Below are 66,851 nucleotides of genomic sequence, written 5' to 3'. Positions count from 1 at the left end.
GTGTTTTGTCGAAACTTATGTTCGTATTTTCATGTACGTACCGGTTAATTAAACAGATTTTATAAGCGGTTCATCTTGAGTGAACTAATTCCCAAACCAACATCATGTTGATTACTTTCAACACATATGCATACGTGTGAAGGTTCATAGCCAGAGGTATTTATGAACTTTGATAATGGCAGAGCTAAAGTCAAAGTTGAAACAAAAGTACGTACAAGTTAGAGGCTTAGAGCGAAGTGAGATCAACCATATGAGTTAGGATGGAGTACGTATCTGTACTTAAGTGTTCCATACAAATATATAAACATTAAAAAAAAATTAGATATTTAGACAAGAATGCAAGTTCATATCCTTATGTAAATAAATCATATCAATTCTGGTGGATCTAGCAAAATCTTGTGTAATAATAATTTTATTTACGAATATTTATAATGGACATAATAAATTTTATGAATTTTGATCTCTTCTATAATCCTTATGTCTCGTTATTTACTTAAAACTGTAAAAAAAAAAAAAAAACCATCGGATGGGACTATACCTTATATTAGTTGTTGTGAAGAACTGTCATATATCAAATTTATATCATGAAGACAAAAAAAACAATCAAAGCTATAAAACAAATTTTCTTTGTTAGCCACACAGCCTAACATAGTTCTCAAATTCCAAAGAAAACTAGAGAAGGAAATCAAAGAACCGAGAAAACCTAAAGTAGGAAATCAAAGAAGAACCATGATTTAATGTCGATAGAAAAGAAGAAAAAAAAATTGATGCCTTTTTGGCCGTGCCCTACTGATCCTCAACAATGACAACAGCCAATAAATATTGAACAATAAAATTATTATGCATGCAAGTACGTGCGGTCCACTAGGAAAAGCATGTCGGGTAAACATCGAGCTGAACCGTCTAGATCGTACAAACCATTCATTTTGAAGAAAGTGGTCATAAGATGCTCGAAAAAATAGACAAAAATTGTTATGTTGAAGTTTAACATTTTACTGAAGCTGGAAACATTTGTGTGATTAGTTAATTACTGTTACTTTTTTAATACCCGATCAGAAGTTGAATTACATAAGTTTATGGATTGTGGCTTCACTTCGTTCCACTAGTTCGGAAGGCACGGTTCTTCTACCTGAATAGAATCGGGTTTAAGGATAACTTGTTAAAATATATAATATAAATTATTCTAAGCTTATTCTGAGTCAAATTTCCATTTTCAATTAGACAATTAACAAGCACTATAAACCCAATCCATTTGGTACTACTTATCCTAATCATTAATTCTCATTGGCAAAGTACGAAAAGCTCAAGAAGGATTGGCCCAACCATTTGGTCGAACAACGTTCCTAGAACAAAATGTCCATAATATATATTTTGATTAGGAAGGTGTTAAACACATACTAAATAATGAGAAGTACCGAAGTAGTATAGCTCTAAGCATAACCAGTAACCACAAAGATGTGAACATGAACACACTAATAACGCGTTCTCTTTATGTTATAAGAACGCGTTCTCCTTATGATATAAGAACGTGTTCTTCTCAAGATATAAGAACCCGTTCTTCCTACGATTATAAATGTACATTCTAGTAGTTTCCTTATATTGACTCCACTGTATCTCTATAAATAGTTTGTAACTAGGTCATTATTATTCAAGGAATGAGAATCTCTCCTTCTCCTCTATTCTAACCTAGCCGCCCTCTCTTTCTCTCTTTCTCTCTTGATCATTCTATCTCATTCTCTATTCTTCTTATACTCATCTGTTTGTAATTCTTACATGGTATCATAGCAGTAACGCTCCTATTGTGTTTATTCTCAAATTTTCATCTTCCGCACCAGAATCTCATCATGGATCTCAGCAAAACCCTAATCATCCATGTTACACTCAAAAGTGGAAACTACTTGCTATGGGCAAGGAACAACAAAGACAGCATTGTGCGGTCGCGGGCTCTGGAAGCACATTGAGAGCAATGAAGCTGTGAAGGAGACGACGACCAAACAAGAAGGAAAGGAGATCGTTGTGTGTGACAACGACAAGTGGTTCCAAGAGAACCAAAGTGTTTTAGCCTTCATCCAAAATTCCTTGGATGCTCCGATTCTTGAGTCTTACTCATATTGTGAGACAGCTAAGGATCTTTGGGATACCCTACAGAATGGGTTTGGTAATGTCTCCAATCTGAGTCGTGTGTTTGAGGTAAAGAGAGCAATTAACAATCTCAACCAGGAAGACATGGAGTTTACTAAACACTTTGGGAAGTTCAGATCTCTTTGGGCAGAGTTGGAAATGTTAAGGCCTATCTCGGTGGATCCATTGGTTCTAAATGAACGCCATGAACAAGACAAGGTGTTTGGCTTGCTCTTGACGTTGAATTCGTCATACAATGATCTCATCAAGCATATTCTTCGTTTGGACAAGCCTCCAAGTCTTGATGATGTGTGCAATCAAATTCAAAAGAAGCATGGTTCCATTGGTTTGTTTGGAGCAAAAGGTGATCTTATCACAGCCAACAAATGAGAGGTAGATGTTGCAAACAAGGGCTACTATAGAAATGATGGAAAGAACCGGTTCATATGTGATCATTGCAAGAAGCCTGGACATCTTAAGGAGAAATGTTGGGCTCTTCATCCACATCCTCGCCCGAGAGGAACTAATCCAAGAGCGAATCAATTGAGTGGACATGGTGAAGGACAAGCTCTAATGGTTCCTCAAATCACTGAAGGAAACGGATCAGCTTTAGCAGCCTCCTCGGAGTTGGTGAGAAAATCTAATCTCGATGCACTCATCAAGGCTCTAAAAGAGTCTTCTGGTAACGCCTATCTTACTCTCAATGCTATGAAACCTCTTATTGTTGATTCTGGAGCCTCTCACCATATGATTAGTGATTCTAAGCTAATTAGAGGTATAAAACCGGCTTTAGGAAATGTGATCATAGCCAATGGAGATAAAATACCTATTGAAGGAATAGGGAACTTAAACTTGTTTGAGAAAACCTCTAAAGCTTTTTATATGCCTAGCTTCACCTATAATTTGTTATCAGTTAAAAGGGCGACTAATGATCTTAATTGTTATGCAATATTTGGTCCTAATGATATTTATTTTCAGGATATTAAAACAAGTATAGTGCTTGGCAAAGGAACCACTAAAGATGATCTTTATGTGCTTGAGGATTCAAACATATCTACTTCCCTTTCTTCGTGTTTTAAATCAATAATTGATAAAGCTAATAGTTCAGTGTGGCATGCTAGACTTGGTCATCCCCATTTTCGTGCTTTGGAACTTTTGTTGCCTAGTATTTCGTTTAAGAATAATGATTGTGAAGCTTGCATCCTTGGTAAACATTGCAAAACTGTTTTTCCTAAGTCCTCAACTATATATGAGCATTGTTTTGACTTAATTCATTCTGATGTTTGGACTTCACCTTGCTTATCTCGTGAAAATCAGAAATATTTTGTTACTTTTATCTCTACTTTTATTGATGAAAAATCAAAATATACTTGGCTAACTTTGCTTCCTTCTAAGGATAGAGTTCTTGATGCTTTTACAAACTTTCAAAACTATGTGACTAACCATTATAATGCCAAGATTAAAATTTTGAGATCAGATAATGGTGGGGAGTTTACAAGTCATGCGTTCAAACAACATTTGGCCAAACATGGGATTGTTCACCAAACAAGTTATCCTTATACACCCCAACAAAATGGCGTAGCTGAAAGGAAGAATAGACATCTTATGGAGGTTGCTCGGTCTATGATGTTCCACACAAATGTACCAAAGAAGTTCTGGGGAGATGATGTTGTAACAGCATGCTACTTGATCAATTGAACTCCAACAAAAAAACTGAGTGATATCTCTCCATTTGAAGTACTTAACAAAATTAAACCGTCTATCAATCACTTATGTGTAGNTGGCAAAGGAACCACTAAAGATGATCTTTATGTGCTTGAGGATTCAAACATATCTACTTCCCTTTCTTCGTGTTTTAAATCAATAATTGATAAGGCTAATAGTTCAGTGTGACATGCTAGACTTGGTCATCCCCATTTTCGTGCTTTGGAACTTTTGTTGCCTAGTATTTCGTTTAAGAATAATTATTGTGAAGCTTGCATCCTTGGTAAACATTGCAAAACTGTTTTTCCTAAGTCCTCAACTATATATGAGCATTGTTTTGACTTAATTCATTCTGATGTTTGGACTTCACCTTGCTTATCTCGTGAAAATCAGAAATATTTTGTTACTTTTATCTCTACTTTTATTGATGAAAAATCAAAATATACTTGGCTAACTTTGCTTCCTTCTAAGGATAGAGTTCTTGATGCTTTTACAAACTTTCAAAACTATGTGACTAACCATTATAATGCCAAGATTAAAATTTTGAGATCAGATAATGGTGGGGAGTATACAAGTCATGCGTTCAAACAACATTTGGCCAAACATGGGATTGTTCACCAAACAAGTTGTCCTTATACACCCCAACAAAATGGCGTAGCTGAAAGGAAGAATAGACATCTTATGGAGGTTGCTCGATCTATGATGTTCCACACAAATGTACCAAAGAAGTTCTGGGGAGATGTTGTTGTAACAGCATGCTACTTGATCAATCGAACTCCAACAAAAATACTGAGTGATATCTCTCCATTTGAAGTACTTAACAAAATTAAACCGTCTATCAATCACTTACGTGTATTTGGATGTGTGTGTTATGTCTTAAAACCAGGTGAGCAGCGTGACAAGCTTGACGCTAAGAGTGTCAAGAGCATGTTTATTGGCTACTCGACTACTCAAAAGGGATATAAGTGTTATGAACCTGAAGCTAGGAGGGTTCTGGTCTCAAGGGATGTCAAGTTCTTAGAATCTAAGGGATTCTATGATACAAGTAATTGGGAGGACTTGAAAGATCTTCCTTACTCTTCATCAGATAGAGCAGACAATCTCCGCATTCTTCTTGAAAGACTTGGAGTTGCGAATAATCAACAACCTTGTTCTTCTCTGGATGAAACTANAAAATGGCGTAGCTGAAAGGAAGAATAGACATCTTATGGAGGTTGCTCGGTCTATGATGTTCCACACAAATGTACCAAAGAAGTTCTGGGGAGATGATGTTGTAACAGCATGCTACTTGATCAATTGAACTCCAACAAAAAAACTGAGTGATATCTCTCCATTTGAAGTACTTAACAAAATTAAACCGTCTATCAATCACTTATGTGTAGTTGGATGTGTGTGTTATGTCTTAAAACCAGGTGAGCAGCGTGACAAGCTTGACGCTAAGAGTGTCAAGAGCATGTTTATTGGCTACTCGACTACTCAAAAGGGATATAAGCGTTATGAACCTGAAGCTAGGAGGGTTCTGGTCTCAAGGGATGTCAAGTTCTTAGAATCTAAGGGATTCTATGATACAAGTAATTGGGAGGACTTGAAAGATCTTCCTTACTCTTCATCAGATAGAGCAGACAATCTCCGCATTCTTCTTGAAAGACTTGGAGTTGCGAATAATCAACAACCTTGTTCTTCTCTGGATGAAACTAATAGTCCTCATAGTCAAGAAGCAGATGATTATGATAAAGCTGAAGATGAATTGAACTCTCTAGGTGAAGAACGTATATCCGAGGAGGATGATCTTGCTTCCGAGGGAGAAGAACCTACATTAGAGGAAGAATATCATGTGGAAGAACACCCGACTCAGGTTGAGGCTACTAAAGCTATTCCCCTCCGACGAAGTGAAAGACTCAAGTCTGCTCCTAAGAACTGGAAAAATTCTCGCATCTTCTACAATAGTCAGGCGGTTGCTCACCCTATACAAGCTGTATGCACTCTGGCACATTTTCCTGTTGAGCATCAAGTGTTTCTCACTCAAATTGATCAGCATTATATTCCACAAAGTTATGAGGAAGCTAAAGAACATAAAGTTTGGCGTGATGCGGTCGGAGATGAGACTAATGCAATGGTGAAGAATCACACATGGGACGAAGCTGATTTACCAAAAGGGAAGAAAGCTGTGACATTTCGATGGATATTCACTATAAAGGATAAGAGTAATGGGGAGATAGAACGATATAAAGCCAGGCTTGTAGCAAGAGGGTTCACTCAAAATTATGGAGAAGACTATTGTGACACATTCGCTCCAGTGGCCAAGCTTCACACGGTAAGAGTAGTGCTCTCATTAGCTACTAATCTATTTTGGGAATTGTGGCAGATGGATGTGAAGAACGCGTTCTTACAAGGAGAATTGGAAGATGAAGTCTATATGAGACCACCACCAGGACTTGAAGACACTACTGGTCCCGAAAAGTTGTTTAAATTAAAGAAAGCAATACATGGGTTGAAACAATCACCAAGAGCTTGGTATCATAAACTCAGCTCAACATTGATGGAAAAGGGATTTAGAAGATCAGAAGCTGATCAAACTCTTTTCACTTATCCAAGCCAAAGATATATTATAGTCATTCTTATATATGTTGATGATATTATCATCTCCGGGAATGACAAGGTAGGTATTCAAGATACCAAACTCTATCTTAAATCAGTTTTTGATATCAAAGATCTTGGAGAACTAAAGTACTTTCTTGGGATAGAAGTTTGCCGTTCTGAAGAAGGACTCTTCTTGTCGCAAAGAAAGTACACACTTGATCTTTTGAATGAGGCAGGTAAAGCTGGATCAAAACCAGTTGAAACACCACTGGAAGAAGACTACAAGGCTGGTCGTAAGGGGGAGCTGAATGATGCTCCTTTCGAAGATGTAAAACAGTATCGACGGTTGGTAGGTAAGCTTATTTATCTTACCATAACTCGACCTGATATATGCTTTGCTGTGAACCAGGTGAGTCAACATATACAGAAGCCAACAGTACATCATTGGAAAATGGTGAGCCGAATACTCAAGTATCTCAAAGGATCACCAGGGCAACGCATATGGATGGGATGTAATGGAAATGCAGAGCTGGTAGGATACTGTGATGCAGATTATGTTGGGGATCATGAAGATAGACGCTCAACATCTGGTTATTGCATGTTTGTTGGAGGAAATCTTGTCACTTGGAAGAGTAAGAAACAAAATGTGGTATCTCTCTCAAGTGCAGAGTCTGAATACAGGGCAATGAGGAAGGTCACAACCGAACTCATGTGGCTCAAAGCTCTCTTGAAGGATCTAGGCATCAAGACTCCAAAGCCGATCACAATGCATTGTGACAATGAAGCTGCTATTCACATTGCATCAAACTCAGTATTTCATGAAAGGATGAAACACATAGAAGTGGACTACCACAAATTCAGAGAACAAGTTCAATTAGGAGTTATCTTGCCATGTCACACCACGAGTTCTGAACAACTGGCAGACATCTTCACCAAAGCAGCGAGTCCCAAGGTTTGTGAGTATATACACTCCAAACTTGGACTTATGGACCTAACCAGGCCACCGATGAAGACCCTAAGCTATTGACTCTATACTCTTTTTCCCTTAGTATGTTTTTGTCCCAAATGAGTTTTACATACTAAGGTTTTTAATGAGGTGGGTGTTCATAGTTTCAAGCTTAACCTCTGTTCCAAATGGTTAAGCTTGAGGGGGAGTGTGAACATGAACACACTAAGAACGCGTTCTCCTTATATTATAAGAACGCGTTCTCCTTATGATATAAGAACATGTTCATCTTAAGATATAAGAACCCGTTCTTCCTACGATTATAAATGTACATTCTAGTAGTTTCCTTATATTGACTCCACTGTATCTCTATAAATAGTTTGTAACTAGGTCAATATTATTCAAGGAATGAAAATTTCTCATTTTCTTCTATTCTAACCTAGCCGCCCTATCTTTCTCTTTTTCTCTATTGATCGTTCTATCTCATTTTCTATTCTTCTGGTACTCATCTGTTTGTAATTCTTACAAAAGAGACTAATGAAAGCAAACAAACATTTGCATATACCTATCGTTACTTGTTTTTCTTTATTATTTATTATTAGTATTCTGAGCATTCTCGTGCATTCATATAATCCACAACTCATTAACGGTCATTATGTATTTCAAGTGTAGTCCCGCAAAAGTTGTCTCAATCGACTCAACATAAGAGGGTGAATTGGTTATTCACAAGAAAGAAGAATGCAAAACATTACATAAAAGGAACAAAAAAAACGAACAATTTACGTATACAAAATTTTCACTTCCATTTTCTACTCCATATATTTTGAGTTCTACCCTTTTGTGAAGCTTCTTTTTCTTTCTTAATTAGCATAAACCCAAAGGCTCCTTTAGCCAAATGAATCATGAGCCACTAAGCCATTCCTCATCCTCATTCTCCTCTTTTGGGTTTCTAACTAACATATATATACTCAGAGAATTTAAGTCATCCAGCTTCTCAGTTATGATTGCATGATCTTCTCGAAGGCCCATTTTCCGCTAACTTCTTTCTAACTAATCCCTTTTACATTACAAATAAGAGCAAACCCTCACTAATGCAATATGAGCCTTTCACTTGCTGAAACCTTCTTTTACTCTCAAGGTCTTCACCGTTCATGCTTCAGATTCTACCACCTCGATCCCGCTCAATTTAAATCCATTTAAACCGGCCACTGCAATTTGAGTTAACAAGAATCGTCGTGCTCTTTCTTTAGAGAAAACTGATATATATATCCAGATCAATATATTTCAGGCTCCTAACGGTTTGATTTAAATTATAGTATTAGTAATATAGACCGATTTAATAATACTCAAAACCAACTCCTATTTTTGAATGTATTTTATCCCAATTTGTATTTAATCACCGCAGTAGTGACCAAAGAAGAATAGAAAGCTAGACGTAATTATATTATCAGTACTATAGACCGATTTGATATTAATATTCAAAAACTAACTCCTATCTTTTGAATGTATTTTATCCCAATTTAGTATACTGAATATACTATATATTTAGTTCTTACATAGTGATCTAGTGCCATAGCCATTAGCCAACGTATTTTCGTACACCCAAGAGCTCCTCCTATCCAAACCATACAATTCTCTGCCACTTTGCTTATCAATAACTATAAACATTGTGAAACAACAATCCCTCTCAACTACCTCTTTCTAAAATCATCCCAAAAACTCATTTTCCTCACACAATGGTCTCCAATTCCATTAAGTGAACCGGATAAGTCCATGGAACGGAGTTGAGTTTACCAGTATCTACTAGTAGAACAAACTCTGTTCCATAGAGTGATCAGGTAAAAATAAATTCGTTTAGAGCTCCCAGCCGAGTTTCATTTAGTGGGTAAGATATATATTTTATTAACGAGAAAATCACATTTTAAACCTTCAAAATGTCATTGAGTAGCACTTTAAACCTTGAGATATTTTCACTAACACTATAAACTTTTAAAATGATTTCACTCACACTTTAAACCTTAAAACTAATTTTTCTGTTTGTACCGCTACAAAAGATGGCGAAACAGTAATATCCGTCAACATAAAATAGTTAAACTATGCTGGTTTGATTCAAGTACTTATTTAATTAATTTAATTTAGTTTAATTATTTATAACGATTGTATTAAAAAAATTAAAAATACATCAAAGCAAAAAACAATGAAACATCAGAGATAAAGTTAAAACATTTCACAAATGTAAAATTGAAGACGACAATATATTTAGAAGATTTTTTGGTTTCCAATGAGAAGTCAATCGATTTGAATCAAAATCCAGTAGAGATGCATTTATTAAAAAGATTAATAATGTGAAGAGTAACGTCATAAAAGTTTTGTCTACAATGAAGATGAACACAAAATTATTTTTTATCTTTTTATTTATTTATAAAAACTATACCAAATTAAAATTAAAATCAAACCAACATAGTTTAACTATTTTGCCTTGACGGATATTATTATTCCGTTATTTTTTATGGTGGTATAAAAATAAAAGTTAGTTTTAAGGTTTAAAGTGTTAGTAAAAGCATTTTAAATGTTCAAATTGTTAGTAAAATCATTTTAAAGGTTTATAGTCTTAGTGAAATTCTCTTGAGGTTTAAAGTGTTACCCAGTGACACTTTAAAGGTTTAAAAGTTAAAACGTGATTATCTCTTTTATTAACTAATGCCTTAAAGACATTTGTTGGAAATTATTTATATTCATTCGGATCATTTTAATTGGAGTGACTCACCACGGATACTTCCATTCTCTGGGAAATGTTTTTGAGCATGCTCGAAGACATCATCACCTGAAGACGGCCATTTTTATTGTTAGACAGAGGTAGATGAAAAAATGTTATCATCGGTCTAGAACGTAAGAGAAATTATAAATGAAAAAGAAAATGACGAGGAAGGTGTAATAAACTACGAATGATGTAAGTGGGAAAGAACTTGTCATCTTTCTTTCTTCATATGTTCTTCTTAGGTTTCTTTATGCTCTCTTTATACCATTTTTAATACCTACTTCAATATTGAGTTTAGCAAAGACATTTGTTTCGATCAGTTTCTTAAATTTATTGACTCCATGAGTTTGAAATCATTGAAATAATTAGTTAATTTGTTTTTTGTCGACAAAACGATTTGTTATTTCCACAATCCATGACTTTTTTCAAGTTTTCAACAAATCTTTGTAATGGGTCAATAAATCTTTATGTGAAATTTACTTACGCGCATGGCCAACATAACATATCTTGTTGAGCAAATGTATTGTTCGTGCATGATCCTTGTTTCAAGAAAATCATTGGTTCTCGTCTGATGCATGTTTTAATACATTTAAGGTATGCTATAATACTGTAGTGATTTTTGTTAAAAAAATTCTATTATAAAAATATACGTCCGGTTTAATTTAAGTTATTCGAAAGTATAAAGTTCAATTAAAATACCGAAGCCATCGATCCCGAGACAATAATCTACAAGTAATAAAACAGAGGACATGGTTTAATGAAGTTATGGTCACAAAACCAGCACATGTAGAAGATAACTTGGACCGTAAGGCAATCAAAATAATGAGAGCAATTGAGGAAGGTTACATTGTATCTAAGACCATTTCCAATGGTAAAAACTCATCAGAAGTTGTTACCAATTTTTTATTATTAAATTTTGGATTTGTCAATGTTTAAGAACTCATGGGGAGTTGTTAAGAAAAATCTTCTCCAATGGTAAAATCCATGATGGATTCTTAAGAAAATTTCTTTTGAAAATAATTCGTTTTCGAAGAGTTTATAATCACATGAAAACTTGTCAAATGCAAAACAGAAAATCATAATCTACACATATTTTTGATTTGAGTGACTATAAAAAAAGAGATTCAGGACAGAGATTTGGTATTAATACCCTCGTAAACAAACAAAGACTCTATTTATCAAAAATGTAACCAGATTTGCATACCCTACTATCTTGTTTACTTGTGCTATTAGACTTTACTTACCTACATACACAAAGAGGAGACAATACAAGGCAGCTATGATATGGGTGTGACAACCCGTCCCGTGGATCCTACTAGCCCCCGTAGCCGCCCCCATGGACCTTAAGCTGGCCCTGCAGGACATCGATCCTAATTCCTCACCATGGAAAGAAACTCACATCCAAATCCACCAGTAGGTTATTGGTGCGTCAGGCGTTCCTCGAACCCTGGTCCCTACCCTTTAACAATCTTCCCACAGGACAAGTTGTCATCAATTGACCTGCCGATCATTTGGTGATAGCTTGTCCTGTGGGAAGGTTGTTAAAGGGTGGGGACCAGAGTTCGAGGAACGCCTGGCGCACCAATAACCTAATGGTGGATTTAGATGTGAGTTCCTTTCCACGGTGAGAGGTTACGATCGATGCCCTGCAGGACCATCTTGGGGTCCATGGGGGCGGCTAGCGGGGGACTAGTGGGGTCCATGGGACGGGTTGTCACAATGGACAACTCTCCGGCTACCAAATTCAGTAAGTGCTAGCAGACACATTCTCGCTGCATTCATGTGAAAACAAACTCACCACACCATTCAAAATCAACTCCTCTCCTAGGTTTGGAAAAAGGATATGAGGTCTTACACAGAATTTGAAGACCCTAAGCCAGTTTCGAAGAATCGTGAGATTAAAATTGCAACTCCCTATACCAGAAATCAACATAGTTGGGGCACAACATTAGATAATTGAGCATTTGCTCGCCCTGAGAAAACTTCATTGATGATATTTGTAAATGAAGCTTATGAAGTGAGTTTTAAATGAATCAGTCATTGGCATTGGTTTTTAATCTTACTCTTCAACTACAGAGGATATGTAAGTTTTGGTTACCTCCCAACAAGTGCCTCTAATTGAGCATCAAGTTCTAACTGATACTTATTCAAGTATGCATTCAATTCATCAGTTTCAAGAACCTGTGTAACGCCCGCAAACCAAAACTGTGAGTTTTGGGGGAGGGTGTCGATCGACACCATGGTCGACACCATTTCTGTCTGGTTTTACCAAATGGTTTTAATTGGCGATTTTGGTCGGTTTGGTTTAGGAAAAAAACCATAGAACCGGACTATTAAGTGAGAAAAACGACCTAGATCGTGTTTTATTGTTGTCTCGCTGCTGAAACAGAGAGAAACAGAAGAGAAAAGTTTGTTCTTGAGTTTTGTGAGTTTTTGTGAGATTTCAAGGCTTTATGGGTGAGATCTTGCTGTGGGAATGAGGATCCAAGGCTAGGAACGTGTGAGAGGCTTACTGGGAGTGTGGGATTCATCATTGTTTGTCAGAATATTCCTGCAGAGAGGTGAGTGCATGACCATGGCTGATCTAAGCCTATGATTCCTTGTTCTTGCTTGTTTGTTGTTGTGTTTGTGTGTTTTTCTTGTTGGGATTGATTGCTACAGGTTCCTATGGACATATATGGCTTGGGTTTTGAGTATTGGGCGATTTGATGGAGTTTGGGAGAGAGATTCGACTCTCAGCTTCGTGCGGATCGCGGTTGCAGAGGTAGTGTCGATCGACACTAACTGGTGTCGGTCGACACCAGTGAAGCGACATCGATCGACACTGTGGGGTAGTGTCGGTCGACACCAAGAGCCAGTGTCGGTCGACACTTGGCTGATGTCGGTCGACACCTTCCTTCCAGCGAGATGATGTTCGTTTTCCTGGTTTGTATGTTTATTTGTTGATTGTTTATGGACATTGGTATCACAGTTGCTTGTGTGTATAGCCCAGTAGATGGGAGGATTGCCTCACTGAGTGTTTATCAAATACTCATGCATCTCAATATGTGTTTCTGGTGCAGATAAAGGCAAAGTGTGATCGTCGAATCAAGGCAATGAAGAGGAGGATGTTCTAGGGACTCGCTTGGTTGTTGTCTGGCATTGCTAGGTTGATAGAGTTGGGTCATTAGAACATTGCTAGGTTGCTGGTTCTATGTTTCCAGTTGTTTGACTATTGGAATGGCTATGTTTTGAATAATGGTTATTTATTATTGGATATTATTGGTTATTTATTGGTATTGTTATCCGCTGATGAATGTGTTTGTGGTTAAGTGGCTAGTGGATATGAGATCACTAGTTGTAGAGTATTTATTATTATTATTATTATTATTATTATTTAAAAAAAAACGGGTCGGGTCGTTTCAACCTGACACAAGAATCAAAATCGCTGCAAAAAAACAAAATTTCAGTATCCTAGTTCTCAAAATTTGGAAGCTTTAAAGAGAGAAACAGAGAGATCAATCCAAAATTTGGAAGGTATAAGAAGTTCAAACAATTCACCAGCTACTCTGATGAATCTGTTGATAATTGAACAAGCCCTCTATATAGCCAATACAGAAAGTATCAACGAAGTTCAAACACAAACCCTACAAATATTTAACAAGGTTATAACCACCTCGTTGCTTACTATTTAACAAGGATAAAACTTTACCATGCAGACTAAGCTAAGAACAAATTGCGTCCCAGTTTAGGTCTTTCCTTGGCAAAGTTAAACATGAATGTGGACATAATTATAGTTGGCTCTACAACTCCAAGTATAAGCAGAGGTTGGCCTCCGATGATGGAGTGAATGATTCCACAAATGGTTGTAGAGGCAACGTCTGAACAGCAATAATAACTCCATCTACAAATTACCGAATCCGATTCAAGTTGCAATCTTTGCTAACATTGGTAAAGCTTATATAACTTTATTTTAGTACCAGTGCTTCGTTCCAACTGTTCACCGAATGAAATAACAGGAATCGCAGACACGAAGAATATGTATGTGGTGGGAGCCAGAATCTTAAAGAATTTATCAATTTGTATATGATGAAAAAACAGAGAAATCTTGAACAAATGAGCAACTATAAGTACCTAAATCCAGCTTTGATTCCAGTCCAAATCTTGTTTATAGCACATCAACCTCCGCTTGCAACAGATTTTTGAGAGAAATCTCAAACGATTTGGGAACCTCTTCGTCGAGAGAGAGAGGAGGAAGAGAAAAATTATCAACAATTTTTGTTTTTTATTCCTTTTCTTACCCAATAATTTATTGAACACGTCGACAACTATGTTATAATACAAAGTGTCCTGGCTTTGTTATTGTTACTCGATATCCTCGGCTCGGAAAATGCATTTTGTATCTCATGATGTAATCACCTCTTCAGTGGAAAATGGAAGATATTAGTTATCGCCTTCAAATGTTTTTATGCATGTGAAAGTTATGAATTCAAACAATTATTGAGTTTAATTATGCTTTCATAACAAATAAATTATGCTGCCTAACTCATGTTTTTATGCACGTCTTGAAAGGATCTTCAAGGCTTGTTATTACCTTAAGGTTGATTGCTTTCGACCAAAAAAACATACTTAAATCTTATAGGTGGAGAAACTTATATAACATGCTCGATCAAATGAAACAAGTGTAATGGATTCAGGGCATTCAATCACAGTTTTGAATGATAATTGGATTTCATGCTTTAGTCCTGAGAATCCTATTATTAAGTAACCAAATATTTTTATGAAAGCGCGCTACTATGTGTCATCTCTATCATATTGTCTCACCAAATTGAATGGATTGTTCAGAATTAATTTTGATGGTTGAAAAGTTAATTCATTCGTAAATCTACTAAATAAATCTATTTTATTTCCAGATAAATTTGTTTTATTCCCTATTACCTTCGTTGCACATCAATCTATTGTTTGGATACATTGCTAAACTTCAAACTTTTGTCAAACAAAATATTCCTCCGATTATCTTCTAGATTTGGGTTTGATATATTTTTGTGCTTCATAAAAAAGTTTAGGTATACGTTTTTCCTTTCTTGTATACATTCAGAATTAATTAAAGGGTAATATTGCTATATACCACTTGACCGAAAAAGAATTAAGAGAATACCACATTGTTAGATTTTGTGGGTAAATAGCATTTTATGGAGTAGGATTAATACCAAAATATCCCTCCTCTTAAATGTTTTTACAAGATGAACCATCCTTGACAATAGTTGAGGTTTCATATGATATGATCGGCGAGATTATTCCAACTAAAATTCTGGCGTAAAATCCGATGAAAAGAAATCAGTGTTTGGCAATAGCGAGAGAGATAGAGAGAGAAGCCATCTGGAGATAAAGAGAGAGAGTGAAAAAGAGAAGAGGTTTGGCGAGAGTGAAAGAAATAGATGTATTGATTGTGAATACAAATATGGTGTTCATGGGATGCAAACAAGCATAATGGAGATGGTGGTTGTCGGAAAAAATATGGGTACAACGGCGGTGACTGTAGATACAGAAATGGAGAAAGCAAATATCCGAAGATAATGAGAGAGAAAGGTTATGTGATTTTGGAAAAAAAACATGAATTATGTTTAAAAACACATCATTCAAAAAAATATACAATGTTATTTTTTAAAATACAATGTTTTATAAGAAAATATATGTTAAACATAACAACAACATATAGTATATGTAACGAAAACATAAGACACAATGAGAGAGAAGTTAATGTGGTTTATTAAAAAAACATGAATTATGTTTTAAAAAAGCACATCATCTGTAAGAAATACATTGTTATTTAAAAATACAATGTTTTAACAAAATAAATACATGTCAACCATAACAACAACATGGTATTTTGTAATGAAAACATGAGATTAGAACAAAATCCATGAAAGTTTTTAAGAAAACATGTCCAACCACCGCGGTAAAAAAGGTTATGTTTGGTGGTAGTGATTTTGGATACGAAACTATGAAAGGCACAATAGAGATTAGAGATTTAGTGGTGGTGGTGGTCATCGCTAGGTATATGGTTATGGTGGTGGTGACTGTGGATACGGAGATGACGGTGGTGGGAATCTTGGTATACGAAAGACATAACAAAAAAAATAAGGATCTCAATTTTGGAGGTGGTGGTTGTTCCGAAGGAGAGGAAGCTATCAATACTCCGGCAAGTTGAATGAGATACTGTTTTTGGATGAGAGAGAATTAAATGGTAGAAGAAGATAACATAAGGGATACTATAGTATTTTTTTTTTGTCCTCCCGACAAGATACCAAGGGCGGATCCACGTTAGAGTAGGGAGAGTTGCCACTGTCAAATTTTTTTAAACTAATGCTATTTTATAACAGTTTTAAATTATGCCCCTGGTAATAAATGTTTTTTTGCCCCTGTTACTCAGTTTTTTCTATATTCACATGTTTTTGACATCAAATGCGTCTTCCAATCTATACAAACCCAAGTTAAAAGTCCAATTTGTCTATTTATTTTACCAATATTACAATCCCGTATACTTTTAATAGCATTGTGTTACTTAAAAAATTAACGAAATTTTTTAAATGGGTTGTCTTTCTTAAATAAAATTTGAATTATATTTTTCACCAAAAAACTTGAATTCTTATAGAATTTTTTTTCCGTTTCAGTTAAAATTTGCTCCGGCTAAATTTTTTTTCTAAATCCGCCAATGCAAGATACTGTTCTTCAATGGTATTTACTTAATATTTTTTTGTTTTTGTGTTATGTACTGCATATTCTCTTAATTAAATTACTCTAGAAAATATATGAATATATAAAGTTGTGTTCTTAAATTTATATTAGTCACAAAATCCTTATTTCATATATAATAGAAGGGGGGGTCACAAAATCCTTATTTCATATATAATAAAAAGGGGGGGGGGGGGAAAATTACTCATCTTTCTTTTTCTTCTACATAAATGAATATATTTGCCTTTGTCTTTCTCGTATACGATTAGGAGAATATAAATTGACAAACCAACCATTTTGAATTTTTGACTAAGCAACACTAAATCCACATGGTCATAACCTTTTACTGGAACTAGATTCTCTCCATGACATCTTACTGGATTTTAGATGAAAGATATTTTTTTTAAGGAACAAAAAATAAATAAATTATATTATATTATCAAAATCAAAGAAAATAAAATTAAATGCATAGAAATGCCACTAACCATCCACTTCTATGGCTATTTCCGCGAATCAATGCAAAGTCATTCATTTATTCCCCCAACTTGCCCCATATGTTTTTTCTTTTTCTTAATGACAGATTCCTCTCTCTTTTTTTATTTTAATCCAAAACCCAAAAAAAAACAAAAAAAAAAAATATAACCTTTAGATTTCTCTCATTTCTTCATCTTCCTCATCACCACAAAAACCCATTTTAATGGCGGACGTTAAAAACCCTAAAAATCATAATCATCATAATCTTCATGCTCTCCTGATCCCATATCCGTTTCAAGGACATGTAAACCCGTTTGTACAGTTAGCCATCAAGCTAGCGTCACAAGGGATCACCGTCACATTCGTCAACACTCATTACATCCACCACCAGATCACAAACGGCTCCGATGGAGATATTTTCGCCGGAGTTAGGTCTGAGTCTGGCCTTGACATAAGGTACGCGACGGTTTCCGATGGTTTACCGGTGGGGTTTGACCGGTCGTTGAACCATGACACGTACCAGTCGTCTCTGTTGTACGTGTTCTACGCGCATGTGGAAGAGCTTGTGGCGAGTCTTGTCGGAGGAGACAGCGGTGTGAATGTGATGATCGCCGACACGTTCTTTGTGTGGCCGTCGGTGGTTGCGAGGAAGTTTGGTTTGGTTTGTGTCTCGTTTTGGACCGAAGCTGCTTTAGTTTTCTCGCTTTATTACCATCTGGATCTGCTTCGGGTTCATGGCCATTTTGGTGCTCAAGGTAGCTTACTAATTATCATCTTCTTCTTCTTTAATTTTACATTTTTTAATTTTTTTATGCCTCATTTTTAGTTGTTTCCTATTTGTTTTTTTTTTTTTGATTAAGATTTGTTTCCTGCTCCTATTTTGTTTCATTGATAGTAACGGGTAGATCTTTCAAATTTCACGAAACATGTTCTTTTGGGTCTTGTCAACGTCTATAATTAAATTGAAATGCAAGATAATAATAATTGGTGAGCATTTCATTGCATGTTTACCGATCTGGTGACTAGTATTCGAATATTCTGTTATTATTGAGTGATTACTTTTATCATGTAGACAGCTTGTACACAACCTCTTCTTTCTTTTTTGGTGTATGATTCTTCTTACTATATAGGTTTTCTAAAACATTTTATTGTTTTAACCCCCCAAAAAAAACATTTTATAAAAAAGGTTATTTTGTTGTGTAAAAAACTATGAAAGATCATTTAGACACATTAATTACAACCTGACATTTTTTATTAGTTAGGTCAATGAATTTGTTTTTTACGTAAATATTTTTTTGCTAGATTAAAGTATTACCCTAAACTCAAATGATTAACTGCACGATTATATATGAAATCACATTATGATATCAGAAAAGTAACATGATACCACACAAATTGTACCAAATATTTCATTAAACTATATGTTATCGCCTTTGGTACCAAAAAAGTATATTAAACCTTCTCTTTTTCAAACAATTTTACTACCATAATCATTAAAAAAATTCAAATCGTTAAAAATTTTCCAAAAATCAAATGAAATTATTTATTTAAATACTCCTTTTTCGGTGAATTATTTAAAATACTCCTGTTTTACGATTTGCCGACCAAAAAGGAAAAACAAAAACAAACAAAAATCAATAATCGTAACGATATAAATATGGTGAAAAATATAATAAAAGCCAGTAGGGACTTAACAAAAAAGCGTAGGGACTTTACTTTTGTCATGTAATGATGCATGTGAATTAATGTCAGGGGGTCCATATTAAATTACCACCTTTGATCTATTCCTTTTTCTAATTTACCAAACTCGTCCTAACATATTCTTAATTATCTAAATCTACCCCGTAACTATTTTTCCTGATACAGAAACCCGCGAGGATCTGATAGACTACATTCCCGGAGTCGCCGCGATAAACCCAAAAGACACGGCGTCGTATCTTCAAGAAACAGATACTTCTTCAGTAGTTCATCAAATCATCTTCAAAGCATTCGAAGACGTTAAAAAAGTCGACTTTGTACTCTGCAACACGATCCAACAATTCGAAGACAAAACAATCAAAGCACTCAACTCAAAGATCCCATTTTACGCAGTCGGACCAATCATCCCGTTCAATCTCCAGTCAGGTTCTTCGGTCGCAACATCACTCTGGTCTGAATCAGATTGCACACAATGGCTCAACGCTAAACCAAAAAGCTCAGTCCTTTACGTCTCATTCGGTAGTTACGCTCACGTGACCAAAAAGGATCTTGTCGAGATAGCTCACGGGATATTACAGAGCAAAGTCAATTTCGTTTGGGTGGTTAGACCAGACATTGTCAGTTCAGACGAGACGAACCCATTACCGGAAGGGTTCCAGACAGAAGCTGGAGACCGTGGGATTGTGATACCATGGTGTTGTCAGATGACTGTTCTGTCACATGAGAGTGTTGGTGGTTTTTTAACACATTGTGGTTGGAACTCGATACTGGAGACGATTTGGTGTGAGGTTCCTGTGTTGTGTTTCCCGCTGTTGACTGATCAGGTTACGAATAGGAAGCTTGTGGTTGATGATTGGGAGATTGGGATCAATCTTTGTGAAGATCGGAGTGATTTCGGGAGAGATGAGGTTGGGAGGAATATTAACCGTTTGATGTGTGGGGTTTCTAAGGAGAAGATCGGACGGGTGAAAATGAGTTTGGAAGGTGCGGTGAAAAACAGTGGATCATCCTCTGAGATGAACTTGGGTTTGTTTATTGATGGTCTTATGGCTAAGGTTGGTTTATCTAATGGGAAAGCTTAACCATTTTTTTTTTTTTATGGAACTTTGTCAAATTTTGTTTCGATCTTATAATACGCTTTATAATTCAGTTTTGGTCATAAAAATCTACTCTGAAAAAAATGTTAATCCAAACAAATTATTTGGTTTTAGTATTTGTAAATGTGGTATGATATTAGATTTGTTCATTGTGACTATAAAAAAAAAAAAAAAAAAAAAAAAAAAAAAAAACAAAAAAAAAAGAAAAAAATTAAACTGAAACCAAATAAAAGTTTAGGTTCAATTCAACCCCTTTTGTCCACCTCTCGTTTCAATGAGTTTTGATTTGATTCACTATTTTGTGTAACTTTCTATTTTGTCAAAAATAAAAATGACCAAAAAATATGTCGGAACTTGTTTTGGCGAGAAAATTTTGTTTTTTATTTTATTGATTAAAATATTTTTCATGTAAGGATAAAATAGTCATTAAAAATTAAAGGAAGACAAAAATAAAAATGACCAAAAAATGTATTTTTGAAGAGGGGTATATCAAAAATGATATTTCTAACTAATTCTCTTCTTGTTTATTATTGCACTTAGGAATGTCAAAATGATTAACTCAACTCAGTTCAACTCATTACCCAATGAGTTTAGAACAAATGAGTTCATAGGTTAGATAAATGAGTTGGGTCAACCTATGAACTCATTTGTTCTAATGAGTTAAATGGTTAACCATGTTAGTGAGTTCATACGTTAAAATTAAACTGGAACTACATCATATATGTCCTCTGCTTTGTTCTTTATTCACTCACACGCAAAACACAAACAGGAAACAAAACAAAACAAGAAAGATTGACTATGATCGGAGTAGACTTTTAGATTGTGATGTATCTGTTGAAGTTTGCCCACCACCCCCACCTTGAAAAATAGACAAAACAAATAAGACTCTTCTTAGAATGAATATGAAAAAGTGTTCTAAACAAAAGATACACAAAATCAAGAGAACAACCCAAATAGATACTTTAATCGAGAATCAGATTATAATAAATTATATTGTAATCTAAGTTATTCACATCCCCAAATCAGTCACTATAATTTTTTGTTTAACAACCCAAATCACATAGATACACAAACACCAAGAATCGCAAATCAATACACAAGTCACTTAAGTTAATTGTTTCTAAGATATCAAATACAACCCACAAAAAATCAAAACCCATGAGATAGAACCATATGAGAGAGAGAGACCTGAACTCCGGCAAAGATGAGAAGAGCGAGCCAGCTGCTTGGTTCACTCCGGCGATGACCCATCCAAATTCTATTTTTCTTCTCACGAAGCTATTTTGGGAGAAGCATTAATCGGTTTTTACATTTGATTGGTTTACGGATTTTTGGTTATATTAAACCGGTTTAAATATTTTGAGTTAATTTGACTCACTCAAAGTAGAATTGATGGATTAAATGGTTAAACCATTACCCATTACAACTCAATTCATTTGATTCACTAAACCAATTGACCCACTAACTCATTTTATCCATGAACTCATTAGGGTAAATTTTTTTTAACTCATTAGGGTTCATGGGTTGATTTGAGTTGAGTTGATCCATTAAATTTGACCCATTTTGACACTTCTAATTGCACTATTCTTTATTTTTTATTTATTTTTATTTTTTCTTTATTTTTGATAGAAAAACAAGGAATTTAAATTTACTCAGAGTCCTTAAAAACTAACCAAATCTACTACGAGATATCTATTTTAACGTTTTTGAAGTATATTTTTGTGTTATTTTTATGAATTAAATCAAAAATGAAATATATATCTGATTCAACGATTCAAATACTTAATTATAATTGTTTTCTTTATATATGTTCATTCATCAATATCATAATATTTTTAATTTCTATCATTAACATTAATATGATAATTAATAAATGTTCTAATATTCATCAAGATTCTAATCATTTAATCCAAAATTATAACTTAAAACTGAAATTATTTAAAATTTTTAGTTAAATGATATATATATATATATATATTAAAATTAAATAAAATTACTTATTCACTGTATTATTAGTAACAAAAAAATATATACTTATAGTTCTTTCAAACTCAATACCTAATTATTTAATAATTGATATTGTAAATTTTTGCAAATAGAATAAAATATATTTAAAACTTTAATATTTTGTTAAAAATGATGAATATCAATTATTTTATAATTGTATATACAAAATATTATCTCGTGATGTACCACTGGTCAATACTCATCTAATGTAAAAAATGAGCAAATTATCAAAAATAAAATTATATTTCATTAATTTTTTGTGTTTTAACTTCTTATTAATTATGACGCCTAAGGGTAGACTCGGCCTGTTTAGACTCGGTCCTTTTAGACCCTGCTTGTTTAACGTAAAAAAAATCATGTTATGTACCGGTTTAAGCTTATCTTTCTAGTTACTTCGTTCTTTATTTCTATTTAACGGAATCCTTAGGAGAAGTATTTGGTTTCTACCGAGCTAAAACAATATAATATGTCGATGCCCGTCTAGCATATTTTTTCACAGTTGCGGGATCACTATAACTCACTCCGTTGAGCTCACCACCATAAAACTCAACAATTCGGTGGAGGAACTTTAGGCCACCCTTGGGGAAATGCACCGGATGTCGTAGCTAACCGAGTAGCTCTGGAAGCATGTGTACAAGCTCGTAATGAGGGACGTGATCTTGCAGTCGAGGGTAATGAAATTATCCGTGAAGCTTGCAAATAGAGTCCTGAACTAGCTGCTGCTTGTGAAGTATGGAAAGAGATCAGATTTAACTTCCCAACCAGTCGATAAATTAGATGGCCAAGAGTAGATAAATTAGATTAGATTAGTAATTCACGTTTGTTATATTAGTTTAATTGCACTCGGCTCAATTGTTTTTTTAACACCCCTTAAATTTATATTGACCCATTTCGTTAATGGATTTCCCAATTAATATTGGTATTTATTTATTTTTTAATTAAATAATTAATTAAATTCAGTTTTGAATACTCACCACCACCATCATCACCTCCGCACAACCGTCTTCAATCTCCGACGTACTCTTACTCGGCTATGTCTATCATCTGAGTTAGATTCCAATTTCGTGAGTCTTCTCAAAGATCTGCAAAAGTAGGTCTACTAAGAATATGAAAACTTGAAAATTCAAAACGGAGTTGATGAAGTAAGAAACATGGAAGAAGAGACGAGGCTCGTATGATGAGGCGGTGATGGGAGATAGAGGCAGCGAGGTCATCGTTTAAAGAACAACCCTAAACTCCGTTTAAAGAACAACCCTAAACTCCGTTTAAAGAACAACCTTAAACTCAACAATATCGTTTTGCAAAAAATCATAAACTCAGAAAAAAATATATTGAACAGGCTACCCATTTATGTGTTATCAGACCCGTCACGCCCGTTGTTTGACTTGTTTGTTGTTGAGCCTTAGCTCAGCAGTGGAAACATAATCTATGTAGAGAACGAACATAAATAAGAGTAAGCTATATACCCTTCATGTTCTAAGATTTTGTATTTTCTTAAGACAATTATATTTTGTCTCTTATTAAAATTTCGGTTGTCGTTTTGTATTTTTTTGTTACAATTAATTTAATTAAAGAAGAAAACAAAAACAACTGTACAAATGGTAATCAGATAGGTTGTGTTGTTTTACAGACAATGTTAAAAACAAAAGAAAAAGTGACGTTAGAATTTTCGACGTGAATTAAAGCGTCAATTTTCTAAATGTCGCAAAGAAAATTTATGTCGTCCCATAATACGTCAATTATTAAAACGACTTCATACTATTATTAGAGTAAACAGAACTACAATCTAAGAAGAGAAGTTTGTGATCGCGAGTTAACATGTTGCCAGCCATTTAACCATGTGGTTGGAGAAGTTGCCGTTATCATGGAGTGAGAGTAATCGGTTGCGAACCAGTCGATCAAGACGTTTTAGAAGCAGTGCTGAAGGTACTAGTGTCTCACCATGTCTACGATTGTTTCGCTCTTTCCATAGGGAATGGATTGAGGCTTGGAAAGCATACCGGAGTAAAAACAGAGTCTCTTTCCCCAAGGTAGTGTCTGTGAGCAAAGCCAAGTTTGTTGTCCAATCTGTCGAGAAATTGTGGACAAGCAGTTTCGAGGTGAGGCATGTCCAAACAGCAGTCGAGTAGGAACAAGAGAAAAAGAGATGGTTTCTCGTTTCTTGCTGCGCACTGCACAGGAAACAAGAGGTATTCTCTCTGATGTTACCAAAACCTTTTTTAAAATTGAAGTGCGAGTAAAATATCGTTGACGGACGTTACAAAATCATTAAATGGTATTAAATTTTAACCCCAAATATTGCAAAGACAATCTTTAGATTCTTTACCAACTGTTTTCTTTGTTATACTATTGTGTGTAGCTTTGCCAAAAACAAATGTCAGTCAAAATAACGGCAAAAATCTACAAAAACATTGGTAAAGTCTACTAAAACTATTGTAAAATTTGAGCTAAGCTCTGCTCCAATTTTTTGTGAAGCAGAGGACTATTAATTAATACCATTAATTTTGAATATTTACAACCATCAGAAATTTTTGCTTATGCTGAATAATTAAGCTAAAAGAATCAGATTGTTCTATTAAGGTAATTCATAGAACAATCAATACTGGTCAAGTAAAAATAATTAGAGAAGTTTTTCAATACTGGTCAAGTAATATTTACAACCATCAGGTTTTAAGCTTATTTAGTTAAGCCTATATACTATTTCTAAACCCTAAGTAAATATGCTGAAAAATACATATTTTAATGTATAAAATAATTATTATTACTTGACCAGTATTAAAGCATAATAAGCTAAGAAAATTTAATACATCATATAGGAAAATAAGTTAAAAGATTATATTATTTTGCATCTTTGACTAGGAAAAAAAACATGAAACATATTTTGCATATTATATATATAATCAGTCTAGGTGAAGAACAACTCATTAAAATAAAGTTGAGAGAATATCACTAAAGCAATAGCTATAACTATGAAAACTTTGGTGGCATTTTGTTTTACTATCATCTTCATCATATCTTTTGTTCATTCTCTTCCTACAACTGCTGAAAGTCCAGGTAATTTGGTTATTGTTATTCATACCTTCATTTTGTAATTATTATCATATGATATGATGCCTTCACTCTTTGTTAATGAGTATTGATTATTATTAATAATGTATATCGATTATCAACCTGGCCGAATAGGGCGTCCGTTTCTCAAATGCTTTGGGCATAACGTGTGTCCGCAAGGAGGACGAGAACTCTGCAATCATATATGTACTAGAAGACTAAGATATGTTTGTGGCTTCTGTGTTAATACACAAAAATGTTGTTGTGCTGATATCCCCTATATAATAAAACAGAAGTACACAACATTGTTTTGTAGACTATATAATTTTAATAAGTCGGTTACAAATAGGTTATAGATTAAGTTTTATATTATTTGTATAGTCTGAATTTATTGTTTCCAAAAATTTTAAGATAATATTCTAAAGAATCATTTGATATCATCTAACTTACCATATTAATTTTTTATTAAATTATTCATTAAATAAAATCATTTGATATCTAACTTAACATATTAATTTGTTACTTATTATTATATTTCACCTCTCATTTTTATATCCTCTTTTTAATAAAAGGGAAGTACACAACATAGTTTTTGTAGACTTTATATTTTTAATAAATGATTACAAATGGTTACAAATAGGTTATAGATTAATCTATATATTAATATTAATGGTTACACCTAAAAATTAGGGATATTCCAAATTGATAATTGATATATTAATGGTAACAAATAAAATCATGGATATTTCAAACTGTATTTTTGGAAGATTTTAGTCATATATCACATTGTTTCCAAGGATCTTTAAACACAATATTCCAAATTTATTTTTCACAGATTTTATCGATAGACCACAACGTTAACCAAAGATAGATTACGAAATTGATAGATTGATTGGTTACAAGTTGAATAGTGGGTTGAAAGATAGGCTACGAAATAAAATTTAACTAGTGTTATAGCACGGGTACTTAACTAGAATCATTAACAATATAAAACTTACAAAATAAGTATTTTTTTTCAAGCTTTCATATTTAGCATATGATTTTATTGCATAATGTTTTATCCAAAAAAAACTTTTAGAAACAATAACATAAATTATATTTTATATAAAAATGCAATATATATAAAATGAATTTCAACCTGTGCTCTAGCACTGGTCTTAATCTAGTATGAGTCTATTTTGTGAAACAAATAAATTATCATATTATTTATTATAATTAAAAAATAGTTTTATTTCCGGATATACCATAAGTTGAATTTTTAAAAACAATATAATGATCAATCAATAAAATATTCAATTTTTATTAATATTATTATTTTTTAAAATAAAATCTATTGAATTAAAATTTTTAATGAGTAACGGGTCAAAATTTGAATATTTAAATTCAATTTCATACTTTTTGTTGAATTTTATAATTTTATATAATATAATAAACTTTAAATAATTTATTTTGAAATATTTTTAAAATATTGAAACTTGATATTAAAGTTAGAAACTATAAACAACCTAAATTGGTTTGTTATAGCAATGTATATTAAAACAAAAGTATAACAATATATTAAATTACTCATAATATAATAACTTGCTTTTAAAAAATCAAATTCACAAAATTATGTCTTATAATGACATTCAAGTCATGAGGTAGAGTATACATTGTTGAAATAACTTCACGTACATAAACTAATACAACATATTAAAATTTTATTTTAAAATAAAAAATCTACAAAACTGTTTATAAAATAAAATTTAACCAGTGTTATAGCACGTTTACTTATCTAGAATCATTAACAATATAAAACTTACAAAATAAGTGTCTTTTTCCAGTCATCATATTTAGCATATGATTTTATTGCATAATATTTTATCTAAAAAAACTTTTAAAAACAATCACATAAACTATATTTTATAAAAAATTTACAATGTAAATAAAATAAATTTTAACCCATGCTCTAGCACGGGTCTTAATCTAGTTTAATACTATAAATAACTAGTACATGTCTAAGATTAAATTATATAATCAAATTTATTGGTATCGGTTTTAAAAAAAAAAATCTATAATTTTCACATGTTTTTAATATATAGAGAAGAACTAGAGCGGAGTACATAAACTTTACCGAATCAAAGTTAGATTGATTTTCAAGCCATACATTTTCTAGAAGTTGAATAAAAGCTAATATAAATTAATGAATATTAAAATTATGAAAAATAAAATCGGCCAATACATTTTCACGTGAATATATCTGGTAAATGTGTTGCATATATTGACACTATTATTGTGAATCTTATAATCCCTCCGTGTCATAATAAGTAATGGCTTAAAAATTATTTTCGTCATATTCTTTGATTTTATTATAATGACTTTAAATGTTATGTAGAATCAGTTGTTATTCAATCAAAATTTTGTTAAAATTTGGTGTTATTAGTTTTTGATTTGTAAAAAGTCACTTAAAATTTTATAACATGAACAATATTTTTGTGTTATTCAATTAAAATAAAATAAGCTAGGATTGTTAATGAATTCGATTATTATGTTATTGGTTTATGACTTTATACACACTTTTCATAAAATAAATTCATAGAATGTATCATTAAAATAGAGAAATTGTTTGGGAGATTTTACAAGATTACATAAAAACTAATTAATAAGATTATAGAAAACTGTTGACAAAAAAAAATTATAGAAAACTCTCTAGCAGTGTTTTAAATTCTTTCACTTATTCACTTTCTATGTGTTTATTTGCAAATCAATTGGTGACAGCTTTTCCTGTAGAAAGGTTGTTATATGGTGGGGACCAGGGTTCGAGGAACGTTTGGTGCACCAATAACCTACTGGTAGATTTGGATGTGAGTTTCTTTTCACAGTGAGGGATTAGGATCGGTGCCCTATAGGACCAGCTTGGGGTCCATGGGGGGCTAACGGAGGGCTAGTGGGGTCCACGGGATGGGTTGTTACATTATTGCAGTCATCAAAATTCTTTAGAAATTAGAATCAAATAACACCCTTAAGTTAAGCTAAAAGAATTAATATTAAGGTAATTTATACAACCATCAATATTGGTCAAGTAATAATATTTAGAGAACTTTTTTAATATTAGTCAAGTAATATTTACAACCATAAGATTTTAAGCATGTTTAGTTAAGCATATAATATTTCAAAATGTTAACTAAATATGCTGAAAAAATACATATTTAATTATGCATAATATAATTAATATTACTTGACCAATATTGAAACATAATAAGCTAAGAAAATAATTTTCAATACATCTCTAGGGAAACCAATCAAGAAGATTATATTATTTTGCATATTTGACCAGGAAAAGAAAACATGAAACATATTGTGTGTTATTACAATATATATATATATATATATATAATTTGTTTAGGTTAATAACAACTCATTAAAAAAAAGTTAAGAGAATATTATAAAAGTAATAGCTATAACTATGAAAATTTAAGTGGCATTTTGTTTTATTATTATCTTCAATCTTCATCATATCTTTTGTTCATTGTTGTAACACCTAGGTTTCAGGGACTTGTGGAGAGATTTAAAAGAATTGAATTGGGTTTTTTTATATCACAAAATTGCAATTATCTTTTCGGTCAAAAGTCCTGAGAGAACTCCACAGTTAAACGTACTTATGCTGAAGTAATTTTAGAATGGGTGACCTTCCGAAAAATGATTGTCGGAACTGTGCAAGTGATGAAAAACATAGGAAAAGATCACGTGGTGATTTAAAGTCGTCCGTATGTAGGAAACCGGCCATCGGATATGAGTGGACCATGGGCTGGGAATGAACTGGGGATCCACTTAGAAAAGGGAGATCCATGGACCGAGAGTAGACGTGAGACCCACTTAGAGAGGTGACAATCGAGACGTTATCAAGTGGTATCAGAACCAAATCCAGATGAATGTGGAGTCGAGAGGGTTTACATCGTCAAGGGTGACGGTTTTGGTGTGTAACGAAAACGTTGGGATCTGTTAGTGAGGGTGAATTGTAACATCCTGATTTCAGTCACTTATAAAAAAGTTTGAAAAAATTGAATTGACCACTAGTAACACTTTGACTGTCACCTCTCTTATTAGTTTCTATGTTCACTCTCGGCTTAATATCATGTAAAATGAAACAATGAGAATAAACCAAATTAAATAAATTGAACTAAGGATATTCATTCTCGGCCTAAATCGAATCTGAATTTTGTTACTAATTTGGATTCATTTTCTTAAACTTGGACCGCGAGGAAAAGTTAAACTAAATGTCTAGTTTACGAAACAAAAAGTCTAATACAATCAAAACCGATCCACCATACCTTCACTAGATACAAGCCCATACTCACATTTGAACGAATGTACATCTTCATGGGTTTCAGCTACTACTCAATTTTTTTTGGAATCGGAGAGCAAGAGTGTTTGTAGTGAATCTAATAGGGTCGGAAGGAATTACCCATGGTAAAATAATATGTAATTGTTCTCATAATTTGTTATCAATAATAAATCCAGACGATTAAGTAAACAAATACAAGTTACCATAAACATCTTTTTCTTTTGTCAAATTATTTCTTACGATAAACATCACTTAATTGTTTCAAAGAACAGAACAATAAACATCTCTTGATCGTTTATTAATTGACATAATGTGTTTCTATTAGCTATGTTCTCCCACTGTTTTTTCCTCTCCTTAATCCCTCAGCCGTGTGATCTCTAAAGCACCTCAAACATCTCCTTATTCATCCAAAGTGAACCCAAAAAAAAAAGAAAATATGTCCATAGAGTACCTTGTTTGTGACACCGGAAACGCTAACCCAAGTCTCCTCTTAGCCACTCAGCAAGCAGCCACTCACAAACCTTCTTGCTGCGCACTAAGAAGACTCTTTTCTAGTTCCAAGTAATCTTCGTACCCGCAGCCAAACCCCTTAGAAAATTCACCTTGAGTAGTGTCTAGAGACGTGTATAGTTACGAATCTGGTTCTTCACCACTTCATCTCTTCATATCACCAAGAGAGAATATCCTGCTTCTTCTACCATTGGCTTCCAATCTGTTTTTGCATTGGCTTCCTTCTCCTTGTGAGATCTGACCACCATTATGTCTTGAAAACCATGCTAGCTAGCTAACAAATGGACCTCACAGTTAAACTATCTTAGAACTGATCCTGATAAACTCCTAGTCACAAATTCCAATTTCTCATTATCGTTGAAACCTCCAAATCTAAAGAATCTTTCAACGCGCGTTAGTCAGCCATAAGTATCTACACCTTCAAACGACGAGAGTTTAACAAGGGCTCTGATCATTCATAATCAAAGTATTCCCCTTACGGCTTGGTCCTGGTTCGATGAAACGTACCTGAACTGAAGGATGTGAGAGAAATTATGACCTGTGAAATCCATTACGTCTTTCTCTGCTCGACGTGATAAACCTTGCTCCAATTTGTTGAAACAATCCAACAACGAATCATATTTCCCTTCAACTTTCAATTCCAATTTTTCAAATCTAAATACGATGATTTGCGATTTCGCCGACGGAGAATGATGAGAAAGAGAGAAGTTTGACGGAAGCATAACATGAACTTTTGGTTTTGATGGTACTCAGTCGACCACATGTTCTCCATACACGTTCACATGTTATATAACGCAATTTATACAGTGGACCATACACGATCACAAATCTCTAAACATTTCTAAGCCATATTGTATATGTAACATAGGTACAACTACAATATTACAAAATTGTTATCACATAGAAATGGAAGTTAAAATGGTGATAGATTTTGTTTCAAAAATGTTATCCATGCAAATTTCTAGATAATAATAATAATAAATAATAACTGTTTTCATTTTCAACTACTAGAATTACAAAAGAGACTAAAGTAATATTATCTATAAAAAAATGATTCATCTACCTAGAACTGTTGTTGTTCTTATGACTAAGCAGTAAACGACCAGACACGTTCTTGTTTAGGCCAAAACGTAGTAAAACATAAACAAGAAGACGGTAGCCAAAAGCCATAGCCAACAGCACAAGCATGTTCCGCCATTTGGAGTTTGTGTCTGGAGATATCTGGTAGTTTCCTTGGATCGCCTGGTAGCCCGATATACTCCTCACTTCTCCAACCGCAAAGACTTCCCCGAGGTACTCGTTCTCTAAAAGACCCTGCACGTATTCAAACATACAAGAACGTTCTTGAGTTTACCCCCCTAGAAGAAATAGAAGATTGTTTTTTAGAATGTTGAATATGTAACCTCGATGGAGTAAGTGTGGAACGAGATGTAAGCGAACGGGTAAGTCCAGACGGGTTTTGGTAGAGCGTTACGGATTCTAAAGTGACCTGAAGAGAGCATCATGATCACCTGCAATGATGCATAGGAAGAAAGATCAATCCTTTATCATGACTAATTTATTGCTAAAGACACTAATCTCCTTTACTAATCAGTAATGACCTACAAGTACTAAACTCTCATTTGAGTGATTGGTAAGCAATAGATTCAAGTTTGATAAGCGTATATAATATCTCCTAACTCCAACGCTCATCTTAGGCTGAGATGACCATTCTATTTTCCCTTAAGTTGTATATAAAGTCAAATCTATATTATCCAAGAAGAATAGTGGAAGACATGAATCATAAATTTGATAAAAAAGTCAATTCGAAAGACACAACTCACGTGTACAGAGACGAGAGTCAATGTGCTCCAGTAAACATCTCGCCAAATGCAAGCAATGGAGAGCATCAATCCTTCGTTCACTAAAAGGCACATGAAGAAGTTGAGCACAAAGTACACCAACAAGCTGAAATCGTCTCTTAACCCGACCATGAAGTAGAACACAAGACTTGAGGAAATGGACATTAGAAACAAGAACGGTATGCTTCCCAGAAACTGCCCAAGTAAGAAGACAAAAGCACCAGAATGATGGTTCGATGCCTCACTTCTATATATCTATTAGAAGATGAAAGTAAAATACTTCAGAGCTCAAAAGAAAATGTGATCAAAGATAAGAGAAATCAAGAAGAAGAAATGGTTACCTTGATCTCTTTTAAAAGTGAAGGTATTCCAGCTATTCCCAATAGTGAGGCAAAGGAGACAAAAACAAACACAGCAGCAACTCTTGTCTGTAAGAATATATTTACATGGAACAATAAATTGCATGTTTCGGTACTCAAATGTGACATTGTTGAGAATGGTTTAAAAGACTTACTGCAACAGAAGACAAAGAATGACCTAAGCCAGAATATAATGTGCTAATACTAAGTGTAAGAATCATGTAAAGAATAAGTCGGAGCCAATAGTATTCCCATTCCCTCGACATAACTAGAAGCGATCTCCAAGTGAGCACTGCAACACTTGTAGCAGCACCGGCTTGTCCCTTGGATTTAAGCAGTGTACCCTCCTGCAAAATGAAAAAAGAACGTTCATATAGGAAACAAAAAAGAAACTTAGATATATAATAAGATCCATCAATAGACAATTGTTACCCTTTCGGTCAGATTAGATATCATAGCCTCGACGGAATCAGCATCTGCAGATGATTTATAAGTAGCCTCGAGAGTGCGAATAGCAACAGTAGTATCCATATTCACTGCTGAAAAGTCCCCATTATCGTCCTGTTATTTTTGTTTACCTCATATCAGGAAAACAAGAAACAAGAAAGAAGCACAAATCATATAAACACTCAAGTTTGTATAATGGTGTATGTAATGTACCTGCCAGTTTTTGCACATTGCAATAATCCTATCGAAATCTGTGTTAATAGCCCGCAAAAAATGATCTGATGGACTTTGCATAATCGGGCATGGGAATCCAGCATTTGAAAAGTGCTTCAAGGAGACACATAACAAGTAAAAACATAACTTAGAGAGTGATCTTTTGGCCTTGATATGAGAAAAATAATAAGTTCCAAAACACTTTATATATTTACTTGTAAGCAAGCCAGTGTCTCTCCAAAGAAGAGTGTGTTTCCATTTGATAGGAGGCAGATTCTATCAAACAAACCAAACACTTCAGTGCTGCTTTGATAAATCGTGAATACAAGTGTACATCCCATACTTGCAAGCTTTTTTAGCGTCACCATCATAAGCAGTGCTGAAACACTATAAAGAGAGCAAAAGTGCCAATTTTAGAATGCAACATTCTAAATTGTAGTATAGGGCAGATGATAACATTTTTAAGTTTAGAAATATGGTTAAAACCTGTCAAGATGATAAAGAGGCTCATCAATGAATAAGATATGTGGTCGCATCACAAGTTCACGAGCAATAGACACACGTCTTCTTTCACCACTTCGGAGTCCCTTCATGTAACAGTGACCACCAATCAATTTGTTTGCATAATCACTCAGAGACATTGCCTGGATAGCATCTTCCACAACACTCCTTTTCTGAAAGAGGAAACCTGGGAGCTGAAGCAGCGCTGAATAGTATAGGAATTCACGAACTGTAAGCGATCCAATCAGTTGTGTTTCCCTCTCAACAAACCCCTACAATAAAAGCAAAAGTAGAAGAATTAACAAACCAAAACATTAACAAACCAAGAAAACTATAGACAGTAGTGACTCACGTATGATCCATAAGGCATATGTGATTTTGAACCATTCACAAACACCTCACCGTACATTTTTGCTGAAGGTGGCAATCTTCCTATAAAAGATAAGAACCATGTCAAGTGAAAGAGAAAACAAATACTAACAATGAATCAATAGCCAAAAATACTTACCAGCAAGTGCTCTCAATAGAGTAGACTTCCCAGACTTAGCAGGACCCATAATAACCGTCATAGTCCCGGGGAAAGCATAACCATTCGAACTCTTAACAACTTTGTCAGAATATTTCCTCTTCCCTTTCATAGTAACAGTCAAATCTTTCCAAGCAATAGAAGCACCAGCAATTTTCCTAACAACAACAGCCGCTCCTCCACCTTCAGGGACAGGAGGAGGAGAAGAAGCCATTGATCCGCTATTCATCTTCGACAGCGAAGGAGAAATAGGTGTTGTTGTTGTAGCATAGTTAATAGAATCACCACCACCACCACCACCATCTTCCATTCTTGAATCAACATCAGGTGTGTCTTCCCACTCAGGAGAATCCTCAAAGGATATAGGTTGTCGAAGAGAACCAGGTTTTCTTACATAGAAAAAGTGACTTGATGGGACTCTACTTGTTGGACTACTTGCAGATGACGAAGATGAACGGTATAAATCTGATTGTGACTGTATCTCCTCCATTCTTTTAACAACCATCAAAATGTTTAGATACCATAATCAATATGCAACCAAAACATAAAAGGCCAATAAGTATATGAAGTTATTCGTGAACCACTAAAATGGGAAGTTGCTGTAAATTGAAAAAAAAATCTTAGCTTTTTTTGTTTCCATAAGCTCACTAAATTACAGTTTAATGGATGAACAAAGTACAAAATGAGAAGTGAGTCCTAATTAAGTAACTTTAGTAGCATAAATGATAAAAAGCCCTAATTTTTTTTCAATTTCTGCATTATTGAGACCTTTGAAGAAGATAACTTCAAGTTCGTAGCTTTTTTTTCTTCCTCAGTACCCCAAAAGCAGAAGCAAGAGACCCAGTTGGAGTTACGATGAGAAGATAGATAGAGGAAGAGACAAACCTGGATCTGAAACACAGGGAGAGAGACGTGAAGAGAAGAATGGGGAATCTCTTCTTGGGAGTAGTATTATTAACTTGATTCGTTGAAGAGAGAGTAACAAAGTGAGAGCTCTCAAAGTCACTCTAAACTAAACTCTTTCGGGTTCTGCAAAATAAAAATGGGATTGGGATTTGTTTTTTGTTTTTGTCTGAAAACCAAATGTTTTAATAACAAATCTACATATACATTAAAAAAAAATTAAGCGAGTTTCTTATTTTTCCAAACTCTAGAGAAAAAACAAAATTCAGATTTTTAATAGAAAAAGGGTATTGTATAAATAATGTTTGAAAAATATTGTGTAAGTATGATTTTTTCAAATTTGCAATAATTGCAATTATTTGTCCTTTGAATTTATAAAGTTGTTTTGGGGGTTTAACTTTTTTCGAAGTAAAATCTCCTTATTTCTAGTATAAATTAATTATAAATTTGCTTATTTTCACAATATTATTAAAACATTTGGTCATATCCAATATTATTGTGAACAAAGTCTAAATGTAACAAAAAAAGAAAAACTAAAAATACTAACATCAACTTTAAGCTTCATAGTAACAAAAAATTTTAAACTAGTGCTTTTTGTACTTATGCAAGTAATTTGCTGAAATTTTTAAACTTCATAGTAACAAAAATTCAAAATATCTTTGCTTTTTATTTTGTCTTATTCAAGAAAATATATCGTGATATTAATTAAAAGAAAAAAAAAAGAATATGGGATTTTTGTTAATTGGTTATCCTTAAATCAAGCAAATTATTAAAATAAGAAAGTATAATTTGGATGTTAAATGTTTTTTTTCTTTTATCAACACTTTTAATTGATTAGCTTAAAACAGCCAATGCGAAAGAACATCGTTTACAAATAAACTCAAAAGCGGTTCAACCTGTACTTTATGTGCCAAGTTATTCGTTATAGTATTAGCCCGACGAGAAACTAAAATTAATGAAAAATCAAGAAAGCTCCTCTTATCCTTCTGAATCTCTTCTAGGTAAGTTGAAAATGCGGACCACTCGGCTGGAAAATACACCATCTTCACCAAATCTGAGTAGTCGGTTATGAACACCACATCTCGCTTGTTAGCTTTCATCATACACTTCATCGTCCACACTAGTGTTTCCACCTCTGCGTGTAACACCGACAAACTACAACAAAGATTTGCTGCCTCCATGGTTGGTGAGGGGTCTTTACAACAGGAACAATATACCACCCTACAGAGCCGGCCCAAGCCACAAAAAGCTGAAACATGTGCTTGCAGCCCGATTTTAATTATTATTTTTTCAGCCCTATTTCTCAAAATTCTCTTTTAGTTCAACCGGTAAAGTATTGGCTATGGAACCAACAGGTAACAGGTTCGATTCCCACAACATAAAAAAGTGTTTAAATACAATGCTTTTTGGATATGAATTAGAATTTTTTGGATTTGGGCTTGTGGCCCTATAATTGTCATCGACGGCTCTGCCACCCTATTCCTGAAAAAAATCAGTGTCCTTCCAAGAACCATCAATGGAACATCTATAACCCGAATAACTCGTGGATTGTACGGGACCAACACGGGGTTGTTGAGACTCGTGTAGGAGATCCAATTGAGCTTCAGTCCAGGCCTTTTCCTCACTCTTCGCAAGTTGTATAATATCTCTTGGATCTTTATCTAGAGCCTCAAAAACCTTTTTGTTCCGAGCTTTCCAGATATATTATATCAAGGAAACAGTGAAATATTGACATCCTTCGGCGTTCACTAGAAAAGATAGTTCATATTCGCATAAAGCGATTCCGATGGGAAAACGCCCGGAACCGTTGGAACCTGAGAAAGCTCCCATCTTTGAAGAGCAGGCGGGCATTGAAAAACAGAATTGTTTTCAACTCTTATTTGGTCCTGCCGAGAACCTTATGCCCAAATTGTAAAGAAGATTTTGTAAAATTTATTTGTTGTCCCGAGACCCCTTCATACTGTTTTAAAATACGTAAAATAACCTCGTATTGCTCCTTTTTATCTTGACAAAAGAATAAACTATTATCCGAAAATAAGATATGGGAAATTGAGGGGAAGATTTTGCCACCTTTATCCCAGTAATCAATTTATCATGTTTCACCTTCCATATTTTTGCCACCAAAACTTCTGTGCACAAAATAAATATATAAGGAGACAAAGGGTCACCCTGACAGAACCCTCGCTTTGGGATTATCAACCCTTGGGGCTGTCCATTTATAAAAACCCTATACCGCACTGATTGTATACACCACATGATCCAAATAATCCACTTCTCGCAGAAACACATTTTCCAAAGTAAATGAGCAATGAAGGGCCACTCAATCCGGTCATAGGCTTTACTCATGTCTGTCTTGATTGCCAAATATTCTGCCTTGCACAAAGCATTCTTGCGGAGTCTGTGAAACATCTCTTAGGCAATAAGAATGTTATCATAAATCAAACGACCTGCTACAAAAGCCGATTGAGTTTCCAAAATAATATGTGGCAGTACCATTTTCAACCTCTGGCCATAAACCTTAGAAATGAACTTATATTCCACATTACACATGCTTATCGGTCGCAACTCCGTCATTCATGTCGGTCTTTCCATTTTCGGGATAAGACAAATATTAGTATCATTTAAACGTTCATCAAAAGTCTCATTTTAAAGGAAAGAATTATCAAATATAAAAGGTCCTCCTTAATAATATGGCAGACCTTTTGGTAAAAAAGTGTTGTCATATTATCCGGACTGGGATCCTTTTCCGAATGCATCATAAAGAGGGCAGTGTGTATTTCTTTTTTTATAGCGGGCGTTGTCAGTTTCCAATTGACTTGATCCGTTATTACCGTTGAAGCCTCCTTCAAAGCAGCCTCAATGTTTTTGTAATCAAGAGGAAACACTATATTTCGTTTTGCTAAGTTGGGTAAGCTATAAATGGGATTAAGAATTAAAATGGCCTATATTTAAATTTACAACTGTTGTTTTCTGAACATATATTACTCTTTTCTTTTTCTTTTTTTCAACAAGCATTTTTATTTCGATATAATCAAAATAAGTAAATTAGTGTCATGTTCGCTTGCTCAAACAATGAAGCAGTGTGATGTTGTTCATTTTTGACTAAAAGTGGGCATTGTCCAAATAGATCATCTGGATGAGTTTTAAAATTTTAAAATATATTTTAAAACCCATTAGGATGATTTAGTTAGACAATTTGGATGGAAATGGTTCATCCAAAAATAACTAATAATCAACAATGTGTCCAAATTGCAATTGAGACTGATTTCTCTAGTTATGTGCCATTGACTAGACTTCATATTTTGCATTTGCATGACTGAATATTTCTAAGGTTCTGGATAATGCTCCTAAATTTTTTTGTGTTTTTTCATTTTGCATTTGCAGATTAACTATGTCCATTAGTGAATGTAGACTCCCTTTATTTGGTTCTTTCTATAAAAAAAATGGGGATTTTCAGAAAGGTAAGAAACTGAGATAACTAATCTAATAGAAAATATTTTTTTGAGACGATAAAATTGGGAAAATGTCCAACAAAACTGATAATAAATTGTACAAAATCAAAATTATAGAAGCCATGATTTGCTTATAATATTTTTTTTTCAAAGTCGCTCATGTGACTAAAAATTTTCCTCACTATTTCTAGTTTTTTTTTCCTATCCCACAGTTGCCATCAAACACTAGTGCTGCAAGAAGAATTATCGACAACCACCCAGTACTCTCTATTATTTTTGTTTTGTCGCTTTCTCTTGCTGCACTCATGACCAAAATTTTGGAGGATTTACCTCCTCTTTACTTCATATTTGGTGTCACAAAATTATGCCACTGCGATACAAAAACACAGCTTTAACATCATATATATTAACACTACAAGAAAACAGCTTATAACCGATTGCAATATATGTTTGTTATCCATCATAAAAAACTATAACTGATGGTAACCGGATGGAAGCGACCGTCGATAAAATAACAACTTACAGTTTGTCTTTAGTCATTACTGATGCCAAAACTTACAGATCTTTATCAACATATACTATCGACGGATTGGTCATCGGTAATCAGTCGGTAAAAGCACATCGGTAAAAGCACATCGGTAATCCGTCAATGCCTTATAACCGACAGATTACCAAAAGAATATCAAAAAAGAATTATCGAAAAATCTCCGTCTTTACCGACGGTTGTTTCTAAAAAATCGTCATTACTGACGGATTACTGACGATACTTGTCGTAAAATATTTGTTATTACAAATGGAGTACCAATGATACTTATCGTAAAAATATTTGTGGTTATCGACGGAGTATTGGCAGACTTTTCGAAAAAGTCCGCCTGAACCGATGGATGTTGTTTTTTTTAAATGAATTTATTGAAAACTTATATTAGCAAAATTATTGAAATTGAATATTAATTATATATATTTCAGTTTAAATTCTTAAATATTTAAATTTCTGAATTTTTAAAGTTTTGGAGAAATATTTTTAAAAAACCAAAAACAAGCAATTGTTTGTAGAGAAAATGCATTTTACTCGTCAGTTATCCGTCGGTTTTTTTTTATAATTTTCAACGAATATAAAATAGTTACATTAACGAATAGGTTAATCGATTGATTTCTAACCAAATATACTGACGATTATTTTCCGTCGATAATTCGTCTGTAAAACTGATGGATTATCGATGAATTTTGCCCATCACTAAATTAGCGAAGGAAAACTGACGAGCTCATTTTCTGTTGGAAATGGATCAGTTTGCTGTCGGAAGTTACCGACAGACTTAAATCCATCAGTATATCTGTTGGTTACGTTCATGTTTTCTTGTAGTGTAATATGTGACTTATATATTGAAACTGAATCTGAATACCCTCTAAAGATTCACCACGGTTTTCGTATATAGAATTATATTAACGGGGGCTTATGAGCCCATAGACGAAAATAGATAAGAAAACCCTTAAAATGTTAACAAAATTCTTTGGTTTTCCTATTAAGGAAATATTCTAGACCTATCCAAACGCCAGTAGCTTGATTTTTTGTATTAGAGAACTTGGAAAGGAAGAGTTTCTCAAGATCAGGAGTCTGGATAGAGCTTGAGGTAACAAACTAACTTTAACATTTTTTTGATCCCATGAATAAAAAAAAAAAGATTGAAGAGTTATTAAAAAAAAAAAAAAAGAATTAACACATACTTGCATTACATATACTTCTTCATAGATATTGACACCAAAAGAATCAACACATCATTCAATTATTTTCTTAATTAAATTCCCAAATAGAAAAGGAATTTAATCAAGGCGATATCTTAGACCGAGAGGTGACTTTGGAGGAGGAACACTTAATGGAAACAAGAGGCTGATAATTTACAAACCGGCTCGGAGCTGATCTCGGTCGGAACCCTTTAGGCATACAACTCTTTACTTCTGTCCCACGGAAATTTTGATTCCTCGGATTCAACTTGATTGTGTTATCGACCGATAAAGGCATCACTGATGATGAGCTTGGAACGCTTTCCAGTGGTATTAAACGCCCTCCGGCGTATATAAATACAAGGTTTAGAGTGATGATGATAGTATGAAATCTTGTGTTGAACATTGGGTTTTATTTTTGAACTGACTAGTTTAGTTTCTTGAGACTTTATATAATATAATGATGGGCGGGATATATATATGAGTGGAGAGGGAGATATACATTGGTTTAGGGGTAAGGTTCATAAATGGGCTCGTGAATGATGGCTGGAAACTAAAGAGACGAGAGAGTATGTAAAAGATGACAGAGGCAAAATGGCTGGAAAATATTGTACATTAATCAAAATACGATTTTATATGTGTGATAGAGAAACAAAAAAGTGTTGATGGGGTCGCGGAAGATCAGAAAGAGGTAGGGAAGTCCGTGAGTTTCTGATATTACAATCAAAGTCAAACATTTGCCTTTGCATTTATGAATTATGACACACTCACACAAACTTGTCTGTATTTCAAACTACCGTTTCTCTTGTTTCAAATTGGTTTTGAAGATTGGCCATAATCTTTTAGGAAATATATAATTATGTACACGTACGTCTGGAGTAGATTGAAACTATTGGATTTACAGAAACACGATAAATATGTCACTAACCATTTTTAATTTGCCAAGAAATATAAACGAAGACATATATATATACCTAATGACCTTACCATGTGGTGCTGTTATAGTTTATGAATAGTTTCTGTTCATAAAGATAAGATTTAAATTTCTTCTCTCATCAAATTATTTAACATTTTATTTATAATTATGCACTATGATGTTCATCTTTTACCATAGAACTTAAGTGATCATTTGTTTTTGTTGATGAACTAAAGTGATTATCTTATATTTGGATATTACATACACAAGACAATATTGCCATTATGTATAAAATCGTTAACATAATATCATCTACTTCATAATTCCAAATCAATATCCACAAGCCTAATGACGTTCATGTGTTTAGGGCTTTGAGAAACTACATTATAATAAATACTCTTAGTTTGAGAACTCATATTGGAGCTTTGAGGGTTGCCATTTGGAGCAACTCTCCTCGATCTAATTCCCCATATATAAAATCAATCAAAAACAAAAATATATCATAGGATCGGTTAAATTTTCGTTTATCTCAGTTTCATAGTCACTGAAATCGGTAATCCGAATGACGACATACATCAACTATAAAATAAATTATGACATGAAAATTACATTAAAAAGTGATTATTACATGTCAACTTTTAGAGGATCCCAAATTTATAATTAAGATTTAAATTCTTTTTATTTTTTTTGTTAAAGGGTTTTCTTAATTAAAATACTAAAAGTGTACAAGGAGCAATATAGAACCATTACAAACAGAAAAGAGAAAAGAACTAGTATAACTAATACTAGGAGGACCAAGGATCCAAAAAAGGAACTTTGAAAATAAACTTAAGCTCTTGCAATTATCGGTAAACTAACACAACCTTAAGAAGTCCAGCAATGAAGAATGGAAATCCCACGTTTTAAGCCCCGCTGAGTCATTGCTTTACACTTATCCTCCATGGTAGAAAGAATGATCTTTGTAAGAGCAACTGCAGATAGCGAGATACCATCATGAAACCGCCGATTTCTCTCTCGCCATAGTTCATAGATCGCACCCTGCCATCCTTGAAGGAGAGCAAATTTTTTGTGCTTTGAAACTGAAGACCTTGGCAGCCAAAGGAAAATCTGATCCCATAACACCGGAGAAGGAGATTTAAATTCATCATGCAATAAGCTAGTAGCCTAAATTATAATTTGTTTTCTATCAAACAAATATGCTACCGAGAAACCAAAAAATAGAACCACCCACAAACAAATTGTCAACTCCCATTAAGCTACAGATTCTTCACACACTGAAACAGTTATGGTCTTTGACCCAAAAATAAAATAAAAAATCCTGAGAGTGATGCTTTTGGTGAGAAAATATGTTGTCATAGGAATAAGATTTGTCCCTGGCTTTATATAAATCTCTCTATTTTGTATATATATAAGCTTGATGTCAATATACTTTGACTTGGTCGTAACTCTCATTGTTGATGGAGCAAAGATGAATCAGTATTACAATAATACTTTATTGGTCTTTCAGTTTTTTTCCAAGACTCGAAATTCATGTGACAAATCTCATTAGCTACTATCTCCATGGACCATGGTAGAAAAAAACACGAGTGATATTCTTATATTATGTCAGGATGTAACTCCAATAACCAACAAAAACGAAATACACAATGTTTTATTCTTTGTAAACCCTTCCTCTTGGAGTTTAATTAATGTTTGGTTGAAAAAAAAAATAAAAAATAATACACAATGAACATGTTCGTTACGTTGCCGCTGCGTCTCCTTCCTGCGGCCAAAATTTAAATGTCAACATGGCCAAATAAACGTCAAAACTGTCGTTGCGGCTACTTTTACAGAGAATACCGGTATATCATGTATCGCCATGAAAAACAAGCGATAATTAACACTGCCGCTGCGATTTGTTTTAACGGAAGCGGCGATTCATTTCATGGCTTTAACGGAAGCGACGACTTGTTTTAAACTCCGGCAACCTTTATATTTTTATTCGCAGGATGTGGTTGCTGCGGCAACTTAACGAACATGCTCAATGTCACAATGTCACAATGATCGTTAAAGAACAAACGAAGAGGCAACGACACACACACTCTCGCAATCCGAAGTCATACTTCAACATCCAAAACCGAGATCATCACAAAAGAAAATAATAATAATAATAAACAAGTCAATAGCGCAATTTTTTTGTTTTTAAAGTCTTATTTGTTATAGATAAACATATACCATTTAAAACATAATGTTATGAAATTATTTACTATATTAATATAATGATTATCAACCAATTTTAAGAGATATTCTGCCTAAAACACATTAAAATTGAAAACTTTAGTGGGATTAGTTAAAGAATTCAGCAACAAATAACTCTTAAGCCAATGGGAATTAAAAAGAAAGTTAAAAGTTTAGTTTAGTTTCTCTGTGAAAAGAAAAAAAAAATGTTTTCTTAGGATATCAAAGATTTATTTACGCCAATAAGCAAAAAACCAAAAGCTGATGCTTGTCGCACTTGTGTTCGTTGAGAGTCTTAGGCGTCAAGGACGAACCCAAATCTTCTTCTTCTCGGAGCTGTATATAACAATTCAATCATTTGAGCTAATCTAATCTTAGGTTAAGTACGAAAACAGAGTAAACCCCTTCTTCTCTTCTCTAATTCCGTTTCGTCTCCTTCGTTTTTCCCAATTTCTCTGTCTGATTTTATACGAAATTTTCTGTTAATATCGAAGTTTTATTGAATACCCATGATTCAAAATTTCATCTTTTATTCGATTGATTCCTCAATTTGATGTTCCTGTGATTTCTAGGGTTTTTTTATTGTTTTTGGTGTGAATTGGGGTGTTCTTATGCAATGATTTTTATGGGTCTTAATTGATGATTGTTTCAGGTATTGTTTTAAGGATTTGTATAAAACTTCCATTGCAAATTGAAAGGACTTAGCTTCCAAAAGGGTGAGTTGTGTGTAATCCAAATATCACTTTCTTTCTTTTTTACCTCTGAGACATTGTGTTCATTGTTATATATATCTTTAATTTAAGTTGTTCTGTCTCAGTATGTCTAATTTGGTTACTTAGTGTGTGTATTCATTAGATTTTGTTAGTATAGTTGGGATTAATATCTTCCAGTTGATTTGTGGGATTATTTGGGTTCAGTATTTAGACTTCAAATCTCAGGATAATCGTTAAGCTTTAAGTTGATGGTTCTGTCTTGGAAATGTTGGGAACCTTAGTGATTGATATGTTTTCAATGTAGGAACGATGCGGTTTTTTCTTATAGGTTTAAACAGTCTCTAGCTAAGATATTCTTCCTATGATGTGTGTTGGTACATTCGTAAGATGAAACCGTTCTTATAATCGTTGGATTCCGTATGTTATATGTCAGTATACATAGAGAGGAATTAGCTCTGGAATTTGGATGTACATGGCAATAATAATGTAGTTTGTGTCTTCCAACTGGTCTCTGTTTGTGATAATGATCAAATATGTTTCATTTCCAACTCCTTGTGGTCCATTAATTCTTGAATCTTTGGTCCAGCTTAGTACTTTCTTCCAATAAGGGATTGGGAAAATACGCCAAAGAAAGTGTGATGTACATTCTCTGGTCTAACATTCTTAAAATTGCCCGAGTCTTTGGATCCTTAGGTTTAGAATTTCCTTGAATAGAATATAACAATTATACAAAGTCTTACACTTCCCACAAATAACAGTTTGCATCATTTTGGATTGCATTTCTGTTTTGATGGTTTATCAAGTTGCAAGGTTGGAACAAATTTACCTACACTATTTGTGATGGTTTATGATTAGATTTTGTTTCAGGCAGTAAGTGGCAATCTGTTTCAACATGAACAGCCAAAATCCTGATGATCATGTAAGCCAGCTAGAATCTTATTTTCTTGAGCTGACAAACCGAATAATTAATTTATAGTCTCCATCGCTTGAACTTTCATTCTTTTATTTTATTTCTCAAACATAGGAGGACACAACGGTTGTGGGATTTGAGGTACCTCTATCACCGGTTTCAAGTTACAACAATGTGTATTCTGCAGCAGAAGATGAGACAAGAGATCCTCCAGCTGTACCGCCACATCTTCAACACTCTCAGTTAGGCAATCCAGGTAGCATGGAACTGGCTTCTGCGCCACAGAATGTCGTCCTGAACCATCTCTATATCGAAAACCGAAACGCCCCAAGATCTGTTGTAGCACTTGGTTTCTCACATCGGTTCAGATCTAAGTTTGTCACTGTGGTGATTTACAAGCCGGTCCAAAGAAGAGGGAACGCCAGTGTTTGAATGATGATATGATGAATGCCTCCTTTGAAATAGTGCTGGGATCTTGCTGCTTTGTGGGTTTTTTTTTATAATTTGGTATACAAAACTAGCTGGTTTAGACTAAATTTTCATATTCTCTTAACCGATTCGGTTTAGACAGTTTCTAGGTTATTTGATTGAAATCATCTTGGTTCGAAGTTGATACTGCATTTTTTAGGGCCAAAAAGCTGATGGACTTGGGCATTGTATGTTTGTAATAACTCCCTTGGATTGGATTGGTCAACTGAGGTCATGTATCTCTTATTGAAGTTGTGTAGTATTCAGTTAGTGTTTACTCATATATAAATGTTCCGTAAGGTACTTAAATCTCTTACAAGTTACAACAATCATAAACTATTTAAAACTCTTCTTTAGAATTTTTGGTCAAAAAAAAAACTCTATTTAAAAAATATGTTCTAATGATGTTACAAACGGTTAAAAATACTATTTTAAGATCACGATAACTTTTTTTCTTTTTTGAAACTAATGATACTTTATATACAAAAATAAAAACTAAAATTTTAACAAATGATCAAGCATATTATATAATGAGTTAAAACACTGAAAACATAAAACAATGTAATTCACGAGAAGATAAATTGCATGCAAACTGAAATTGTTTACTTGATAATTTTTAACTGTATTTCGACGAAATAATATGAGTCCAAATAAACCATAACTTAAACCAAATTCGAAGATATAAGAAAAGAAATTCAAAATTTAACAAATAAATTAAAGAAAAAAAAAGCTAAATACAAGATAAAAGATTAAGAGATTTGTATTTTTTTTTTCCTTACATTTTAAATATCCTAACCAAAAGAGGATCTATTTATAATTTGATACATAAAATGGCTACATTATGAGTTTTTGACATTTTGTTTTATATACTGGCACTGTATTATAGGTCCGAAACTACCAAAAATTTGTCACCCAATAACTTATTTTGATTGGTGCATCATAAACCATTTTGTCACTTTAATTATTTTGTTCTAATATAAAAACATTAAATATTTATATATATATATATATTCTAAAATTCCTAATTGACTTATTTTTTTCTTTTTCAATCAACAAGAAGAACTCTCAAATCCATAATCGATTTATTTTTTCATTTTTATCAGAAACATGACAAGCAAATCTACAAACAAAAAAGTGATAGTTTGTGGGGTTTGAGGAGTGAGTGTGGTTGGAAACATAAATAAATATGAATAATATCATATAATCTATTATAGATGTTGTTAGATTTGGTAGGGGATTTGAAGAATTTGGTTCTTGAGGTGGTGGTCATGGATGAACAAATGTAGGGTTTTTGGCTAGAGAAAAGAGAGATGAAAAGAGGGAGACAAAGAAAAGGGAAGTAGAAGGTATATATATAGTTTTTTACGACAGAAAAAAATGAATTCGGGTATATCCGAAATTATCCGAACCGGAAAGCATCTGAATTGAACCCGACCTGATATTATAAAATATTCGATCTGGTTTTATATCTCTACACCCAAAAACCTAAAAACCTAAAAACTCAAATATCCGAATCTGAATCCGATTGGATACTTGAATGTCCAGGACTATTGTCCGGCCTGCCAAGAGTTTATTTAGGGAGTGTCTAAATCTACTTTTGTAAATTCGGTCTGATTTCTCATAGCACTAGACTATAAAATCCAAGTGATTCTTGAACAGGAGTTTGACTCACAAAGAGGGCAAACCAAACTTCCGACCATATATCCAGAACTGAAATTAAGCCACACTTATTTCCTAAAACAAAATTATACAAAAACTATGATTTACTACAATAGTTGGGTTTCCTAGCTATTTTGATATTATAGGGTAGTAGAATGTTATTATGCATTATGAGGTAAAAGTAAGAAACAGCTATCTTTATCAAAAGGAGAAAAAAAAAATGTTTCTTAACCAACTTACGGAATAGATAATGCTACAATATTAACATATATCGCTATCAAATCATATACCGTAGGTCCATAATCTTTCTTTTTAACTCATGTGAGTCTTTTTTAATTCAATAATTTTGGTTATGCTCGTTATCTTTTTTTTTTTCCCACTAAATCCTAACTTTTGCAATCTTATGCTAGCTTTTGTTTTTTTGTTCAACAAGTATATTTTCAGAAATTTGGACTCAGAAATTTGGCAGCCACATTGTGGCATATATCTTGGACACCTTTAAAAACTGACACACTGAAGTGAAATTACTCGATATAGTTTAACTTTTTCATATGAGATATTTTTGTCATCTATATACTTTTGTAGTTTTCATTTGTTTTAAGTTAAAAGGAAAAGAAAAATACAAAAAGTGTCTTTCATTTGATTTGTTGACACTGAACAGCCAATGAGGATTTGAAACGTTTCTATGTAATTAGTACTCAGAGTTGGCTGGCTGACTCTGTGAATCGACATGATTTGTGCTTCTCTCATTATGAGATTCCATTAGTACAATTTCTTTTCGGCGCATCAACGCATTTCACATTTATATTAATCGTTTTTTTCTTTCTTTCTTTTTGTGTAGTCTTTTTAATTCCAAATAAACTCTCTCTCGTCGAGTTTGGTGATGAGGTAAAATCCAATATCCGGAGACCGAAAAAGCCATTGTTTATTCCATTTGTTTTTTTTTTGTTAAAAATATAATATATTCCATTGTTATATTTGACAAAACAAGATAGGAGAAAGAGAGTGGTTTATCCCAAAAAAAAATATATATATAGAGAAGAAGAGTGAATGAGGGGGACCAGATTGGGGTGATAGAGTTGGTCCATGGCTCTGACCATGAGCCCATTGATCACGTGGCAAGGAGTGTCTTGCTGATGCACTTTTATGAAGCAACCATGAGTGTCACGTTAGATACCATTGGGGCTATTGGTCCACCTCACCTCATTGGAGCCATGTCATTATACTTCTGTCTAGTTTTCTCTTAATTAAAAGTGGTTTATTTGGGTCGGAAAAATATCAATAAGTGTGAACTTAGAAAAACAACAATAAATAGAAACCATCTTATTTGTCTGAAGGAGGTAATGAACCCCAGGAAAGATATAGTAAGAATTGAGACCATTGCTACAATGCTACTAAATCTATTTTTTCGTTTAAAATTCTAAAAGATTTTTCAAAGGTCGTACACGAGTAATAGTATAAGTATATAATCGCAGAGTGTGTCATTGGTGCATGCTACAAATGTGAAAGTATGGATCACTACTCACTAGGATATATTTCTGTATGCATCGAGACATTAATTAGAAGTACATGTCACAAATGTGGGGTTATAAAAGACAATTTATATCAAGTATATACATATTAATATATCTAAGCTTATGATTAGATTAGCATATACTTGTATATATAGTTTACACTGTACACTAAACACAATTAATGAGAATAACTAATTTTTTTCTCTCTCTAGCTCAGCTCTCTCTTCTCACTTTCTCTCTTGTTCTTGTTCAAGTCCGAGTTCATATTCTTCCTCTGTTCAATCCTGATATGGTATCAGAGCTTTCTCGATCATGAGCGCTTCTTCAGCTGAGCTAATTCTCATTCACATCATCTCTTTCATTTTCGATTTGTGTTGTTTCATCGTATTAGCGATTCTTCAATTCGTGTTCGCATACCATTCTCTCTGAGTTCTTCTTTCTTTGACCTTATTGTTTTTCCGATTCTTGTTTTGCTTTCAATCGGAACAATCTCTTATAATCAGTTTGATTCTTCATTAATATGGGATCAAATCCGACTACTTCGGTGAATCAAAATTCGCGAAATCTGGGTGATTCAGGTAAATATCTCTACGAGAATCCCTATTTTCTTTATAGTACTGATCATGATGGGTTGCAATTGGTTTCAGATAGACTTGTTTCTAGTTCAGATTTTCATTCTTGTTGTAGATAGTACGGATGGGTTTGAATGTTAGGAATAAATTGGGATTTGTCGATGGCACGATTCAGAAGCCTCCCGTTGATCATCCGAGTCATGGTTCATGGTCACGCTGCAACGATATGGTATCCACTTGGCTAATGAATTCAGTCTCGAAGAAGATTGGAGCGAGTTTGTTATACATCTCGACTGCTGAAGGTATATGGAATAATCTCTTATCTCGGTTCAAGCAAGATTATGCACCTCGTGTTTATGAGATTGAACAGAGACTTACTTGTATTCAACAAGGTTCTTTGGATGTTGCGCGTACTATACTGAATTGGTAACGCTCTGGGAAGAATATAAGAACTACATAGAACATCCCGTTTGCACTTGTGGTCGCTGCGAGTGTAATGCAGCTGTTCTTTGGGAACGTCTACAGGATCGTAGTAGAGTAACCAAATTCTTGATGGGGTTAAATGAGAGTTATGAACAGACTAGAAGGCATATCTTGATGCTGAAACCGATTCCAAGTATGGAGGAAGCATACAACATGGTTACTCAAGATGAAAGGCAATCTACTGTTTCTCTCAAGCCTCCTGTGAAGTCTGATAATGTAGCATTTCAGACGACTGGTAGTTATGAAGGTGATCTTGCTAATGGATCGTATGTGGTGGAACCATATGAGTATGTAGCAGCTTACAATACTTATAGACCAAGGAGTAATAGACCAATGTGTACTCATTGTGGAAAAATGGGACACATGATTCAAACATGTTTCAAGGTTCATGGTTATCCACCTGGTTTCAAATATCCAAATCAGAACAATCAAGGGCAAGGACAAAATACTCAGAGACCTTCTTTTGTGCCTCGTGGTCAGGCTAATCAGAACAATCAAGGTCAATTCTATAACCAAGGACAATTTACTAATCAGAGTTTTGGTCCACGATCTGGTACAACACAACCAAGGGTGGTTGCGAATGTTCAAGTTGATGGAGGAATGCCGTATTATCCTCTTGCTCCTGTTAATGCTCTTAACCTGGATGTGAGTCAGTTAACTCAGAGTCAAGCTCAAGACTTGATCAATCAACTCTCTCGAGTTCAAGCTATAGAACCGATAATCAATAAACTATCACGTGTTCAGATTTCAGAAAATTCAGCGCCTACAGTTTCTCAATCTCGTGCATCTATTACAGAATCAGGTGTTATGGCTCCTCAATCGTCTTCTGGTATAGTCTTTAATATCTCTTCTAATCTTAGATATGAGAATTGTAATCTCACATATCAACACCATTATCTATCATCTCTTCATAGTGTTTTGCCTAATGGTGCTTGGATTATTGATAGTGGAGCAACTAGTCATGTTTGTTGTGATATCTCTAAGTTTAGGGAAAATTCTTTAGTCTCTGGCATTACAGTAGCTCTACCTAATGGAACTAGACTCCCTATTAACCATACTGGCACCATTCATTTGTCTANGTTATGAAGGTGATCTTGCTAATGGATCGTATGTGGTGGAACCATATGAGTATGTAGCAGCTTACAATACTTATAGACCAAGGAGTAATAGACCAATGTGTACTCATTGTGGAAAAATGGGACACACGATTCAAACATGTTTCAAGGTTCATGGTTATCCACCTGGTTTCAAATATCCAAATCAGAACAATCAAGGGCAAGGACAAAATACTCAGAGACCTTCTTTTGTGCCTCGTGGTCAGGCTAATCAGAACAATCAAGGTCAATTCTATAACCAAGGACAATTTACTAATCAGAGTTTTGGTCCACGATCTGGTACAACACAACCAAGGGTGGTTGCGAATGTTCAAGTTGATGGAGGAATGCCGTATTATCCTCTTGCTCCTGTTAATGCTCTTAACCTGGATGTGAGTCAGTTAACTCAGAGTCAAGCTCAAGACTTGATCAATCAACTCTCTCGAGTTCAAGCTATAGAACCGATAATCAATAAACTATCACGTGTTCAGATTTCAGAAAATTCAGCGCCTACAGTTTCTCAATCTCGTGCATCTATTACAGAATCAGGTGTTATGGCTCCTCAATCGTCTTCTGGTATAGTCTTTAATATCTCTTCTAATCTTAGATATGAGAATTGTAATCTCACATATCAACACCATTATCTATCATCTCTTCATAGTGTTTTGCCTAATGGTGCTTGGATTATTGATAGTGGAGCAACTAGTCATGTTTGTTGTGATATCTCTAAGTTTAGGGAAAATTCTTTAGTCTCTGGCATTACAGTAGCTCTACCTAATGGAACTAGACTCCCTATTAACCATACTGGCACCATTCATTTGTCTAATTCATTGATTCTTTACAATGTCTTTTATGTTCCATCTTTTCGTTTTAATCTCATTAGTGTTTCGACTTTGCTGCATGATAATCAATGCTCTACTCATTTTTATCCTACATCATGCTTCTTACAGGAGTCTTCTCAGGGATGGATGATTGGGAGTGCTAATCTTTTCCACAATCTTTACATCTTGAATGAACACTCCCTCTCTACACCTGCTAAGTCTCCTGTCATCAATCAAGTCTCGGGATCCTTGGTGAATGAAGGAATTCTTTGGCATCAACGCCTTGGTCATCCTTCAAATGCCAAGTTATAGCTTATGTCTGGTAATCTTTCTCTTAATAAAACAAGTGTCTCTAGTCTAGATCATTGTTCCGTTTGTCCATTAGCTAAACAAAAACGTTTGTCTTTTCCTTTTCATAATCATATCTCTGAAAAACCATTTGATTTGTTACATCTAGATATATGGGATCCGTTTTCAGTAGAGTCTATAGAAGGGTACAAATATTTTCTTACAATAGTTGATGATTGTACAAGAGTGACTTGGATATATTTGTTGAAATATAAAAGTGAAGTTACTCATGTTTTTTCTACGTTTATGAAGCTTATTGCAACTCAATTTAATACAAAGATAAAAGCAATTCGAACTGATAATGCTCCAGAATTAGCTTTCAAAGATCTTATAAAAGAGCATGGCATGTTTCATTTCTTCTTTTGAGCAACAGAACTCTGTAGTAGAAAGGAAACATCAACACTTGTTAAATGTGGCTAGAGCTTTACTCTTTCAATCAAATGTTCCTCTTGTTTATTGGAGTGATTGCATTACCACTGCTGCTTTTCTCATAAATAGAATACCATCTCCTTTACTTGATAATCTTTCTTTTTTTGAAAAACTAATGCATAAGAAACCGGATTATACAGCTCTGAAGTCATTTGGATGTCTTTGCTATGTAAGTACTTTGCAAAAAGATAGAACAAAATTTACACCAAGAGCACAATCTAGTGTCTTCTTAGGATATCAATTTGGCTACAAAGGTTACAAAGTTTTAGATCTAACTACGAATGTTATTTCCATCAGTCGCAATGTTGTTTTTCATGAGCATATCTTTCCATTTCTTGATTCAGAAAAACACACTAATGATCTGTTTTCCCATACCATTTTACCATATCCAATCCCTTTCGTTCCTGACATGCCATCTTCATCTGTTACATCAACTGGATTACCTGATGTTGTTGTTTCTGCACCTCATACTGCACAATCATCATCTTCATCTAATGCATTCCTACACAGCGAACTTGATGAGGAGATATATATGAGTTTACCTCAAGGCTACACTCCAGGTAACTCACAAGTCTTACCTCCGAATGTTGTATGCCGCCTTTGTAAGTCAATATACGGGTTAAAACAAGCTTCTAGGCAGTGAAATCGCTTGTTCACTTCAGTTTTGCTCGATGATGGTTTCTTACAATCTCAGGTAGATACGTCTTTATTTGTCAAGTTCATAGCAACTAGCTTTATAGCAGTCTTAGTGTATGTTGACGATATTGCTATTGCTAGTAATAATGCTGAGGATCTGGCTGCACTTAAAACTGTCTTGGCCAACGCTTTTAAAATCAAGGACTTAGGTCCCCTGCGATTTTTTCTTGGATTAGAGATTGCAAGAACGAGCAAGGGTATATTTGTATGTCAGAGAAAATATGCTTTGGACTTACTGGAGAACACTGGATTATTAGCATGTAAGTCGAGTATTGTTCCTATGGATCCGTATGTTCATCTTACTAGAGACACAGGAACTCTTCTGGATTCATCAAGACCTTACAGAGAGATCATTGGCCGTCTTCTCTACTTAATGATAACAAGACCTGACATAACATTTGTTGTACACCATCTCAGCCAGTTCCTACAATTCCCTACTGATGCTCATATGCAAGCTGCACATCGAATTCTCAGGTACATCAAGGGTAGTCCAGGTCAAGGCTTATTATACTCTGCATCTAATGAAACATGTGTGAATGCTTTTGCGGATGCAGATTGGGGAACTTGCACTGATACAAGGCGTTCGATTACTGGTTTTTGTGTTTACATTGGCAAGTCACTTATATCTTGGAAATCCAAGAAACAGCATGTTGCGAGCCATAGCAGTACAGAGTCTGAGTATAGAAGCATGGCTGAAGTCACTAGAGAGGTACTATGGATTCAGCAACTTCTTCGGGATTTCCGTGTTCCTGTTACTGCAGTTGCCAAGCTTTTCTGCGACAACAAGTCTGCTGTTTACATTGCCACAAATCAAATCTTTCACGAACGAACGAAGCACATCGAGATTGATTGTCACATTGTGCGTGATCAGATCAAGCTTGGGAACCTGAAGACATTACACATTGGTACGGAGAATCAACTTGTCGATATCCTGACTAAGCCGTTACAACCTCGGCAGTTTCATTCCTTGCTTAGTCGGATGGCTTTGCCAAACCTTTACAATCCTTCTCTGGATCCGGATTGAAAGGTTTGAGGGGGGGTGTATCAAGTATATACATATTAATATATCTAAGTTTATGATTAGATTAGCATATATTTGTATATATAGTTTACATTGTACACTAAACACAATTAATGAGAATAACTAACTTTTCTCTCTCTAGCTCAGCTCTCTCTTCTCACTCTCTCTCTTGTTCTTGCTCAAGTTCGAGTTCATCTTCTTCCTCTGTTCAATCCTGATACTTTATTTGAGATTACTTTCCAACGGTGAATGGACAACAAGGTTAGACTCAAGGAGTCAAGGTGAATGTCCGAAAGGATATGGTTAGCACCTTCTCGAGATAATTAGTATAAGAAAGAGTCCATGGCTATTGTTCATCCAATCTCAAATATGGGTATTAGTCATTGCTTATATTCCCATTTATATAAAAGAATGTTTCAAATTTTCGAAAAAGTTTTTTGCCGTATTCGAATGATGTTTCGCGTTTTGGTGTATATACGTTAATTTTTGTGCTAAGTTTTGCAACTGATTATTTTTATTTTTTTAGTATATGTCAGATTAAAGAAAGTAAACAAAAAAGTTTTAAAAAGAAAAAAGAATTGTTGTGTTGTGTATATAGGGGAAAAAAAAGATGGTGGCTAAAGAAATCATGAGGGTTTGATGCGAACACGTCACAGCAAGACCAAGTGGCCAACAACTTGTTCACAAAATCTGCACCTATCTACTTCAAACTGTACGGACTTGGGGTCCCTTTCAGGTGGACTGGGCCTCATACGAATCTCCCTTTGTTTTCTTTAGATGCTTTCTAATAATATTTTGGACAATGAAATCAAAGATAGAAAAATTATGGAATTTGATGTCATGCGGATGTCCACTAGATAAGATATGCTTCCTTTGAATTATAATTATTATAATCTGCTTAGATTATGAACTAAAAGTTCTGATCATTTTTGAACAGGGGTGCGCGTTGGGGGCTAATTGGAATATGCTTTATACTAATTTAAATACATTTAAGTTGGTGTTGTGACCGCTCCCTCATTTAATTTTATATGCCAATATAACAAAAGATTTCGCCGGTGATCTAAACTTGCATATGGATAACTTACTTTGCTAACGAACATGATATTTAATTTAGATAGTTAATTCTCAACGTCTGATTTCTTTGTATTCCTGTTTGCATTGATTTTTTTTAATCTTATGCGACTTTTTTTTTTTTTTTTTTTGATTTATAACCAAACAAATTTTTAAGAATTATGAGTTCATGGAAGTGAAATTTAATTGATTTTTTGAGAAAGTTATATACTTTTATACTTGGGAAACCAAATAACAACGATCTTGTTTATTTATCCACGATAAATTTTCTAGGGACAAATTTGTTGAATCAGCAAAGCTATATAGTATTTGTCATCTTCTTAGCCCTTCTTGATGTTTAGGTTAAAGAGATTTCTATTACCGACCACCTTGCTTGTTTCTCTATAAGACTGCTCCTAGAAAAATCTCCCAGACCGGATGGTACATGACATTATTTTATCTACAGTTTTGACATATCATTAGAGTGATATATGGTGGTCTTTGCGAAATAGTATTTTAGGTAAAGATATTGAAGAACAGTTGAATATAGGAAGTATATATATATATGTATTTGACGACCAAAAAGAAAAGGAAGTATATATGTATTTTCTCTAAAATGAAAACGAAAAAGTGATTGTGAAAATTTCAGCCAACTTGTCTCCGTATGCATGGTGGTTTAGAAAATTATTTCAGAAATCTATGTTTAAAATTTACTAGGATACTATCAAAATTAATTTCGGAAAAAGTCAATACTTTTTGAGAATACCTATATTGGAATATATTTTGATTGCTCAAAAGATGTTTCATGGACTAAAACAATGCATGTCTATATAAGAATTTAAGACGGCGAAAACGTCTATAAGTGAATTCTATGGCAAATGGCATTTCGAAGACAACTTTACTAGATTTACGTATTCTTTGTTTTTTTTTTGGTAGGATAGATTCGTATTAATAAAGGATTAATAAGGACATCTCAGATAATATCTTGATTGCGTAATAGATATTTCATGGATTGACAAACAATGCATGTCTAAGAATTTATGGTGGTGGAAACGTATATGAATTTTATGGCTTTTTGAAGGCAACTTTATTAGAACTAGGTATTAATATAGAAAGAGTAATGCAAATGTATTTAGGTATTACAGAGAGTTAGTTTAGTTTAAGCCTTAAATTTTAAATTTTAAATTTAATTTGCCGAGATCTGAGTGAGATTCGATCCAAAATTAAACACAGTGACGTAATTCGGCTAGTGCGTTTTGATAATTATAAATATATACTATGATATTGTTTGTGTTGGTAGTCATAATAATGCTATCTTTACCCTAAACCAAGTAACCTTTATCAGATAGATAGATAGTGGACAATTATTTTATGAAATAATCCAGAGACCAGATCCTCGTAATAGCGTCAGAGAGTTCCTTGGTTCAACAAAGTACTTCAAACCACCTGATACTGAAGAGTGAAGACCATACTTATAAATATTTTATATTATCAGTTCTACACTTCTACTACATATACAATACAATATATTAATCTGGCTAAAGTAAATAATTTTTATTTTTTTCAAAAAGATTGGTAAGATATATGGATTTCCTTGTTTCTGCTATTTGAAAATAAGTATATGTTTAGTGGGTAGGTTTTATCTACATTAGATTTGGATCAATAAAGATAAAGCTTTTTCTTTCATTGAATTAAAAGTCGATTCAATCCAACTTTTTGCAGTTTGTATATATATATATATTACCGGCGATATGTATCAGTGAAGGTCAACCTCAAATACATGCTAGTTATCCCAAATGTTATATACGCTCTTGTATCCCAACTTTTGTTATATACGACGTCGTTTTATCACTAACGGAGAGATTAGATTAACGGCATAGTAACTTCTGTTAGTAGGTCAATTATCGGATTTAACGTCATGTCTTTTTTAGCTTGGTCAACGAAACTTCATGTTTAAAAAAACTAATCAACAAAAGTTGATATTTTAAATGGCCTACAACAAAGTTCATGGTTTAAATGGCCAAAATTTAAAAGTTCATGGTTTAAATGACATTTTTCCCGCATAAACATTACTGTTTTATTTTTAATTACACCTCTTGTCAAACTGATTGTAGCTAGAAAGAAGCACGGATGTTAGGGCTTATATGTACGTATTTGATATAGGTCCTTGTTGGTGTTAAAACTAAATGTACGTATACGTTTCTACGTAGAACATATAGACACCAACAATCTTTAAAATAAAGTGAACACCAACAATGAGAAACTTTATGTAAAATCTATATTTATATATTATGCAAATACATTTAATTAAACCGTGATTTTTTAAGGGCTTTTTTTGTGTTACACCTTGCTTTTTGCAAAATTTACTTACTCAAAATAACTTCGAGAGAGAGCACAAAACAAAATCATAAAATTCAATTTATGGGAACTTTTCTCTTTAATTTTATAATTTAGATCCCATATTTTATTTTTGAAATATATTATATAAAAATAAATTTGTGCATATATGTATATATATATCTGTATTTGTTGTAAATTATAGGTTAAAATTTTAGATGATAAATTATAAAACTCTATAAATATATTAAAATAGTTATATTATTTAATGCAAAATTATTAAGTGATTATCAATGGTATTTAACTTTAGGAGTGGAATTAAAGATGGAAAACAAAAACATTAAGGCCTTGGATGGCTTTGGATTTTAAAGCTGTTTTTTGGTTTAAAAATTTTCAAATATCAATTTCTAAGGCCAATAAAGATTATGCAAAAATTGGTTTTCTTAAATATTAGAGAATCCAGATTTGTTAGTTTTTGTCATTTTTTAAAGAAAAACCAAAATCTATGTTTTACTAGTTTTTCATTTTTAATCGTAACTTGAATTCTTTTTTTTTATTTTTCTAATTTTTAATAAAAAAATCTCAAAACTATAAACCAAAATCTAAAATCTAAAAAAACTAAAAACTAGAATTCAAAAACCACTTAAAAATTTGTAAACATTCATTTCCTAAACTGGTTACCGAACCTGAGATTCGATTTGGTTTTTCTTAATTCTAAATTAGTTTTTTATGATATTGAGACATAATAATAATAGAAAAATGTTTGGGTTCACTCCCTCTTAATTAACCAGTCAAAATACAACAAAACGCCATGTCATATCATATTTATAACATAAATCAAAATTAAAATAAAAAGACAAAAATTATGTAGTTTTTTTATTTAGGAAATTATATCGGTTTAGATTTATAAAGGAGAATTAGGGTTTAAATTTTATAATTGCAAAAAATATATGTTGATTTGGATTAATAAAATATTGATTAGGATTTAGATTTTACAATTAAACGAAATTATATGTCGGTTTGAGTTTATAAAAGAGTGGTTAGGATTTAAATTTTAAAATTAAATGAAATTATATGTCCGTTTGGATTTACAAAAGAGTGTTTAGGATTTAGATTTTACAACTAAACAAAATTATATGTCGGTTTGGGTTTATAAAAGAGTGGTTAGAGTTTAGAGTTTATGTTTTACAATTAAAGAAAATTATATGTCGGTTTGGGTTTATCAAAGAGTGGTTAGGATTTAGATTTTACAATTAAACAAAATTATATTCCAATTTTGATTATAAAAGAGTGGTTAGAGTTTAAAAAAATTATATGTTGAATTTGGGTTTATAAAAAAATGAGTTGAGTTTTGATGTTATAATTAAATTATGGACAACTATAGCACACATTCCATAAATTTCTAAAAATAGCATTATTTAGCACATTAAAATATTTAAAATTAATTTTTAGAATTTTTTTTTTTAAGTTTGGGTTTTCAATTTCACATGTAGAGTATAGTTTTGAGGGGTAGGGTTTAGTAGTTTGAATTTAGAATTTAATTTTAAAAAATTAATTAGTGCTATTTTTGAAATTTTAAAGATGTTGTGCTAAGTTTGGAAAAAAAATTATTTTGGTACTATTTTTGAGAATTTCCCTAATTAAAAATTATAATATAATATTTAAAAATAATAATTTTAAAATTAACTCATATAAAAATTGTATTTTCTTAATTAAAAATTTATTTTCTTAATTAAAAGCAGATGAATAAGAGAGGTTTAACCCAATAACTTTCCATAAGTATGTATATGCTCCATGCTTTCCCTACGTGTAGTTTACGTTTATTAATTTACTTTTTGAATTTATAGAAATATTTAATTCGCTGACAGAGACAAATTAAATTTGCAAAGCGCCAATATTAAAATCCCCAACTTCGAGAGAGACACGTCCAGAATCAAGCACCACACCCCCATATTTGTTGTTTTCTCTTCAACTCTTACACAATTATAACAAACATTATAATAAAAACCAATGAAAATGGTGTTTTACATGACACTTGACAGGTAAAGGATGTCAGATATTACTTTATTATAAACTTAATTGACACACGCCAGAGCTACATGTTACTATGTTAGTCAGGATTTTGTAAATAGAAAATAAACCTTATTTGTAAATTATAAATGTAAAATTTAATAATATGTTGTATATGAAAAAATTTAGATGTCCAACTTCGACATGTAGACGATGTAATAATTTTCTGTGCGCGAGTCACTCACTCATCGTTTCATTTTAGTGGACCATTTCTTGACACGTGAACTCTTTTTTCATCTTCGAAATACAAAAGTTTAATTTGGACCATTTTGTGTTCGTAAGATCTTTGTCTTATAGATGGTCGATTGGTTTAAAGATCATTTTGTGTGCATGTTTTGGCAGTATCTCGAATCGGTTTTGCAGACCTGAAGTTCGAGAAATGATTGTTTCCACTCCACAAATTCAATATCATTTGCTGCAGCTTCCATGATCGTTTATATAAAAGCAATATTGTTCAAAAGAGCAAAAAGGTTGGACATAATAATATAGTAATAACTAGATCCGATTCAGATAATGCAGATAGAAGTTAACTATCCATTCAGGTTTTATGACTATTCGACTTATATATGTGTTGGATTCACATCAGTTTTCGGAGAAAAAGTTAACTAAAAAGTCAGTTTAAACAAAACTAGGTTTAATTTTAATATGATTTGGTTAAATTTAACAAATATAATTAAAAAACTTGGATATTATCTCATATATTTTTGGATAAATAATCTTATTTTAGGTTTTCGGATATACTGGTCGGCGAGAAAAAAGAAAAGAAAAGAAACATTCATCTGATTCATTTTAGTTGATGTTTGTTTTTCTCATATATATTAAAAATCATTTAGTGTTATATTTAAAAATAAAATAAGATATCATTTATTATATATTTAATACTCTTTCCGTTTCAAAATATGTGATGTTTTAACTAAAGCACGCATATTAAGAACTATTTACTTTTAACAAGTTCAATCAATCAGAAACAATACTGCATAATATAAAATACTAAACTAATCTAAAAGTTGCATAAAAACTTGAAAACATCCTATATTATGAAACAAAAAACTTCTCTAAAACATCTTATATTTTGAAACGGAGGTAGTACTAATTTAGCCTATGATAAATCAATTCGTAAGACACAAATAAGCACAAAAATAAAAATAAAACTTAAGTTAATTTTGCATTAAAAAGCAAAAATATTAAGGGAACTTATTTTTTGGGTAAAACATCCCTTAATATTGTAATTAATCTTGACCTAATTGATTAATCACAAACTTAAATCGAATGCGCAACCGAAGGATTAGAACAAAGAACTTAAAAATCAAAGAAAGCAAAGAACGACACACGATTTAACGAGTTCACGCTTCCAAGTCGGAAACGCTACGTCTCGCCGGAGTAAACTTCTCCGGTAATCCACTAGAACAACAGTGAACAAATTCGTTTACAAAGCTCTCGACCTCACTCTCTCTTGATCTTTCTCTAACCTCTCTCAACAAGATCTAACAAACTTTTCGATCTCGCTTACAAAAGATAAGAACCCCCAAGCAGACTATATACAAAGACAAAACTACCCTCAACAACTAGTAACAACCACCAACCTTAACGTCCACACGTGTCACTCACATGCGCTGACTTGAGCTTGCTTGCAAACCCTCTCATATACCGAGAGTCTTTATCACTGTTATGTTATTTCAGTAATCGAATCTGAGTCATAACACTTCAATTCTCCACCATGACTTTGATTCTCTTCATTAGCTCCATCCTTGTCTAGTTCTTGGATTACCCTCCTCCGGTACTTGAGCTTCACCGCCCCAACTTCTGAGTTTAACCACTCCAACCCTGAGCTTCACCACTCAGTCCTTGAGATCAACCGCTCAAGTATCAAGCTTCACAACTTAGCAATTTGTTACTCGTAGCATTTCTAGTGCTCCATCATCAAGTTTATCCACTGGTAGTATCTTTGTAAAGATATCAACTGGATTGCATTTACTCGCAATCTTAACTACCTTCACCAAATCTTCCCCAATGATATCTCCTGATAAAGTGCAACCTGATATCAATATGTTTGGTTCTCTTATGATGAACTAAATTCTTTGCCAGTGCAATCGCACTTTGAGAATCATAATGTACCTCCACAAAACTATGAGAGAAACCAAGCTTGGCTGCCAATCCTTTAAGCCAAATGACTTATTTCACTGCCTCTATCAGAGCCATATACTCGGCCTATGTAGACGAGAGAGATACCACTCTCAGTAACCTTTATTTCCAACTGATGGTGTTCTCTCCTACTGTGAAAACATAGCCTGTAGTAAACTTCCTGGAATCACCATCACCGGCGTAGTCCGAATCACAATAGCCTCTTAGTACAAAATCCTCTTGTTTCCTGTATTACAAACTTCTTTTCTCTGATCCTCTCATGTACCTCAAGACCCACTTGGCCGCCTCCTAATGACTTTTGAGTGGCTTACCCATGTATCTGCTTATAACTCCGACTGGATAAGAAGATCTGGCTGAGTACCTATCATCGCATACATGATACTGCCTACAGTATTAGTGTATCGAACCACCTTCATCTTACTGAACTGTTCTTCATATATTTCATCAGTGGCTACTTTTAACTTGAAGTGAACTCCCATAGGAGTAACCACTGCTTTAGCTTGATCCATGTGGAAGGTCTTTAAAACTTTCTTCACATTACCCTCCTGAGATAAAACTAATGTTCCTGCAACACGATCTCGTATGATCTCCATACCCAAAATATTCTTAACGTCTCCTAAGTCTTTCATTTCAAACTCTTGACTTAGAAATTTGTTCAATTCCTGAACATGAGGCTTAAAAAACTAAGGCACTTAACATGTCATCTATGTATAATAACAGATACACATACAAGCCATTCTCTACCTTCCTCTAGTACACACAACTATCATAGACACTTCTACTATAGCATATTCTTTAATAAACTCATCAAACCTTAAGTTCCACTGCCTAGGAGATTGTTTAAGAATGTACATAGATCTTCTAAGAAAATATACATATTTAGGATCTTTCTTGCTCTCAAATCTTTCTGATTGAGCCATCACTATATCTTCATCCAGAAAACCATGTAGAAAAGTTGTCTTCGAATCCATCTGTTGAAGCTCCATATCAAATTGTACTACCATTGATAGTAGATACCTGATTGATACATGCTTAACCACCGGTGTGAAAGTTTCAGAGTAATCTACCCCTTCCTTTTGAGTATAACCCTTTGCAACAAGTCGAGCTTTAAATCTTGGAGATTCGACCCTAGAGCTACAACCAATCACCTTAGCGTTCTATGGTTTCTCTCCAAGATCCCAAGTATGATTCTTCTTCATAGAAATCATTTCTTCTTTCATTGCTTCATTGCATTTTTCCCAGTCAAGGTCCAATTAAGCCTCCTAATCAGATCATGGTTCTGACTTTCCTCCATCTTCAGTGTTGTAAGCATAACCTACCATATTATATTATTTATACCTCTGATTAGCCTTAATAACCCTTTTACCTCTATCTCTGACTGATTGATAGTTACTCAAATCGTCTTCCTCATACTATATTCTCTTCTTTTACTGATGCTTCATTTTGACTATGTGACTATTCACCACTGATTAGTCCATCATCTGTAAGAACACTAGGTTCATGAGTAGCTCCACCTTGATCAAAAGAACTTGAATCTAATTCCAGATTATACAGGTCCAACCCGGGAACATCAAAATGCGAACCATCTTTAGCATCTTTATGCATAATTTCTTCTCTGAAAATGACATTATGGCTTATGACACATCTTCCATCTTTTGGAACCCAAACCTTATAACCCTCGATTACTTCAGGATAACTTGTAAAATAACTTTTCTTCGCCTTTGGATTTAACTTGCCTTGATCTGCATGAACATAGACCAAGCAACAGAACTTCCTGAGCAAGCTCAAATCAGGTAACATGGATGTTCACCTCTCCTCAGGAAGATTTTATTGGTGGAGGGAGACATGTTAATCAGATAAACTGCAGTAGAGGCTGCTTTTGCCCAAAATTTTTTCTCCATTCCACTCTCACTAAGCATACTTTTCACCTTATCCATAATAGTCCGGTTCATCCTCTCAACAACTCTATTCTGTTAAGAAGTATAAGCACACATCTTGTGTCTTACAATACCCTCATCCCTATAGAACTTATCGAAATACTGATTACAGTACTCCAAACCATTATTGGTTCTAAGTTTCTTTACCTTCTTCTCAGATTGTGTCTCTATCATCTTCTTCCAATCTACAAACCTATCAAAAGCTTCATCTTTTCTTTTTAGAAAATAAATCCATGTTTCCTCGAGAAATCGTCAATAAACGAAATAAAGTATTGATAATTACCTGATGACAATGGATTATGCGGAGAGACCCATAAGTGTGAATGGACATACCCCAATTTCTAATTTGTAACATGTTGAGCTGATGAGAAACTCACCCTGTGTTTCTTTCCAAAAACGCAATCCTCAGAAAATTTCAAATCACATATATCATCCTTCTTCAGACAACCTTTCTTCAGAAGCACCTCCAGACCTCTCAAACTCATGTGACTAAGGCGGCTATGCCACAAGTCTGTCTCATCCTTTGACAGTTCCGCAGCATAAGATTCTGCAATTTATGTCTCTCCTTGTAGAATGTAAAGTGTATATTTCTTCAATCCTTTAAGAATTGTCCAACATCCTTTGACCACCTTAAGTACACCATCCTGAGATTTAAATCAACACCCTCTATCTTCAAGCGTTCCTAAAGTTATCAGGTTCCTGGACATTGACGACATATACCTTACATCTGTTAAGACAACAAAAGTACCATCTAGATCCTTGATTATGACACTACCTATCCCCTTCACCTGTGAAAAAGTATCATTTCCCATCTTCACATATCCAGAATGCACATCCTTGAAATCATAAAACCAATCTCTCATGGGAGTCATATGAAACGACACTCTATATCCAATACCCACTCGTCAGCTTTACTACCAGATGCAACTAAACTTTCATCCACCACCATTAATACTATAGCAGAATAAATCTCTCCATTTGATTTTGCCATACTAGCCTCTCCATTATCAGATCCCTTTGTTTTACCTTTATTATTTTCTAGCCATTTGTAACACTGTTTCTTGAAATGACTTTCTTTCCCGCAAATCCAACACACTCGATTGCCATCCTTTGACTTAGACCAAGACCTTCCGTTACTTTTAGTAGTCTGACCATTATACTTTTCCTCAGATCTACCTCTCGCAAAATGGCCATCTGCAACTGACTTATTATTCTAAGCTACCTCCCTTTCCTTATCTCGTGTCACTACCATCATATCATCTAGTCTCAACTTCTCTCTACTAGTACTATACTTCAATGTTTCAACTAGACTATCAAACCTAGCAGGCAAATAACTCAAATAGGATGATAGCCTGTACCTCGTCAGAAACTTTAATCTGCAAGTGATGATGCGCAACAATCTTCAAGTAGTCATCAATGTTTTCATCGATTCTCTTATTTTCTTGTATCTTGAATGCTTAAAAGTTCAATTGTGAATACACATGATGTGGAAGAGAAGTCGTCATGAACATCTTATCTAGCGTTGACCATGCTTCTGCTGTTGTTTAACTAACTCAATGTTCCTTAACATTTTATCTGTGACATTCAAGAAGATCACGTTCCTCGCATTATCACATCGCTCTAATCTAATTGCGTCATCTACTTCACGCTTCTTTTTTTTTTCCGGATCTTGTTCCTCTTCTTCTATGAGAGGCGGAGACGAAACCTTCTCTACCAACACATCCTTTAATCCGATTACACTTAGATGAGCTTGAATCCTCGTCTTCCATAGAGAGAAATCACTCGAACCATCAAACACTGCAATCAGATGATTGTCAATATATGTATAAAAGAGAGACTTTATTGATAGTGGGCGTAATAAACCAATAAATTTTTATAAAAATGGACTTTATGATATTTTCGAAGTAGAAATGATATATCATTTGGTGTCACTCACATACGCTAACTTGAGTTTGATTGCAAATCCTCTCATATACTGAAAGTCTTTATCACCTTTATGCTATTTCAGTAATCGAATCTAAATCACAACACTTCAAATATGAAACAGAAGTTGTAGTTTTTAGAATCCTTCCCAATATATGTATAAAAGAGAGACTTTATTGATAGTGGGCGTAATAAACCAATAAATTTTTATAAAAATGGACTTTATGATATTTTCGAAGTAGAAATGATATATCATTTGGTGTCACTCACATACGCTAACTTGAGTTTGATTGCAAATCCTCTCATATACTGAAAGTCTTTATCACCTTTATGCTATTTCAGTAATCGAATCTAAATCACAACACTTCAAATATGAAACAGAAGTTGTAGTTTTTAGAATCCTTCCCAATATATGTATAAAAGAGAGACTTTATTGATAGTGGGCGTAATAAACCAATAAATTTTTATAAAAATGGACTTTATGATATTTTCGAAGTAGAAATGATATATCATTTGGTGTCACTCACATACGCTAACTTGAGTTTGATTGCAAATCCTCTCATATACTGAAAGTCTTTATCACCTTTATGCTATTTCAGTAATCGAATCTAAATCACAACACTTCAAATATGAAACAGAAGTTGTAGTTTTTAGAATCCTTCCCAATATATGTATAAAAGAGAGACTTTATTGATAGTGGGCGTAATAAACCAATAAATTTTTATAAAAATGGACTTTATGATATTTTCGAAGTAGAAATAATATATCATTTGGCGTTTTGGAAAACAAAAAGAAATTATTTCTTTTGGTTATGGCGACATATTATTCGATATATTTATTTATTATCATGATACTTCTTAATATATGTATATAAAGATTCTGCATGTCTATTCTTGAAACTTGAAAATTGCTGACTTATCAAGAAATTAATTAAATTCTCAAGCCAGTATCTATCATCCGTTATATTATCTAGTATTTGGGTCAAATCTGTTCCTCTTAATAAACCCAAACAATTGGACGAGTGAGTCGATTTGGGTTTTAGTTTGTTAGCTAATGGTGATAGTATGCCGTTAGGATTTAAACGGGAAAAGACCTGGTGGTCAGACGTGGAAAGCCAACTATCCCGGGACTAATCCCCTAAATGCTTCACTACACTGTTAAAACTTAGTTCACTACTAGTATTAGATTATTGCTTTCGTAACTTTTTTTTTTTTTTTTTTGATCAAAACTTCCGTAACTTTTTAGCTGAAGAATTAATACATTAGCTAGATCAATAAATAGTTTTTTAAAAAAATAAATAAAAGGCATAGATCCAATAATAGTTGGGCAAATGATAAGAAGTAGCAAGACATGTGAAGTGGGAAAGTGAGATATTCCTTCGCGAGGTGGACTCCAAGATGGCAGCGTCTAACTCCATTTGGCCCAACTCTCTTTACCAATATTCATAACTCAGCTTCTGCCAATCAAACTCTTTCTCAGAAAATATTTATGCATACATTAACATTTTTTATCACAAAAATCAGCATATATTCACACACTCACATCTCTAGACTACTGTGCCTATATGATCGACAAAAAAAAAAAAAAAA

At 33.6% G+C, this 66,851-nt stretch overlaps 4 protein-coding genes across 10 annotated transcripts; 3 read left to right on the top strand and 1 right to left on the bottom strand.

Annotated features, from left to right (window-relative positions):
* On the top strand, window positions 17,329-20,208 carry LOC104700740 (UDP-glycosyltransferase 86A2-like). The gene is made up of 2 exons (XM_010416303.2): window positions 17,329-18,052; window positions 19,164-20,208. Exons 1-2 carry the CDS (start codon window positions 17,521-17,523, stop codon window positions 20,075-20,077), a joined length of 1,446 nt encoding a protein of 481 aa, XP_010414605.1. The 5' UTR covers window positions 17,329-17,520; the 3' UTR covers window positions 20,078-20,208.
* On the bottom strand, window positions 30,948-34,939 carry LOC104700739 (ABC transporter G family member 3-like). 2 transcript variants are annotated; one of them, XM_010416301.2, is made up of 12 exons: window positions 34,754-34,939; window positions 33,851-34,359; window positions 33,695-33,774; window positions 33,328-33,614; window positions 33,057-33,228; window positions 32,842-32,955; window positions 32,614-32,742; window positions 32,337-32,528; window positions 32,164-32,250; window positions 31,805-32,077; window positions 31,385-31,492; window positions 31,041-31,295 (listed from the first exon to the last, which is right to left on the bottom strand). In XM_010416301.2, the coding sequence occupies exons 2-12, from the start codon at window positions 34,356-34,358 to the stop codon at window positions 31,041-31,043; spliced, it is 2,205 nt and encodes a 734-aa protein (XP_010414603.1). In that variant the 5' UTR covers window position 34,359; window positions 34,754-34,939. The 2 variants fall into 2 exon arrangements, with proteins under 2 accessions (XP_010414602.1, XP_010414603.1); XM_010416300.1 differs by lacking the exon at window positions 34,754-34,939 and having other exon boundaries at window positions 30,948-31,295; window positions 33,851-34,747.
* Window positions 43,260-45,443, top strand: LOC104700737 (SNF1-related protein kinase regulatory subunit beta-3-like). Of its 6 annotated transcripts, none has more exons than XM_010416299.2 (4): window positions 43,260-43,453; window positions 43,728-43,791; window positions 44,644-44,707; window positions 44,813-45,443. In XM_010416299.2, the coding sequence occupies exons 3-4, from the start codon at window positions 44,681-44,683 to the stop codon at window positions 45,128-45,130; spliced, it is 345 nt and encodes a 114-aa protein (XP_010414601.1). In that variant the 5' UTR covers window positions 43,260-43,453; window positions 43,728-43,791; window positions 44,644-44,680; the 3' UTR covers window positions 45,131-45,443. The 6 variants fall into 6 exon arrangements, with proteins under 6 accessions (XP_010414601.1, XP_010414599.1, XP_010414597.1 ...); XM_010416297.2 differs by having other exon boundaries at window positions 43,260-43,458; XM_010416295.2 differs by having other exon boundaries at window positions 43,260-43,471.
* On the top strand, window positions 52,496-53,806 carry LOC109125412 (uncharacterized mitochondrial protein AtMg00810-like). The gene is made up of 2 exons (XM_019227029.1): window positions 52,496-52,675; window positions 52,781-53,806. Exons 1-2 carry the CDS (start codon window positions 52,496-52,498, stop codon window positions 53,804-53,806), a joined length of 1,206 nt encoding a protein of 401 aa, XP_019082574.1.

This window comes from Camelina sativa, chromosome 7 (assembly GCF_000633955.1).
Source record: "Camelina sativa cultivar DH55 chromosome 7, Cs, whole genome shotgun sequence".
Lineage (NCBI taxonomy): Eukaryota > Viridiplantae > Streptophyta > Magnoliopsida > Brassicales > Brassicaceae > Camelina > Camelina sativa.
This window is presented reverse-complemented; position numbering and strand designations above follow the sequence as displayed.

Coding starts and splice junctions, on each gene's coding strand:
- LOC104700737 (XM_010416299.2), top strand. CDS start 44,681: ATGAACAGCCAAAATCCTGATGATCAT. Junction 44,708..44,812: donor GCCAAAATCCTGATGATCAT/GTAAGCCAGCTA, acceptor TCTCAAACATAG/GAGGACACAACGGTTGTGGG.
- LOC104700740 (XM_010416303.2), top strand. CDS start 17,521: ATGGCGGACGTTAAAAACCCTAAAAATCATAATCATCATAATCTTCAT. Junction 18,053..19,163: donor TGGCCATTTTGGTGCTCAAG/GTAGCTTACTAA, acceptor TTCCTGATACAG/AAACCCGCGAGGATCTGATA.
- LOC109125412 (XM_019227029.1), top strand. CDS start 52,496: ATGCCATCTTCATCTGTTACATCAACTGGATTACCTGATGTTGTTGTT. Junction 52,676..52,780: donor AAGTCTTACCTCCGAATGTT/GTATGCCGCCTT, acceptor TTACAATCTCAG/GTAGATACGTCTTTATTTGT.
- LOC104700739 (XM_010416300.1), bottom strand. CDS start 34,373: ATGGTTGTTAAAAGAATGGAGGAGATACAGTCACAATCAGATTTATAC. Junction 33,775..33,850: donor TCTATTGAGAGCACTTGCTG/GTAAGTATTTTT, acceptor TATCTTTTATAG/GAAGATTGCCACCTTCAGCA. Junction 32,956..33,056: donor AGACACTGGCTTGCTTACAA/GTAAATATATAA, acceptor GTCTCCTTGAAG/CACTTTTCAAATGCTGGATT.